Source organism: Protopterus annectens, chromosome 17.part0 (genome assembly GCF_019279795.1).
Source record: "Protopterus annectens isolate FY-2018-M chromosome 17.part0, PAN1.0, whole genome shotgun sequence".
Classification (NCBI taxonomy): Eukaryota; Metazoa; Chordata; order Ceratodontiformes; family Protopteridae; genus Protopterus; species Protopterus annectens.
The window spans coordinates 188706524-188778612 of NC_056751.1; positions in this window are offsets into that span (position 1 = coordinate 188706524).

The following is a 72089-nucleotide window of genomic DNA, read 5'->3' on the forward strand; positions in this document are numbered from 1 at the left end:
GCCAGGATGTTGGCAATATCAGTTGGTTCTGTATATTTAGTGTCATTGTGCTGTAACTCAGAGCAGATCTGAATGTTGCCATTGAGATTTTTGACATAGCTATAGAATGCTTTGTGGTTGTCTTTAGAATCAGTGGCAATTTTGTTTTCATAACTAACTTTGGAGGATTTTATGAGGGATCTCATCTTCTTACTGAGGCTGACCAGGGAGTTCCACCAATCGTGGGATTTTACTCTTTTTTGCAACAGTTTCTTTCTTCTGTTGTAGAGTTTGTTTATGGCAGAAGACCACCAAGATTGGCTTCCTTTTTTTGGAAGATAGCATCTTGGTTCTGTTAGGGATAGCACGATCCATGCACTCATGTAAGTGCTTATAAAGTGCATTTATGTAGGATTCAGCAGTTGTACCTCTATTGTCCATCTGCATGGGTGTCGTGAAGTTTGCCACTTCTGTCTTGTTGGCTTTGGAGAAATTTTTTATGGTTGTTTTCCTAATGGGGGCTGGGAACGGGATGTGGATGTCTAGGGTGATTAGCTTGTGGTCGGATCTGACCAATGAGGAGCTGACCTCTGGTGTGGAACACTGGTCACCCATGTTGGTGATGATCAGGTCTAGTATATTGCTGCCCCTGGTGGTGGTGTGGATAAGTTGATCCAAGGTGTTGGAATGGATGATTTCCAGAAAACGTTGCGAAAATAGTTGGTACATGAGTAGTTTTCCCAGTTAATGGTAGGGTAGTTGAAATCACCCATTATTAGAGTGTTGGTTTGAACCCTAATATTTTCCAGTGTATCAAGAAAAGAGGAGTGGGAATCCAGGGGTATGGTGGGGGATCTGTTGCAAACTACAATCTGGATTGCGTTTTTTCTCAGAGTTAGTTGAACTTGGATAATCTCGAATGCATTATGCTGAGCAACTAGCTTGGAAGTGTAGATATCCTTAATGAATATGGACACACCTCCACCTTTAGTGTTTTGGTCCAGGTTTGGTGGCCGAAAGGTGTGTTATGAATTATAGCCTGGTAATGCAGGGGTGGTCTCTGGAGCTTTGAACCAGGTCTCTGTCACTGCACAGATGTCAATGTTCTCTATTTTAAGGAGTGTCTCGAGTGAGTGCATTTTGAGGTTTAGACTTCTAGCATTGAGTAGCATTACCCTCAGATTTTGTTTGCTTGTACCTGTTACGGTGGTGAATTTGTCATTTGAACCTTGCCTAAAAAAAGGCACTACAGGGGTGGCAAGAGCCTTTGCCAGTATCCAGAATCCCAAGGGCGACAGGTGCAGGCCATCTCTGGCAAAGCAGCGTGGTCTGTCGATCATGTCATCCCAGGCAGACAGATACTGGATTCTCTTAGAATGACACCAGAAGCTTAGCCAATTGTTAAAGTCAATCATTTTGTCCTTGTACTGTGGTGTCATTCTGGGTGATGGCAGGATGCTACTCAGGGTTAGGGTCATGCCGGCCAGAGTTACAAGATCGGAGAGCTCCTCCATGTCTCTTTTCATGTAGTCAAGGGAGGTACGTCTCAGGTCATTCACATCAACATGGACAATGACAGAGTCATATTTGTACTTGTTGTGGAGTGACCTGAGCGTGTGCGTTATGTGGCGGATCCTGGCACCTGACAGGCAGCTGACAGTAACTTTTTCCTTCTTTAGCCTGGTGAGTGGAACATCAGTGTGCCTGACTATAGAGTCACCTATGACTAGAGTGTTGGGTACGTTATGCCTTATGGGCTGTAGTTGAGTGGCACACTGAGTATGAGGGCTATGTGTCATTTGGGTTGTGTTGGGGGGTAGAGGTTGCTTGCATTTCTGCCTTGGAGGTCTCTGTTGTTTAGGCAGATTTGTATTGAGAGCCTCCGCGAATGTAGGTGTGTGTTTTTGTGCTTCTGTGTGTCTGTTTTGGTGGTGTAGGTTTTGAGGGACTATGTGATGGTGGTGCGGTGCAAGTGTTTACCTTCTCCTCTTGACTGTCTAGGCCAGTCTTTAGTGAAGAGAGCTTTGCTTCCAGTTTGGCTATATAAGTGCATCTCTCACAGGTCATAGTGTTGGGTGGTAGGAGGAGAGGGTTGTCTGTGTACATGAGGCAATTGCTGCATTGCCCCAAGATGCCCAGATTCATCAGGTAGACATGAGGAAACACCAGGAGCTGACCTTTAGACATGCCTGAATAGGTGCTTATTTATTAAGTACTAAAAATTGTTTTCCTCTAGACAAGTGAGGAAAGTTGAGTGCTGTAGTAATTTGTAACTTATTTAGTGCTTACAATGAGTTCTGAACAAGTGCTGAGATCAAAGAAACAGATGAGTGCTAAAACTAAAAAGCTGGCTAGTTGCAAGGGAAATTTTGAAGAACAGACTTTATGGCGCCAGGAATAGTTTAACCCCAGTTAAGTGGGGGGGGCTTATGAGCTCACAAACAGTCCTGGACACAGAAAGTCTGTATCTGACCTGCCACAGGAAAGGGGGGAAGCAAGCTTAGAATTTTTTTTCCAGTAAAGTGGAAATGGAGAAAGCTGGAACAGAAGTTAATTCAACATTAAGAATCTGAGTGGGTTGGCCTTCACAAATGTTCTCTATTAGATTGCGTGAACTAATGACACTCGACTGGGAGGAGTGTCACAGATCAAATATACAGTATGGGCAGGCAACTGCAAAGCTACCAAATATAAGAACACACAGCACTAGGGAGAGTGGGTGGTAAAAATTACAGTTCCCTAGCTGTAGCCACTAAATGAAAGTTTTAAACAGATCAAGGAGCAGACTTGAGAATGCTTTTAACTGTAAACAAACAAAAATGCACAGAAAAGCTTGGATAGAGCACTTGCAAACAGAAAATACAACTCTCAGTATGAAAAAGCAGTTTACAGTTAAGTAATATTAAAACAGTATAAAACAGTACATAAATGCAGTGAAACAATAAAAAAAGCTTTATAACAGTGCAGAAATGTAGTAGATCAACTGTATAGTACAATTATAAGCATTTCAGAAGTGCAGTTCAGTGAAATAAGTGTACGAAATAATTTATCCTACTCTTGGAATCATAAGGAATTTCCACTTATGCAATGCAATCCAGAGCCTGACAATACAAGCAGAACCTTTATAAGACACAGGGTTTATATAGCAGTAAGAATGGAAGAGTTGGAAGATCAGATTACTACTCAGCCCCTGCTATTACCCAATTAATCGTACTACAGAAGGTCAGGAGGCCATGTTACTCTCAATAATAATGAAGACAATCAGCAGAAAATGGCTGCCAGAAACACATGAAACTCAAACAAAACTACCAGCCTAGGCAACAGGCCTCTATTAAGATTATGCCACCTGAGCAGAACACAGAAACCTCACTTTAAAAGCATAGAAAGAACACCCACAAAGAGAAAATACAACTCTCAGTATGAAAAAGCAGTTTACAGTTAAGTAATGTTAAAACAGTATAAACAGTACATAAATGCAGTGAAACAATAAAAAAAAAGCTTTATAACAGTGCAGAAATGTAGCAGATCAACTGTATAGCACAATTATAAGCGTTTCAGAAGTGCAGTTCAGTGAAATAAGTGGAGGAAATAACTTATCCTGCTCTTGGAATCTTAAGGAATTTCCACTTATGCAATGCAATCCAGAGCCTGACAATACAAACAGAACCTTTATAAGACACAGGGTTTATATAGCAGTAAGAATGGAAGAGTTGGAAAAGCAGATTACTACTCAGCCCCTGCTATTACCCAATCACTCGCACTACAGAAGGTCAGGAGGCCTTGTTACTCTCAATAATAATGAAGACAATCAGCATAAAATGGCTGCCAGAAACACATGAAACTCAAACAAAACTACCAGCCTAGACAAAAGGCCTCTATCAAGATTATGCCACCTGAGCAGAACACAGAAACCTCACTTTAAAAGCATAGAAAGAACACCCACAAAGAGAAAATACAGGCCTCTGTATGAAAAAGCAGTTTACAATTTTGTAATTTAAATAAAAAATGCAATTATAGTAATGCACACTATTACATTTCCTAGCTGTAGCCACTAAATGAAAGTTTTAAACAGATCAAGGAGCAGACTCGAGAATGCTTTTAACTGTAAACAGACAAAAATGCACAGAAAAGCTCGGATAGAGCACTCACAAACAGAAAATAAAACTTTCAGTATGAAAAAGCAGTTTACAGTTAAGTAATGTTAAAACAGTATAAAACAGTACATAAATGCAGTGAAACAAAAAAAAGCTTTATAACAGTGCAGAAATATAGTAGATCAACTATATAGCACAATTATAAGCATTTCAGATGTGCAGTTCAGTGAAATAAGTGTAAGAAATAACTTATCCTGCTCTTCGAATCTTAAGGAATTTCCATTTATGCAATGCAATCTGTGTACACAGCACCCACATCCCACAGTGGATATTGTACTCACTGGAACCCATGATGACACTCTGACATACCCACCATCACACATTGCCCATGACTGTGATACAACCCATTGTATATCCCAACAGTGATACTACAGGGATATTCTTCTAATGCACATGCCACAGGCATAGTAGAGTGTTGAATTGTCATGCCTCACCTATGGGCAGCAACTACACTATCCTTACTACTGTGTGGCAATGTGTATTGCAATAGGAGTATGTGGCCTCGGAATGCTGTACCCTACAGATATACAGACATGCACACATACACACACTTGCCAGAACTCAATGCGTATTCCATGCCTATCAACCCATTTGTACAAAACTGTTGTGCGGGTACTGCAAGGCTCATGTAGCCATTAGGGAGAGGAGTGTAACAGGGTACATGTAATGTCCAAAACAGCAGCCACATCTGACTATGGCAATGGGTGTTGCGGTGGTTGTGAAGGCCCTCTTGGTATTTCCTACTGCAGGTGTACTAACACACAGACACTGCTATCCTCAGTAATGCACACGCACACATGTGTCAGTACTGGGGTGCATCGCTGCAGGTGGTCATAGGTGTGTACCTGGCTATTGTCCATGGAGAGATGGGTAGTGTAGGGGATGTGTGTACAGTGGTATCATGCCACCTGCCATGTGCCAGCAGGCAATCTATTGACAGACACCACTGTGGTGACCCACAGGGTGAAAGTGACATGCATCAGCCAATCCTCTGGGTGCCTCCTGCAAATGACCACTGAGGTGATCCAGTTGACTTGTATGCAACATGTATAACAACACATGGTTAGTGTCTGTGATGGAGACCTGTACCCAAGCATGTTCTGTTGACTGTGGTAGTGTAGTGGAGGTACCCATGGCATGTGGTACATACAAGGTGTTGTCTCCTATATGTATCAGTTATAACACAGCTGGGCAGACATGTCAGTATCAGTCAGGCATAGGTTGCCTTTACGTATCCAAGCTGGATACCTGCCATCTGCATATCTGTACAGGGACTGACAGACATCAGCTTGGAAGTAGCTATGCAGTAGGATGAATGTGTCGACAGATAGACGTTTGACACCAATATACATGCCATTACTACATGTTTGCAGCCCTCACTGACATGCTGTACAGATGGTAGTCTACAGTTACATTCCACATGTCAGATCATTATCCAGTAGAGGATATATACTGTGACACAGCTCACACACCAGGAAGATGACAGTGAGGCCTCAGAGTCCAGCTAAGGCTGCAGGTGTGCTTGTTGAGAGTACTACATTCAGCATTCTACTCTTGCCTGGGAAATCACTGTCAACAGTAGTACTGCCATGATACACTACATGCCAGTGTGACAGCAATTAGCCTGGATTACTACGCTTGTATGTAACACATTCACATGGATAGTGCTGTACAGGTCTTATATACTTGTGTGTACCAGACATTAGACTCACACCCCTTGCTACTGTAATGACAGCACATAGACACATGTATTGTACATGACATTACATACACTTATTACAGATGTCATTACCCTGCTTTATCAGACTGGGATGCGAGCACTGGTCACCAGGGTTAAGCCATGCTTAGCAGGTGTCAGCATTGCTGCAATGTAACAGCCAAGCTGATCTGTGCACTGGTAAGTGAAGCCTACATGGTGTAAGTGCCCATATGTTTAACCATAGCTTAGCACCGCTTTGCATTGTGCAAACCCACGCAAACGTGCTTAAAGCTGCCTTAACCACTTTGTATCCAGCAACCCTTGTTCTGCCCAACAACAAAATAAACAGCCCTTGCAGGTATTGAACCCAGGACCCTGTACACTGTAGTCACAGCAGTTAACCACAACATCATGAAGACAGGTGCTGTTTTTCCAATGTATCTGTCACTACACATATTGAATAGCATTGAACAATTGCTTTGACTTCCACAATTGTGTAGTACTTGTTATTGATATTACTGTTGCATCAACATATGTTGTTATATCTATATGTACACATATCAGATACATACAGTGAGATACATCTGGGAAGGTATACACAACTATGATGTTTACACATGACAGAAATATGGATATATACATATACATATGTTGATATATGTCTACATGTAGATGCACATGTATATTCATACATATGTATGTCTACACATCTGTATAGTGCATCATATATATGGCTACTTGTAAATCTCTTTGTATATACATATATATATATATATATATATATATATATATATATCTTTATATATTTGTTGTTGTTGTTGTTGTGTCTTTCGGCTTTTCCCAGTTAGGGGTCACCACAGCGGAACTCCGGTCCGCTAATGATTGGCAGCAGATTTTTACGTGTCGAGTTGCCGGCCCTGATGCACAACCTTCAACGAAGGTACGCCAATTCACGCATGTCTCCACACAGAAGGCGCTGTAGCTGAGAATCGAACAGGACAACGTCTTACAGTGAGGTGACAACGCTAATAGCACCACCAGTATATATATATATATATATATATATATATATATATATATATATATATATATATGTGTGTATATATATATATATATATATATATGTGTATATATATATATATATATATATATATATATATATATATGTGTGTGTGTGCGTATATATATATATATATATATATATATATATATATATATATATATATATATATATATATATATAATGTATATATAGATATATATGTATGCACATTCTATGTGTACAGACATTCCTATTTATGTTGATATATATGTAGATATCTATAACTATATGTGCATACATATCTATTCAGATATACCTATTTATGTTGATATATATGTTGATATCCATAACTCTATGTGCATATGTATCTATATATCTGTATATGTGTAGACATATATTGCCGTGTATAGGTATATATTTGAGTGTTTATATGTTTATATATATATATGTATAGATTGCAAGGGGATGTCATGTATGTATTGCAGGTATATATGTCGACTGTTGCTACTGTAACAGGGGTTGTCCTAACAGACATGTGTGTGGGAGGTCACATCTGCTTTTGACATGTGCACCATTGGCTACTGACAGACATACTAAGGAGTTAATAGTACAGTACCACTGCTAGCACAGTAATGATCCTGTGGACTACAGCAGAGATATGACCTATATATCAATATATATATATATATATATATATATATATATATATATATATATATATATATATATATTTATACACAGGGAAATAAATAGTGTGGGAAGAAATAGCCAGGGAATTGTTATGACCAGGCTTGTATAGGCACTAGGGCCGATAGCCTAGTACCAACCTATGAACCTATGAACCTATATGTAGACAGTCTGGCACTCTGTGGTCAGTCTAGAGGTATACACAAATCCTCTTCATGCGAGATATGTGGACCATGCCTCACAATGTGGATGTTAATAGCCATGTACATGGGTATATCACGTAAATACACAACTAAATATGCAGTTTATGCATTCACACATGCCAGTCTGTCCTGACACATATTACTTGGGGGTGCAGAGGTCACATGGCCACATACTTCCCAGTAGTTAGTGACATACATCTGTACAGGATCCTACTGCTTTGTCAGAGATACAAAGCAGTTATGGTGGCCTAGCAGCAGTATATCTTGTAAATAACTGGGCATGACAGCACACTGGGTAATTACTCTAGGTTGTTAGGCATGTCACACAGCACTGTGCAAACTACAGGCAGACTGCCACAACACTGGACTACGTTTTGTATGGGGGAATACACATGTACCAGCAATTATAGCAGGCTCTATATGCATATCGCAGCACAGAGTAACAGACACCTGTAAGAAAGTGCATACCCACAACCAATCTGAACACAACCACAGCCACATGTGGTATGCAAGCTTAATATGACACTTTATGGACTGTCTGATAAACACCATCCTCATATGTGCCACTCACACACTAACCCTACATACACTGGTTCATGACACAGTGTGGTCCTATGCCTGTCTGTGGTATGGACACGTGTATGTCTGGCCCTACAGACATGTGAGCCAATAGGGTACCATACACTGGAGCAGCATGTAATATCAGATAGAACAGGACCAAGAACAATGGCATCTATCACAGTCTGTGCACAACCCAAGATACGAATGTGCAATACACATACTGTTGACAATCACCATAAGTGCACAGACCCCAGTACTGTACACACAACTGCAGAATTCCCAAGTTATGTCCTCAGAAACAGCCCATACTATACATAACATGTCTAGTAGTCTGATATCTTACTGGCTTGTTATCAGGTATGATGTCAATAAATAATAGTGTGCAGAACATATGCACCTCTTACTGCATGACATATGTACAAAGGTTGACAGACTTGTGACTGGAGCTACAAACACTGGCCCAATATTGGCATGTTGCTGTGATAACCTCATACATTTACTGTCGTGCCAGGGTTTGTTGTGACATATGTCCTATCAGGGATATTAACTCAGTAACTCTCATAGCTGTCACCATGTACTGACTGCAATCCTCACACTATGCTTCTGCAATTCTCAGATAGGTGTTCTGTGAGTAACACAAGAAACAAAAGGCTCCACAGACCAGTCTGCAGATAACCCTACAGATGGGAGTTTCCTCAAACACATGAAACTGTTATGACAGGTATTAAATCATGTAGACCAGCCATATTCACACACACCCTGTTAAACCGACATTACTCCAAATGCAGAAGAGCAACACTTACATTCTGTAATCATGTCTGGCACATCCCCCTCTTGTCTATTGGCCTGTTTCCACAGTGTATGTTGTTAGAGAAAAATCCCAATACCATCTGTGATGCTGTTTGCCAAACACCAAATGTAGGTCCTGCTCACAGTGCATGAGAAGATCTAACACCAACATGATGTTCCTAGATATTGGAATGTGTTTCCATGCATTGGCTATGGGAATGTTAACACAGTTGTTCCACATGCAATCAGCTAGAGGGGACTGCAATTCGTGCAGAGGCCATCAGCTGATCATGAGCATCACTTACAAAACACAAGCTGCTGCCTAAGCAAAGCAGGTGTACCTCTCCACATCCACCAGAGATGGAGTGAGAGAGACAGATAGAGACAAAGTAAGTCAGGGAGGGGGTGGGAGAGTAAAACCTAAGCATGTTTGTGTCACACAACTACCAGTACAGGGTTTCAAACCCCTGACTATGTATTGCTATCATATGTCTATGCAGTTATTGCATGCACCACATAGCTCACATGTTGGTGAGCTGTCCAAAGGTATATCTGATGGTGAGTGACATCTGCAACAGTGATACAGTAGCGATAAGGTAGGTGTAGTACACGTGCCTGTCCACATGAACAGGAGTCAAAATCAACACAGCAACACTATCTCAGGGACTCACACACATTGACACACTTGGCAGGGTCAGGAATAGATTTCCTAGCTAGCTAGTTTGCCACAATATAGTAATGCGCAGGTATCACATGCACCAAAGGGGTATCCAGATGTTATAGGGGCAAAGGGTATATGAAGATGTCTTACATCAGACAGCATGCTTCAGCAGGCCAATGGGAGTTGTAGTGAGTGTGAATGTGGTCAAAAGCATCATACTCCACACACACAGACATAAGGTGCTAGTACTGACATGCATGGGTGCATTGCTTCACGGGTGTGTAGTGGTTGACTGTGCCATAAGGCTATACAAGGCTAGGTGAAGGGTATACCTTGGCATCAGGCCACATGACAATGGTCTGCAGTGTGGCTTAGGGGTGTATTGTCTGGATTGGCCTACACAGGTGGGTATTGTATTCACCATCCAGTCACCTGGGATACTATTGTGTGTGGCCAGTGCTGTGCAATGCTTGCCATGTATGTGTTCTATAGTCCATGACATGGATGGTGAGTGGGATGTGCACATGTCCCACATGCATGTTCAGTGACATGTGGAACTGTACCTGGGGTGTCTGGCCCATGTTGTGTACACAGATTGTTATCATCAGATGTGCCAGTCCTGGCCTTGTGTAGTGTGCACTGGTAATGGACACCAGGTTGACCCTGCACCTACATTGATAGCATGATACAGGTATTACCTGGTGTCAGTGTCATCTGTCCATACAGGGCATGTGTTTAAGGTATGGTATGTCCTTTGTGGGTCACATTTGATGGCACCACAGTTGTTGCAGGCATCCAGTGGAGAACATAGTGAAGGTGCACTGTCTGCAATTATGTGCCTATTGTAGTGATGGAACAGGGTGCCATGTCCTCTGTAGTCCATTGCAATTACTCCATGGTTACTATCTGTGAGCAATATGCAGGGTACTACCAACATAGCGGTTGTTGCCTAGGCAAGTGTGTTTGTGTATGAGACATGGGTTGAGTGTGTTCTGTGGGTAATACAAGTGTTGTTTACTTTGCTTGTCAGGACTTGATGTCACAGGTAGTGGTACAGATTGGCACCCCAGCCTCTCGGCTATTTGACCTCTGTTATCCTTATAAGGTGGACATTGTGACATACAATAGGCCCACCATATAAGAATTCTGAAAAACCCACTCCAGAATGAGTCCACTTGTTACACACTCACAGCCACCTCCACAAAGGACAAACACAGACACACACATGCACAGTTGCCATGTCTGGGATTAGAACTCCTACCTAACTACAGTGGCACCACAGTTGTTGCAGGCATCCAGTGGAGAACATATTGAAGGCGCACTGTCTGGAATTATGTGCCTATTGTAGTGATTGAACAGGGTGCCATGCCCTCTGTTGTCCATTGCAATTACTCCATGGTTACTATCTGTGAGCAATATGCAGGGTACTACCAACATAGCGGTTGTTGCCTAGGCAAGTGTGTTTGTGTATGAGACATGGGTTGAGTGTGTTCTGTGGGTAATACAAGTGTTGTTTACTTTGCTTGTCAGGCCTTGATGTCACAGGTAGGGGTACAGATTGGCACCCCAGCCTCTCGGCTATTTGACCTCTGTTATCCTTGTAAGGTGGACATTGTGACATACAATAGGCCCACCATATAAGAAATCTGAAAAACCCACTCCAGAATGAGTCCACTTGTTACACACTCACAGCCACCTCCACAAAGGACAAACACAGACACACACACACAGTTGCCATGTCTAGGATTAGAACTCCTACCTAACTAGTCTATCACACTACAGCATTACACAGTTATAGGATGTGCCATGGAGGTTACTGGACTACTCTTTCCCCAAATGTGCATTTCACTGGGAATGACATCAGCAGGCTTGCCAAAGTAGGGTATTTGAATTGTAGTGAGTGTGACTAGTTTAGGAAAGCACTGCTCCCTACACAGACAGAGACATACACATACACAGTTGCCATGTCTGGGATTAGAACTCCTAACTAGTTTATCACACTACAGCATTACACAGTTATAGGATGTGCCACAGAAATTACTGGGCTACTCTTTTCCCAAAGGTGTATTTCAAAGTGAATGACATTGTGATGCCCATGCTCTGGCCCACCAATCAAGGAGCCTCAATCCTCACCACTAACACCAGACAGGGCATCTCATATATGAGGAAATTATAACAAATACACAATGTAAAGTGCAATTTCCCTTAAGAGCACACAGAGATCACAGTCAGTCTGGGGCAAGTTGCTCCCTTGCTCCCCAGGTCCACAGTAAGACTCCCCACTGGCACAGCTATAGGGTCCAGATCTCATGGTAGCTGGGCAAGCTAAAATCTCCAGCACCCTCTCTGTCCAAACAGTGCTTTGTGTCCCTGCCCAAGCAGCTGACACACATACAGTTTGTGATAAGTTTATGCAACCACACAGACTCTCCTGGGGAAGGCTGGCACAGTTTCTCCAGCTGTGCCCCTTTCTCCCAGACTATACAGTAGTTCCACTGGCCAACACCCACTAATATTTATCAGCTACTCATTGGGCCTTAAAAGGGTGTCCAATTATTACTGTGCAATATTATTAACCAACTGGTAAGTGTGACTAATCAGTCAAAGCTTATTTCAGTGACTTGGACAGTAAAGTCTATAAATATGCAATGTAATCTAGAGCTTAACTTATCTCTACACAAACAAGCCACAATTAAAAGGTTTTAAAATATTTAATAATAAATAATTAAAACCACAAGACACTACTTTCTACTACACAGTCAGTGCTAGTCAAGAGTTCAGAGGTCACACAGAACTACCTAAAATAAATCAGTAGTACAGTTCTGACATCACAGAAAAACACTTTGTCTAAACTTTCTAGTTCTAGCTATCTCTACAAGAAAACACAAACCTAAGATAACTTACATGTGAGCAAGATGCAGTGCTGTGAGTTGGATGATCCAGACAAAACATGCTTAATACCTTCTGATTCTCTCTGTTTAAATTGCTATTGCAGTTCCGATAAACATTATATCATCTTTTTACACTTTCCTGGAGTTCCCAAGATACACATTAACTGCATTTACGTTCTTAACATCTCCCTTTTGTTATCTTGCAGCTGGGCAGGAAAAGAACAATAAAAATACATTTGCATGTTTAAATCTTGCAATTTAACTCTTGGTTAAAACAATAGAAAGAATTTCTTCATCTAGACTTTTCGGCACCACTGTTACTTCAAAGGGTCACCACATGCTTTACTTTGGTCAATAGAGTGCACTGTTGTCACATTTATTTCCAGTTCCACATGTAACAGTAGTTCTTTACATTTAAGACAACAAGCCTGTAGTTTATATTCATATTTACAAATGATAGAATTATCTATAAAATTCTATCTGGCTAGGCTGGCAGCCTTCACCCTTCTCTACTAGTCTTCACAGACATCAGCAGGCTTGTCAAAGTAGGGCATTTGAATTGTAGTGGGTGTGACTAGCCTAAAAAGCATTGCTCCCTATGCAGACAAATACACACACACACACACACACACACACACACACACACACACACACACACACACACACACACACACACACACACACACACACACACACACACACACAGTTGCTACATCTGGGATTAGAACTCATACCTAACTAGTATATCACACTACAGCATTACTCAGCTATAAGATGCACCACAGAGATTAGTGGGCTATCCTTTCCCCAAAGGTGTATTTCACAGTGACTGACATCAGCAGGCTTGCCATAGTAGGGCTATGGGAGGGCAGTGTGTGTGCATGGGCCATAACCCACTCATGTGGAGATAGACACACCACATTCAGGCACACACATGTTTGTATTCCACAGGTACATGTATACAACTGCTAGATGACTACTGCCTTTTATAGTCATGTTGCACAGTTAGCATTAGCACCACAGAGTCTATAATGCTGAGGGATACCAGTACCTAATTTCTATGGTGAGTGACATTTACACATCATGTGGTTGTAGTCATTTGTCTGTGTGCTGGGTGGGACAAGCCTCATGATGGAAGGCTCTTTGTCACTGTCAATCTCTTCCACACATCTATGTATGTGTAGGTTTGGCATATTATAGTGTGTTGTTCTTGGATATACGTGTTTATTCCTATCCAATGTGTGTGCAAAGCATGACTGGTACATACTGAGGTGTGTATGCACTAACATCTGCAACTATCACATATGTATGGTCCACTGTTGTTGCCAGACATGGGCTTCATTTGTTTGTGTGTGTGAGCATGCCCAGTATGACCTTTCAGTATGTTGTTGTCTGACATTGCCTTCATTTCTCTGTGTGGGAGCATGCCCAGTATGCCCTTCTGTATTGCATGTGTGGATCTATTCCAGGTAGATTGTACTCCAGTGCAGACGTTTGTGTTCTACACCTACAGTTAGCAAACTGTTTCTGCAGGATATCTGTAGATCAGTTGACAATATGGAGTCAAACTGGGCAAGGGATAGTGGGCACTGTAGATAATTGTGTCTGTGCTGCTTCTGCTACATGTTACTGGTGATAGCAGAGATATGCAGACATCTGTAGTGTTATACACTGTGATGTTGCATGTCCTCAAGTACTGCCAGGTAGACATTTCTGCTCGCAGTGATGTCCTGGGGAACACAGGATGAATGCAGCTGTGTCCAGTATTGTGGTCAAATGACTACATATTCCTGCAAACTAATGCCATTCTGGAGGGGGAGCTGCAGACACTTGCTGCTGGGTCTGTGTAACCGGTTCAGCACCTTGGTACAGGGGTGGCAGAGGTTCCCATACATGTACGTCCATCAACATGACAGTATGGCCTTATCTTTCCATGACAATACCTCACAGCTGTACAGATTCACACAGAGACAGGGGTCATAAGTCAGGACATGACCCCATATTGTGGTGTACGGACAGGTTTGTAGCTACCCATTTTTGTGTTTGCAGCCAGGGATAGTATGCGCACATGGCTGTGTTTCAGACTTCGAACATTCCATGCTGCCCATGCTCCCACCCTCCCTCTATTATTCTATCCTCTTCCATACATTATGCAAACATTCCCTGATACTTTTCCTGTAGTTATCACCTCATCACATCAGTGTATTGATGTTGGTCCACAGTTCATGCAGTGGGACATGGTGGATATGTTACTGTGGTTTGCCCACATGGCCATGCATATGGGTTCTGTGGACTGTGTTATGTTTGTGAGTCCATGACATAACATACATTGGTGGTATGGGTGAGACGCAGGCCTTTGGCAAAGGACTGCAGGCCATTGGGCAGTGATGCAGGCCAGCTGTAGCAGCCATTGCATTCTGTCAGTCCTACAGTACCAGACTGCCATAGAGTATATTCTACAGGGATGACAGGGTAGGTGTGCTAGGTGTTCATGCCAATACTTTCTATCAGTGTTGATCAGGTGGTGTGGATGCTGGCAGGGTGCTGTTTACAGCTAGGGACACACTTGCATGGGACACCTGCACTGCATGTTGCATTCTTTTGCCATTGCCATACACAGGTGTGGGTCATATTGTACCCATTCCCAATAGCAGGGATAAGACCTGAGAGGTACCTGTGGGTGGTGGTTGGGTGAGCTGGGTGCATGTGTGCTATGGACACTGCTTGCATCTGACTTACAGATATGCATGGGGCATTCCACTTATGCTGGCTTGTGCAGGGACATCAGCTGTTTCCCAGTACATCATTCCTATGACCTTTCTGATCTGCGAGTGTTTGGCCAAATGACATGGGTATTCCCTAGTACAAGGCCAGATAATATGATGCACACCTGTATATACAAATCCAAAGGTGTGTCCATTTCACTGTTACACATTATACACTGTCTGTATAGGTACTTTCCCCTGTGTACTGCTTGTATATCTGGCCCAACAGTCATGTCATGTCCATCTTTCAGATGGTGACCCATATTACCTCCATACATTTACAATGGCTTACTGCTAGAATGTGTTATATTGGGGAGCATTGTGTTTGGCACTGCAGTTGTGAGGACTTGGCCCTGTCATCAGCAGTACTGGGCAATGGGCACCAGGTCAAACCTCATCATGCATACATACTGACCACTCTCACACAATATGAAGCACACACCAACCTAACACACTCATACCTGCATATTGTACAAATGTTACAATCTATCCTGCTACCTTGGCCACCTCAGGTCATCTATACTCCACTGGTATTACACCTACACATACATGTTACTACATGTCTACATCAGATTGGAGGGGGGCGGACACCTGACTGTTACTACATTTCTACATAGGATTGAGGGGCACACCTGACTGTTTCTACATTTCTACATAGGACTGGGGGCACACCTGACTGTTTCTACATTTCCACATAATGTTGGGGGGCACACCTGACTGTTTCTACATTTCTACATAAGAATGGGGGGGCGTACCTGACTGTTTCTATATTTCTACATAGGATTGGGGGGCACACCTGACTATTTCTACATTTCTACATAGGATTGGGGGGGCATACCTGACACTTGTACACATTTGCTAAGACTGTACCGGTATGTCAGGTACTCCATTTCATTCTGTATTGTACCCTATCATGCTGACTAGAGGCATATATGTGTACTACAGGTCTTAGGCTAGATTGATCTACATATCAGTTTCTGACTTCTTATCCTTCAGAGCTAACATCCCACTGCCTGACCTGATGTAGCCTGTCTGTGTAGACCTGTGGGGGGAGGTTACCCACAGCCATCATTCAGAGGCCTTAGCACATCCTTTGTTGGTGTTTGTCTACACCTGTCCTACTGGCTGAGTCTGTTGTTGGGTATGTGAACCTCCCTGACTGGCATGTGAGTATCATATGGACACACATGTGGCCCAGCACATTTACTGCAGTGGGTTTTGTCACCATGTGTAGTACTGGCTACTATGGTGACACCAGTATTTGTTACAGATCTCATGCTGTCATTATAGATGTCTACTATCTGCTGGCATCCCATTCAGCCTCCCAATTCCCTGGCATGCTCACATCCATACCATAGATACCAGTAACAACACATACTACTCCATTCGGCAATTGGTAAAATGAGTGACTTACCTTGTGGGTGTGCCAGTATTGAGGATGGTACTGGAGGGCTGCCTATGTCAGATGCACATAGTACACTCCCTATACATGGTTGAGCACAAGTAGTGTCATGTTTGGCATCCCTTTTACTGTATGTGCGAGTCAGAGAGAGGTGTCATTCCCTGGGTCCCTCCTGTGTCAGTGTATGTGCTATGGGCTGCCTCTTTGCCAAGGACAGGGCATACTGGGAATGCCTCCTTCTGCTTACTGGGGCAGGCTCAGGTTGTTCCTCCTCCGAATCACTCTGTGCCTGTGCAATCCTTGGCAATGGTGGGGGGCTGTGTGGCCCTGCCTCGTACTGTTCCTGCTGCAGCTGTTTCCACAGGATTATATTATGTAGCATGGCACATACAATTACAATTTGAGTACATGTAGCTGGTGAGTACTACATGACTCCACCAGATGTGTCCAGGCATCGGAACCATGACTTGAGCATCCCAAACACACACTCTATTATAATTCTGGTCTGTGCATGTGCCTCATTATGGAGTTCTTGTTCGTGTGTGTGTGCATTTCTGATAGGTGTCATCAGTCATGGCTCCAGTGCGTAACCAGCATCCAACACTAGGTGACCGTAAGGGATGTCCCCATTGGCAAATCTCTGGTATAGCTGTGTCAGATGCCAGGTGTGGGAATTGTGATAGCTTCCAGGGCAGTCAGCACACACATTCATTATAATGCCCTGGGAATCACACATGACCTGGCAGTTGATGGAGGGGAAGCCCTTGTGGTTGAAGTAGAACCTACCCCACTCACCTGGTGGTGCTTTGATGCATATGTGCATGCAGTCTATAGCACCCACTACCTCAGGGTATTCCGCTATTTGGTGGAAGAGACGCATATTGCTGGCCAACACCTCACTGGTGTTGGGGAAATATACGTGCTCACCGGCATGTGCTGACATGGCATCCAAGAACTGGTGGAGTATCCTGGATGCTGATGCCTGTGAGATCCCCATGATATCCTCAGTTGGCCGTTGGAAGGTACCTGTGGCTAGTATTCTTTGACCTGCACATACCTTGGTATCCACTGGGATGGGTGCCCCTCTTTTAGTTCTATGTGTCAGGTGTGGCCGGCGCACCTCAACAATTTGCTGTAGGAGGTCCCTGTCCACCATATAGCGCTCCACTATCTCCAGCTCATGTAGCCCCTGGTAGGTTACCCTGGGTCTGTAAACTCTTCTCCTTCTCCTCACTGTGGGTTAGTTGATAGCATTCTCATCCTCACCACCCTCAGCCTATTCCACATGTTGATGTATGATAGCTACTGCAGCCCCTATCATTTTGTTGTTTTTGTTTGTTAAAATTTCCCTGCTTGTATACACCTGTGTTGTAGAGTATGTGGGAAAAACCAGAGGAAAAGGTGTTTGCATAGTTTATAGTAGTGTTCTTGGCTGGGCTGGTCTGCTGCCTGTGTAATTGGCTGATTGTGATACATTTCACCTGCCAGCTATGCTAGTTCTCCTTGATTACCTTCCTACTACTGTTTTCCCTTCCCATTGCCTTCCTGTTTAAGTCCAGGGGTGCACTATGCAAAAACAGTGCTCAAATGTGCATGGAGCTGCTATTTCCTGGTTTACTTTTTTTTCCCTTTAAGAACCTGTGTGGGCGCGTACACCCGCTTAGGCAATGTAAAGAGTGCTAGGCAGCCTCAGACACACTGCCTTGCTTAGCTCTGCTAAGATAAGGGCAAACCCAAGCAACAGGGCTCCAATCCTGTTACAGTATGCCTGACACACCCTCCTATGATGTCAAATAACTCCTAGGATTGCACCAAGCTATGCCTGCACTTACACTGTTGGGTGCTGACTAGCATTGAGGGGAAATCTGGGATTCAGCATCATTCCCCTCATTTGCATAGGATTGCCTGCTTATGCAGTTACAGGTCTCACACTGAGCCTCCCCCCGTAGCAACCACTATTCACTGGCCATGTTGCCTTCTACCTGCCATTGAGTATAATGGGAAAATAGTGATTTTGGTTAGAATGCTTATTTCAGGTTATTTTCTTTTATATTTTGCCCGTTCCATTTGCGTGCAGCCGCCCTATGCTTAAACAGCCGAAATTGGCTAAACAAATAAAAGTTTTTTTTTTTAACTGTTTTCCATGCCAGTGGTCATATATTTGGCCATTGGCATGCTTTACACATTATATACACCCATTATTTGGAGCTGTCATGGCTCCGTTTTGTAGTTTGCAGAAATGAACTCGCTTACTAACCGAGTGCATTTCTGCAGATTACACTAGTCCTACACGGCTTCCTGGTTCGCAAGTTCACCTAGTTTGTATGGTTTTCACCTGCAAATGGGGTAATTTGCATACTGGAGCTGCGTTTGTGCAGGAAGAGTGCAGGAGCGCTCGTGCACGTCCCTGCAGCTTATTCCTGGATAGTACGGCGGACATATTGCCTGCTGGAGCTCCTGCATTGTTCCTGCACACTGTGCAGGCCTTGCTGAATCTGGGGGACAGACTTAACTATTTCTTCAGCCACAACATGATATCTTCTGTGCTCCTCAACAGTTTATGCTTTTCTGCTTAGGGTATTATATCTGGTGGAGTTATCAGTAAAATACTTACTGAGTAAAAGGTGTGTCACACTGTAAGGGTTCTGGACTCATTTGCTCATGCACACAAGAAGATAATTTAGTCTAAAGGATTCATTTGGCTATTTACGTAATTATTGTAACTCTTTTTGTTGTCAGGTTTAATAGTTTGTGCAGATACAGTAATTTATAGTGGTCAGAGTTCTTGCATATTCTTACTTTCCCATGTATTGGAAATTTTCTATAGACCTATGTGTGTGTATATATATATATATCTATCTATATATATATATATATATATATATATATATATATATATATATATATATAAATATATATATAGATATAGATATATATATATATATCTACAGATGAAAAAGCATGCGCATTCAATAAATGCAATCCAGCAGTTTCTTTGGTTTGCAGGAGTGAATGGAATGTTCATTATATCTGCAAAAACACAAAGTCAACTGTTTTAGATTACTGACCCAGAAATCTATTAAAGTATTCGTGAACCTGTGTATTTTAGGATGTCAGGATTAAGTCTGAATTATTTGTGGTAGACATTCTAATATGTCCTCACAAATATGAAAAGTGTTTCTTTTTTGTACAAAAGTTGGGAGGGTGGCCTAATGGTTAAGGCATTTGCCTTACAAGCGCAGGGTTTGAGTCTCACAAGGGATAACTGGCTAGGCTTAAAATGGCTCGTAAGGGAAGTTAGCTTAGTACTAATCTATGAACCTATAAAAAAGTACAATATCTTGGAAAATTAACTTTTCTCCAAGCTGCACCAGTCTTCAAGTTAGTATATTTAAATAACAGGTGTGTTGGGTGGGGTGGCTCCTCTGCATAAATTGTTTAACAGTGGAAACTTTTGAATGCCAATCACTAATGGATGGAACTTTATTCATGGAGCCATGTGTGTGTGTGTGTGTGTATATATATATATATATATATATATATATATATATATATATATATATATATATATATAGATAGATATATAAAGATATAGATATAGATAGATATATAAAGATATAGATAGATATAGATATATATTTATAATAAACCAATCCAAGTAGTGATCTGTTGCATAAATTGTTTAGCTCTTAGAAAACTATAATTTTAACCATTTGTTTGTTTGTTCTTTTGTTTATATACTAGGGCAGATTCAATAAACCCTACAGAGTCTGCTTACACCGTGTGCACATTGTGCCGCAATGCGCACACAATAGCGCACTATTTTGGATTCAGTAAGCAGCTATACAGGGTGTGTAGAGCTGCGCAAACAAGGTAAACACTGTGGCATGCTAATAGCATAAGCAGCTGAACAGTAGGCTAATCAACCAATCCAAAATGGTGGAGCTATTCAACAAGCTATAAAGGAACAGTGTACACTCAGTGCTGGTTTTCCCTTCGAATTCCAAAACCTATTGGAATACAACCATGGAAATAAGTCTAGACAGAAAGAATGTCAGGGGCAGCTGTTGCTTAATTCATGTGTATGTTTAACAGGTTCTAGTCTATGCTGCAGATGCTGCTAACAGTCTATGGTCAAGAAGGGGAAGAATTTTCAGACCCCATTTAACTTATCACAATCTGCATAATGTGGAAATAGTACAGTGCTACAGGGTAGATAGAGACACACTACAGGAACTCTGCAACATCTGTTGTCCTCAACTCAGACCCAGGGCAATCTGAGAGGAACCCGTACCAGTGGAGACAAATGTATGCTTAGCACTTAGAATTTTATCTACAGGAAGTTTTCAGAGACCAAAAGGGGACATGATGGGGGTGTCACAGGCATTAGTAGCCAGGATCTTCCATAAATTCCTGAATGCTATGCTCCAACATGATAATAGTGACCACATATATTTTTCCTGAACTCCTGAGGACAGTACCACATATATGCAGGAGTTCTACCCTGTAGCACACTAGCCTGAAATACTGTGTGCCACACATTGTATATATATATATATATATATATATATATATATATATATATATATATATATATATAAATTAAGGCACCACCCAGGGAACAGGGAAGGTTCTACATAAATAGAAAGGGCTTCCACTCTATTAACTACCAAGTTTTGTGTAATGCCAAGGAAATCATCTTGAACATGTGTGCTGGCAACCCAGCCAGTGACCATGGCTCACATATCTAGCACACCTTCCAACTATATCAGATGTTCACTAGGGGGATATCCCACAGGGTCATTTACTTGGGGATGCAGGTTATGCACTGGAACTGTGGCATGTGCATGCTTTTGTATCTGTAGATATTTATTTATCTCTCTCTCTCTCTCTCTCTCTCTCTATATATATATATATATATATATATATATATATATAGGTCTATTGGAAAATTCTAACACATGGGAAAGTAAGAATATACAAGAACTTAATAAAAATGTAGATGGATTAAAAGGAGAATCTGGCCACTGTAAATTACTGTATGTGCACAGTATTAAACCTGACAACAAAAAGATTTACAATAATTGCGTAAATAACCAAATGAAGCCTTTAGACTTATTTCCCTTCTTGTGTGCATGAGCAAATGCTCATCAGACATGTACACACCTGCTGAAGAATGCCACAGAGAGGCACACACTCAAACCAAAAATATTATAGTGCATGTGTTTGGGCTGCTGAAGTCGTGGTCCCAATGCCTAAATACATCTAGGGGATCAGTGCAGTACAATTCACGTACATGTACTGAAGTATTCACTGTCTGTGCCACGCTACACAACATCATCCTGAGAAAGCAGGATCAACAAGTGGAAGAGGCACATATCAAACCACCAATGGCAAGGTCATCATAGCCACATGCAGATGAGGAGTCAGATGGGGAACCAGCAGCTGCTGTGGGTGTAGGCATACATATGTATGCTCAATATGCCCATGCATTGGCTAATAGGCAACACATTTTGCACTCACTTACCACCTTAGGGGATAAAACCTTCATCGTACGCACATACATATAGTAACATTGATGCCAGGCAATGCTCACAGCCTTTACCTACCCATGCAATGGCTATGTACTGCTAACATCAGATAAAGTCAGTCCTGAACTAAAACTGTTGCAACTGCTGGATTTGCAAGGCAAGTGTTGAACTTGGAGTGCATTGTGTAATAATAAGAATTAATGGCATATCCTTGCATGTTATTACTTGGTAATGTAAGCAAGTAAAAGGTGGATGATTTGTACAAAAATAACTTTAACATATGACAGCAGAGACTTATGTGACTGCATGTGCCCTTTATCAAGTAGTAGGCCTCAGGCATCAAAGATTCACACATTTATACCTCTCAAAAGTACTGATGGTCACCAAATGTCCTCAGTTTATTATCATACTTTTGCACTGGAAAATCATAACAGAGAGAAGTTAGAAAGTAACGAGACACATTTCAGTTTCAGACTTCAGAAACCACAGAAAATTATTAAAAACGCTGACACAAAAAATATTTGATTCTGTTAACAGTCTAACTTTCTAAGACCAAACTATGTCAAAGGTGCAATTAGCAAAACAGCATCACAAACACAGATATACTAAGCACTAAGTCAACTATGCACCCTGAGCATCAGTCACAAATGTTATGTATCCCTGAATTCAAAATACAGAAAACAAGGATATAGCACAGTTATCATCTCTTGCACGGGGTTTTGTTTGTGTGTGTGTGGGGGAGCAGGAAGCCTAGGCTGACACAAAAGGTCAGTGAGTGTGTGTGAGTAAAAAAGAAAAACAGACAGTCAGATAAAGTAACAAATGGCCAGTGAGACAAAATGAGCTTTAAGCTTCAAGGCTAAGCCATGTAACTGTTGTGTGTGTGCCTGTATGTGTTCTCCAGGTGAAACTGATGTGTGAGTGCCTGCATGAACACAACCAATCTCTGTGCTAGCTTGATGTCTTGGTATGTCAGACAGGTGTGAGCCATGCATGGTAGTGGTGGCAGTTTGTTGTTGTACCCAACCACAAAAACTGAGTTTGACAGGAGTTGCACTGGCATGTCCATGCCCACTGTCAGATGCACTGTTGCTAACTGAATGTCACTGATGTCTGCTGGATGAGCTCCCATCATGAGGATGTCCAGTACCACAACTTCATGGCCTGCCATGTTTGGGTGTGGATACCTCATCCCTGATGAAGCAGTGGAATTAATGCCACTATGGAAGTGTGATCGGACATGGCCACATCGACTGACAGCAGAAGATGTGGCTGACCTTCACACACAAGGATGTTGCTCACTCCCACATGTTCCAACATGTCATTCATCCAATTCATTGAAATGGCAATACAACGGAAGCAGTCATGCATGTCAGCCTGTGCTACATCCACAACCCTAAGCATTTCTCTGGTGGACCTATGAAAATGTGCCTGTGCCTCCATGATGGCCCGTGTCACTGGAAGACTCACCTGGATTAGGTGGACGATGGGCAGCAGGTCTTCTCTGAGCACCCCTAACAACCCTCTTGCATGACACCTCACCCACACTTTGGATATGACCAGAGTCAACAGGCACTGAAGCTGCAGTAACCACACTTCCCTGATCGAGTGTCTCACCCTCCACCTGTCCAATATCTGAAGGCTCAATAGAATGGGTTGTTGTAGGTCTACTGGCTGTGTCTGGTAGAATTACAGGATATGGATGAATGTCAATTTTGGTGTCAGATTCAACCTCTGCACCCCCTAACTGTGCCTCTGTTTAGCCACCATCATCATCAGAGTCTGCCAATGCTTTGACCTCAGGTGGTAAGAGTCCTACACTTCCACTGTCAGGATCACTTGTGGTAATAAGCAACAGACATAGGAAAGAAATTAATAGTTACATTACTATAGTCAAACATATGCTAATAAACTAACAGTGGTGACACTATTACAGACAGTACACTAATACACACAGCAGTCCTGACACCCACATCACACATATGGGTAAAATATATATTTCCTTGAACTGCTTATCACTACTGAAAACAAATATTTGGCTTGCCATGTGCAGATGACGCTATGCTTCCCACGGATGATGGACCTGGAAGAAGCTAAGCAAAAGATAAGGACAACATCATCACAATTAGCAGTAATACAGGGAGTTAAAACTTTTTGCCATTTATATGTCCATTAATGATACTTTTAACAAGAACTTGGACGACAAGTGCAGCCTAAGCCCATCTGTAATCAAGCAGAATGTATTGCTAACGGTATCAATCTACAGATGAACTGATTCTTAAACAGAATGTATGTATTGCTTTTTCCTCCCAGAAACAGTAGTACAAATGTCAATGACATGCTTTCCTGCACTTTCCAGGAATTTGCTGAGATCCCTGACAGTGGACAGGAACTCTTCATTCTCTGTTAGTGGTGGCTCTGTAACAGATCCTCCCCCAGTTGCCATGTGTTCATGGGCCACTGCAGCTGCTCTCCTCCATGTAGTTGAAACCATGTCACTGGCCCTATGGCACACCTGATCATATGTCCTGCTGTGGCCACCTGCTGCATTCACATCAGCAGCTGGCTGGTATCAAATTTGCATTCTGCCTGACATATCTCCATGTTCCCTCTCAAACAGAAAGGTACCACCACACATAAAAGCTTTCACAATGATTATCAGGGTCAGTGAAGGGGGGAGGGGTGGGTTCAGGGACTGGGACGTCTGGGTGCCATAGTTCTATGTGACCTAAAACACAACAGAAGGATAATACACATAAGTATCATGTAACTGAAAGTTCTGTTTCCATATAACATATAAAAAGTTAGCACTTCACTATTACTCACTGGATAAATATAAAACAGTCTATATATTGAAATATATACAAAAGGAATTGTGTGGTTGTAACATATTACAATCACACACAAATCAAGGTTGGATCCAAAACAAGGAGTGTAACAATAGCAAAATATTTTGTTTATGCCAAAACAGAAATGCAACTTTGTTCTCCCACCCCAAAAGAACAGAGCAATGACACATGTTGTTAATAAACCATCAGTGAAATGCAAAACATGCTATCAAATGAACTGTCCCTGAAACGTGTAGAGATTTAACAGAGAACATTCCATTTTAAGCTATTGCCAGTCATGTCTACTTGTGGCCAGCACTCCCCTAGAGGTGTGTAGGGTCCGTCCTAGAAGGCTAACACCCCTGTGTCACTGTAAGTATAGGACATTTACATTTCACGGAAATAACAGTTTAAGAGTGTGCACAAAACAGAGTTGTAACATTAGCACTTGTGGTGACAGTTAATAAGGCTGTGCATCTGAGAATGTGAAATGCCCTGACAAACATGCCCATGCCATCAGTACACTTCTAAGAAATGCATATAGATAAAAGTAGCATTTTGTAATGTGTGTGTATATATATATATATATATATATATATATATATATATATATATATATATATAGTAACAGATTTTTCTTAATGACATTTCACCATATGCAGTATATAGCTGAAAAATGTAAGCATACCCTATCTAGGTCAGTAGCCCTCTGTGCAGATATATTCCAAAGTAACATCTGCTTCTGTGTAATCCACATAAACAAGTCTCCTCATCTTCATGTTCCCTAGTTACACAGTTCCCTTTTTATGGTAAAGATTCAAGGCTGTGAGCATGGTAAAGATGCAAATGGAATGTGAACTCATTAGAATTGCTGAATCACAATTAGTTGGCTCTGTGTTGCAGATGTAAACATAGTGCAGCCACTCCCTCAGTGTTTGTTGCTAATGGATTGCAACTGTGTATGATTACTGGCAGGGAGAAGGGAAATGAAAAATTAGAAGTAATTTTATCAAGGTTTTAAATGTAAGTAAATAGTATACATTTCAAAGTTTCTGTTCAGTAATATCCAACCTTCCCTTCATTTGTTGACAACTGTATATTATTGCTATTTAATAACCTCACACATTTTCAGGACAATGATACATTATGCCTTACAAACAGCATGTTTCAGACTACTGCTCAAATAATACACAGATGAGCAGCAAACACAGAGAGATAAGATAGAGCTGCATATCTACAAGCAATAGTCATAAATGGCTGTGTGATCACTCAGTGCACTACATCTGAAAGTAATATATGTACAAACAACTGTCATGTTTTGTTAGTACTGTGGATGATGTTGCAGTTGGTTGTATGCAGTATGATTTCCCTTCACTGCTGCAGAGCTGTTTGTGTGAGAAAGAGGGATAACACCCTTACTGCGTTCTGAAGATTCATTGGAGTGAACGTTTAAATCCAGACCTGTGTAAAAATATTTCATGTGAACCAAAACAAATTTTGTAGTATTTATTTCATAGATTGCTTTTCCTCATTTCGACTAATTTTGCCTTTATTTATTTATTTATTTATTTATTTATTTATTTATTTATTGTTATGCCAGGGTTTGCATGGAGAGTGGCTTAGCACAAACAAGGGAAATGGAGAAACACAATAAATGCCAGGTTTAGCTGTGCTTATGTTGTTTGAGTGACACCTAGCAGTGCACAAAACTGGACTACTAGCCCACACAGGAAGCAGACAGGACACCTCTAGACAGGGCATAGACAGGGCATGTAAAGGTAAAAAAGGATACATTGTTGCAATTTTTGCTTTTGATCTTGCAAAGCCACTATGTGACATTGGGCGGTGGTTAGCACCTGCAGTCATCAAATACCCGTGGACAGGAAGCAGACAGTCAATAATTTAAAACTGATACATTCCATTAATGCTGTTGAGCACTGCACAAACATGCTAACTGTTGTTGCATGACAGTTAACAGATGAAACTTAAGGATGAATAGGGAATTATGCAACAGTCATTTAGCTATTCATGTGGTAGCAGGTGTAAGTGTATGGCTGTAATACAGATTGTCCTGGGTTCCAATACAGGTAGTGCAACAGATTTTTGCTGTTGTAACAGTCCAGTTTATTGCAATGAACAAAAATATATACAAGTGCTATTTCAACATTCTTGTGGCAACAGGTGCCATTGTAGGGCTTCCATACACATGGTCCTGGGTTCAAAAACATGCCAGATATTTTTACTGTTGTTCCATTTCACATTATATTCAATGACACTTATAACACTTTAGATAGTGGTGCTTATATGAGTTATATGTATGAGGGATATGACACCCTTATTGTATTTTCAGATGTATGACTGAGGGTATACTGTCTACTATATTTCTGTAAGCATAATTCTATGTGGACTTGGATGAGCTTCACACTTAAATAAGACACATGCACAAATGAATCTATAGACAAGAACCTTGTCATGTCACACACATATGCAGTTAACACCTCAAACTGTCAGCTGTATTTATGAATGATTCAAGACTATGTCTGAGCAGCACTTCTGCTGTGGCAAAGATGGAAAATCACCACAGTGAAAGAAAATGTTTTGTCCTTTTTGTATAGGTTTGAATCCCACACATTAAAAATCAATGTTATCACTGAATAAAGTCAAAACAAAAATGTGTCAGGTCATGGAATGTATGCCCCCAGGGCATGTCTGCAAAGTTAGCTCACCTAACTGTCACAGCAGCAGACATTCCTCAAACTAATGTTAAGTGTCAGATTAACCCTCCAATTTCAAAAATTGCTTTGTTCCCTGCTTTGCACTGTTGCTCTATGCTTAACATCATGCAAATGTGGTTGTCAGAATTTTTCAGGTTTACGCGCTACCAGCGACCGTGATACCAGGAAATGGTGGGAAATCATCATTTGCCATTGCTCTACTTTTGGTATTAGACATGTCTGGTGCTAGAGGGGAAGGTGCCCAGATCAGGGTGCAGAAGTAGTGTGTCCAGGATATTTACTGGATTCATGGTATAGCACCACAGCCAAAGGCTTCTGCAGGGGGACTATTCTGGATCCCAGTACAAGTCTGAGGCTTGGAGTAGTTTGGCTAAACCTGTATCCAGTGTGACTGGCATCCCACACACTGTATAACAGTGTAGGCACCACTTCAAAGACCTACAAAAGTGCAAGAGGGATACACTCAACTAGTGGTTGACTGAATTTCAAACTGGTGGCATTCCACAGTTGTATAAGTATGCTAATAAAGAGATTTTTTAATACATAGAAAGCTAAATATAGGCAAGACTGGTATGCATAATGCTGTTGAGTTATTTTCTCTTTACAGCTAATGCCAAGATTAAGTTGAATCCGGAGGCTCATGCTGAACATCTAGAGAGACTGAAGGAAGCAAGTGGCATGTATGCAGCACCGCAGAAGTATTACTATAGCTTTAAAAATTAGTGATAGTTTTTTTTGTATTCTATATAGTAGTTGCACAGTGATCATCCATATCCTAACTGCAAAAGCAATTATGCATGCATATCTCTGTAGCACAAACTAACTTTAAGAGTCAAGCAACTATATGATACTACATTTCCTTCATAATATTGTATAAATTAAACTCTAAACAAGTGGCATAAATGCTCTGTTTTTAACTGTAATCAGTATACTTGGACCATTCACATATGCACATTGCAAAGATTCCTTTGAGAAATCCATAATTTTAGTTTGTCATTGATAGGATATACACTTTAATATAATAGTTCAGATAAAATAGTTGTATAGTTGTGACATTACATTGTATGTCACATATGATGGTACTAATTTTATCTCTTTTTTTCTTTCAGCCCAACCCTTATCTATTTTTCTATTTTGTATTATATGTCATCAAAATGTCTCCATGTCATCCATCTCTAACAAATCATTAAATGCTTCACAACACAGCGATGTAGGCCAGCCCCAGTGGGTCAGCCTTCTCTTGCTTCACTGGCTCCAGCACTGATGCCCAACACATCAGGGACCCAACCTGGCAGCATTGCCTGTGCTGCCCCTGCACTACCTGCAGCCTTAGGTAGCAACTGGTGCTGTGGTACCCTCTGGGAGTAGTGACAGAGGTGGGGATTTCATCACCCACCAGGAGATGCCAGGGTTGGTGCATAGGGCTGTGCAGTGCATCATTGGTGTACGACTATGTTGGATAGAGAGGCTGCTCTCCCTCATGGTCCATAGATGGAGATGACATCAAGCAATCCAACAGGCAGTTTTGAAAGGGGACAGTGATGACAGTCTTGTGGGTGAGGACTAGAATCTCACTGTCTCCGTGTTTGACAAGCATGAGCTTTCTCTGTCTCTTCACTCACCCCAATTATGGTGTCCCCCAAACTTTTGTGTCCCTCACCATCCCTGTGTCTTGTTTGTTTGCATTTGCTTCCTCTCCTACCCAACTTACCTTACTCAGAAATCCCAATGTCCCTTATCCAGCATTCCACACTTACTGAATTAAGGAAAAAAAGTGGGCATCCGTCCCTCAAAATATATATATATATATTATCCCATACATAGCTCTCTATTTCACACACATGTCTTCTTTACATACCTGATTCAGTTCAATTAGCTATACAAAATGATTAGGTTATTGTCACCCCTCTTTGTGGAGGTGACAGTCCAAATTCAGGTAATATTCTGTACATATTTTCAGTTTGCACTGTTAAAGAAATGGATAACTATTGTTCTTTCCTAACTCCCTCCTGCACATTCCTGTATTTCTTTCTCTTTGTTCTACCACTGCTTGCTCCCCATTTCACCACTTTCCTATCTACCTCATTTTTAACACCTATAATCTGGTCAAAAAATAGAATCACACACAACACACATAAGTACCAAGAAAGCCAATGGAGCCCTTCATTTTATGGCCTCTTCATTTGGGCAGAGTTTGGCATCACGCACAAATGCCAAGGGATGGTGAAAGGCTCTTCTGTGGAGTGGTTACCTCCAAGCAATGTTTCTTAAACATGCTGCACTACATCAAGATGCAATAACACACAGTGGAGGTAGAGTAATGCAAAATTTCACTGCATTATCAATACTTTAAAAGTAATACATATACCTGGATTCAAACACTACATCATCTGGGCTGAAAAAGGAATGTGTCAATGCATTTACTCCTGCTGCTACAGAGTCAGCTAAGCAGCAGGTGTGTTTCATATATTCATAACTAACTCTCATAATCTTAGTGAGCCTTGAGCCTCAAGTCTATGTATTGCTGAACTATGCGCAAACCGGGAAAGCAGTATAAATGTGTATCTCACATGCACAACCACTTTACCAGCCATTGCGCAAACCCACTGCTCTCTGTTGGGTTATGCAAAGTAAATAATAGCATGTATTAGTTTTGTTTACTGTCCATTTAATCTTCATGCCATGAAACTAAATGTAGAAACATAAAAAATGAAGGCAGTATCTAAGAATATGTCACATATGTACAATGCAGCCATGTATTACCTCCACCCATGCATTGCAACCCTGGTCTCTCAGTACTTATTGACAAATATATCAGCTACACTACATAAACTGATAACAAATGTTGTGTAATATACCATGCGCATCTTTAGAATGACTTTGCACATTCAGACTTTCAAATACTTGTAGTAATGCAGACACCTGTTTGCATAAAGTTTATAAAGCTGTTTCTGAAACTATACCTGCAGATTGGAATACAATCACCACATACTACTCATTGCACATTCATCAGTCTGGTAACATGCAGAGCATGAACTATCTTGACACTTGCAGAATCCTACACATCCATTTTTTGCAGGTTTCCCAACATCTTCTCTACAACATCCAGTGCTGATGTCATCCATCATAAATAGTCCTGCATACTTGTAACAGTCAGACTTGAACTGTGCCTCTTGTGTAAAGTACCATGTTCTCTGGTTGGTGTACTTAGATAGGTAAGGGTTCTGTTCACACTGCAGTCATGTGGGAGGTGCGTGTGTGTGTGTCTATCTGGCCAGAAAAGCATAAGTGTGTATATGACAGTTACCAATCCGATTCCATGGTTTGACAGCATTTTGACACTTGCACAAGCCTACAGATTCATTTCATGCAGGCCTCCCTACATCTTCTCCCGAACATCCAGTGCTGATGTCATCCACTATAAGTAGGTCAGCAGCTTTGTAAAAGTCAGAATTGTGCCATGGCACTTGCGTAAAGTCCTGAGTTCTCTAGCATGTGTACTTAGATAGGCAGGGGTCCTGTTCTCACTGCAGTCAACTGGGGTGTCTGTGTGTGTGTTTGTGCACTTGCGAGAGCATTTTACATCAGAATGTGGGACACTGCTATTACCATTTTCTCCTCACCAGACACTGCTGATGTCATCACCTATAAACTGTTGTCTAGCACTCTCCAAGCCAGTCTTGACCTGCAGGGTTTGCCTTAAATACAGAGTTCTTTATTCAGTGTACTTATGTAGGGGTTCTGTTCTCACTGCAGTCAACTGGGAGGTGTGTGTGTGTGCATGTGTGTGCGTGTGTGTGTGTGTGTGTGTGTGTGTGTGTGTGTGTGTGTGTGTGTGTCTGCGCACTTGCCTGATATTAGAGAGAGCATTTTACACCAGCATGTGGGGCACTGGTATTACCATTTTCCCCTCAACAGACATTGCTGATGTTATCATCCATAAACTGTTGTCTGACACACTCCAAGTCAAACTTGAGCTGTAGCACTTGCCTTAAATATAGAACTGTCTAGTTGGTGTACTTAGGTAGGGGTCCTGTTCCCACTGCAGTCAACTGGGATGTGTGTGTGAGTTTGTGCACTTGCTTGACATTAGAGAAAGCATTTTATAACAGTATGTGGGACAGTGCTATTACAAATTTCTTCTCACTAGTCTCTGCTGATGTCATCAGCTATAGCATAGCTGATTTGCAGATGTGCAGTATGTATTCCCATCAGGGTATGGTCAGAGACTGGCTTGTAGGCCTGGCACAAGTCAGCTCAACCTATATGATACAGATTGCAGTGACAGGACTTTCAGTCTAACCACAGATATTTTCTTGGTAAGAAACCCCTGTGTTCTCTGTAGCTGCTACAGGTGTCTAGTGAGGTACATGTAAAAGGGAGCATTATACTCTTAGTCTTCTGATGAGATTCAAGTTCAGTGCTGTTATATCATCTTCAGATCTGGATATGATGGCCTGACCTATGAGGTGCATGACCTAGCCTTTCCATAACACTGTGGACACTTGGTGTTTGAAATTGTTATCTACGTGTGTTCCCAGATCTTGCACCACTGGGTTCCAGCATAGGGGGAGTGTTGTCAATGCTGTAATTAGTGGGGAATTCCACTTTGCAGAAGGCAAAAATAATGACACATTTTTACATTTATGTGTAGACCAAGTGGCTTTGGCACCAATCATTTGTGTGTGTTAGCCTCTCCTGTAGTATGTTATCATCATTGGTGAACTCAGAGATTGCACCCAATATTCAAGAATCAGCAAACTTGCTAAGCAAATGGCCATGTACTTTAACCTGGACTTTTGAGAAATAGATTTCTAACAGTAAAGGGTCAAGCACAGATCATTGGGGTATGTCAATCGTGGCAGCTCTACTGGTAGAGGTTGAATCATCAACTTTCACAGTATGTGTTCTGCTGATGAGCCAATTGGCTAACCATGTAGTGATGTAAGGGATAATGCCCAGCTGGGAGAGTTTTCCATTGATAATGGAGTTGATACCTGAGTGAGGGATTGTGTCCAATTCTAGGCCAGATCAAGATAGGCAATATGCATCTTTATACAGGTGTATCACACAGAATCAATGGGCTGTAACAACATCACAGATTGCCTAAAGTATGAGGGAACATACACCTACCTGACACGGTTGGATACACACTTCAACACACCCTCCACACAGACTATGTCACATAGAAGGATGTACATCAATATTCATACATCTGAATTTGGGGGGGACATGATGCATGCATGTATAGACACATCCTGACTCTCATCTGTGAAGTAGACCAATATGTCATCATGGACCTTTTCTAAATGAACACTAGTAATTTCCAGGCTGTGTGCAACAGACGTGTGAGTTGTTAATGCTACATCCACATCTGTTACATCTGTCTGATGTCCTGAAAGAGGTCATTGAGGGCATGCATGATGACAACACTATCATCCTGGGAGCTTGAGCAGGCCAAGGCATATGACACAAATCCACACTGAGGTAATCACTCAGCACTGTCAGATGTGACCATAAACATCTGTTTTACCAAGTAGATAAACCACTGGATCACATACATGGCATCTAAATATGTTGAAGTGTGTGCAGTGACTTATATCTCGGGTCCAGTGATCAGGTTCGTACATCAGGGCTGTCTACTAGGCCTTTTCCTGTCCATTATTTAGGTCACAAATGTCACGAATGACATACACATCCTGTGTCCAAACAGCTGTCTGAAGGACTACAGATTGTGGGCAATCATTGTTAACAACTGTGATATTAGTATGATACAGATAATATCACCACACACCAAAGATTGCTGCCACAGCCATGACAACACATGAGATGAAACAAAAATGGGGGGGGGGTATTGGTTACATTATGAAAACAAATGCATAACCCAAGGATAATATAGACATCACACCCTATAAACAGACCAACTGTTACGTGAGTTGTGTTGTTGGGTAGATGGTATGTGGAACATCCACCAGCATGTGGCCACAGTGCTGACTACTCCCTTGTATGTAATACAACTACTGAGCATGTGAAAGTCATCCACATCAAAGGCCATAATACCTCCATAGTTCCCAGACTTCATCACACTAATAACTGTGTACAATGCACCCTTCTTCATGTATCTCCCTACACATCTTTCAGTGATGTGTAACTGAAGTACATCAACTTTACCACAGTGAGCTGTCTCACATCTTATTGGCCATACCTAGGTAATCTTTTTGTTGCATAAACATTACTGCCTGATGGTGCACAGCAGCCATCAAGGTGTTGCACCAGATGTGTGATACCTGTTCTGGTGATTCACACAGTACATATATAACTGTTTGATAACATTAATAGTATGGGTTACATTTGTGATTGTCTGGATTGTGCCATATATATCTGCCATGCACACCAGTCAACTAGCCTATAGTGATCCTAATGTCACATACAGGTATAGCAGTGTTCCTCTTAACACCTCCAACAGATGTTACAGTATCAAGATGATATGCTTGATTACCCTCATAGATTGGTGACCTGTCATAATAGTTGTACAAGTGTGCTTGTGCAGAACCATCTATGTTCACTCAGATTCACATATGTTGTGTCACAGACATGGGATTAGTGGTGGTATTAGTCTGATATTGATACTGGTGTCCATGAGCCTGTAACTGTGTCACACTTGTTGGAGGCCTCTGCTGATATTACAGTCATATTCAGACAAATCAGTTTGCACAGCTTCATAATATGCATCCAACCCCAAATGTATATAAATTCCCTGATAGATGTCCTCTACATTGTTCATGTCAAGATGCTTATATCACAAAGACATCTTCTCCATTGTTATGTCACCTTGTGTGACAATCACATAATATGCATTTTCACTGTGCAGTCCATACCGTACCATACTGTTATGTGATTAGTGTTCCTGCTATAACTGTCTTCCATTGAAATGCCCTCATCTACTGTACATTGGATGTTTCACCTGTCCTCTTTCCCTGTGTTCATTCCTACAATTCATCTGTGTGTTCTTATTTAATACACATACTTCCCTTGACTTCTTCTTCTTCCTCTTTCGGCTTTTCCTGGTTAGAGGTTGCCACAGCGGATCACCTGTCTGCTCATGATTGGCAGTGGAGTTTTACAGTGTTGAGTAGCCAGCCCGATGCCCAACCTTCCGGAGCACCCGTAGGAAACCTACGTGACCTCAGGGAGGACATGCAGACTCCGCACAGAAGGCACCCCAGCCAAGGATTGAATCAGAGAACCTCCTGCTGTGAGGCAGCAACGCTAACCGCTGCACCACCGTGGTTGCCCTAAATACTTCCCTTGACTGTTTATTCTAAATATCAGTCCATCTACCCTTACAGGTCATTTATACAACTTTTTGTCCAGAATATCTGGAATGGGATTTCACAATACTCTGTACTGTCCTGTACTGTGTTTGGATCATATACATTACTATATGTTAAACCCTGGCAATCATTGTGGCATTCTGCGCAATCTCACTAACCCAGTTTGATCTATTGTAAACATGTTTGCTGTATGTGTTGTTCTATATGGTTTCCTGGCCAGCAACACTGTTGTCACGAAACTACATTTGTTTACATTTAAATGTGGTGTGTGGCATGAATATGTAATTCCCACTGCTATTTATTGTGCAAACAAGTAAACTCCTTGTAAGCTTCTTGAATCCCACTAATGTTGTTCTTCTTTCGGCTTTTCCTGGTTAGGGGTCTCCACAGTAGAACTCTGGTCTGCTAATGATTGGCAGCAGATTTTTATGGTGTCGAGGTGCCAGCTCGATGCCCAACCTTCAACAAAGGCATGCCCATTTCACGCATGTCTTTCAAACGCCACTTAACCACAGGGAGGACATGCAGACTCCACACAGAAGGTGCTCCAGCCGAGAATTGAACGGGAGAACCTCCTTCTGTGAGGCAACAATGCTACCGCTGCACCACCACGGCTCTCTTGAATCCGACTAATAATGTATATAAATGTATTTACATACTGGTTTAAGTGAGTTGACTATAAGAAAACTACACTATTACAAGATGATCTACTAATTGATTAGACTTTAACAATATATAAAGTAGCCTAAACTCAGAATGATGACATGCCTAGGTATTGGTATCATATATATTAATTTGTCTCATTTTAATTATTTAGAGTAATGGCCAGCAGGTTTAACCAATATAACTACATAAACAATAAAATTAAATACTTTACTGGACTTAAATCTAAAACTGTTTCTTAATGTTTAATGACTATATTTATTTTTGCTGTATGTCAATGTAATATTTGACATAAAACATGCATCATTGTGAAAGCAAACTAAGGTATTAAAAATATAAATATTGAAGTTTGTTAATGTCACTGTATGATGCTAGTTTCCAAATTAACAGCACAATGCAAAATATTTACATGGTTTTGTATTTTATTGTAAATTGGTAGTTACTGATAGTTTTATTTCTGTTGAAGCCATAGCTAGAAAAACACTAATCATTAAGTGAAATACTAGCAGTTTAAGGAGTTTCTGTGACTGTCTGAGTACATAATTGTTTTAATAAAAGCTATTATAACAGGTTTATTGTCTGCCAATTATCACTTTTGCTATTACTTTTATTCTTGTTCATATTGACCATTTCATTGTGTTTTAAACTGTTGCATTAATGAACACTAATAATAATAAATACCAATGCTCTCACTCATATTTAAGGCTCACAAATACACACACACACACACACACACACACACACACACACACACACACACACACACACACACACACATGCACGCACGTACACACACACACCCACACACCCACACACACACAGCAAACAAAAATATATAGAGACCTTTTCTGGTTGTCTCACAATAATATCGTTTCTCATATCAGTTTTAGCACTCTACAAAGGTTCTTTCAACCAACTTTCTAAGAAGATGTCCGGGTTTTGTCAGATTTTTCTGGAATTTCTTCTCCTCTGTTGCAGCATACTCCTCAGTATCATTGTTTCAGCCACAACCTCCCCTTTCATCAATACTTCTCTAACTAACAGGGCAATAGCCATTATCTGATATACAATTTTAATGGAACAATTACTCATTAACAACATCTGTGGAAGACTCAATAGCCAGTAGCAAATGATACTGTCTGTATTAATGAAATAATACTATTTTCACTATTTAAGACAATACTCTGTTTATATCAGTGTTATTTATATTATGTTACTTCAGTTTTACAACATTTTTAACATAGATTTAGAGATTAAATATTGTTACTGGGCTAACAACCCAAGGGGCCTTTCTACACCTAGCCAAGTTTGCCCAAAAGAATAATGATGTCCTGTATCCAAATAGGACATTGATGGTCAGGCATTTATACGCTACCTCTGTCCATAAGGGACATGCGTACCAGACCTGGTGTAAATTTCCTATACCCCATCCACTGGTCTAGATTGTGTTTAAACTGGGTAATAGACGAACTCTGCTTCACATAGGGTAGAACTGCCACACTGTGTTGCTATACATGTATATATATATATATATATATATATATATATATATATATATATATATATATATATATATATATGCAAATATATATCTACATCTATATATACTATACATATATAGATTATATATATATATATATATATATATATATATATATATATATATATATATATATATATATATATATATATAAATATATATGTATAAATATGGGAGCACAATGTTCTATCAAAATGGAAAATCAGCAACTTCTGGTAGAGCTGGTTCAGCTGATCGAATATCAGCTGATAGAAATTTACCATCTTTGCCAGTACAAGATTTAGGTACAGTGGGGTTTCTTCACTGCAGTGCAATCTCAGAGTTACTATATATAAGTAGCTGGGACACCCCCACATTAGGGGTGTGGGCTTGCCCCTCTGTAAAAAATGATGTGGAGTTTTTCTTTCTGTCCATGGTTGCTTGATGTTTTGGTTTTTGACAATAGGTTTCATTCATTGTAGGACTGACTAATTATTATTTAACAAGAAATTTATGCTTCCATATATATTTATGTTATGCGTGTGTGTGTGTGTGTATGTGTGTGTGTGTATACTTGTGTGTGTGTGTGTGTGTGTGTGTGTGTGTGTGTGTGTGTGTGTGTGTGTGTGTGTGTGTGTGTGTGTGTGTGTGTGTGTGTGTGTGTGTGTGTGTGTGTGTGCGGATGTGCGCATGCGTGTGCACACATATATATGTGTGTGTGTGTGTGTGTGTGTGTGTGTTGTGGTGAGTTGTGTGTGTGTGTGTGTGTGTGTGTGTGTGTGTGTGTGTGTGTGTGTGTGTGTGTGTGTGTGTGTGTGTGTGTGCGCGTGTGTGTGTGTGTGTGTGTGTGTGTGTGTGTGTGTGTGTGTGTGTGTGTGTGTGTGTCTGTGTGTGTGTGTATGAATGTGTGTGTGTCATGAATTTTAAACATCATTCTGACTTTTAATTGATGAAGAGCATTGCAGCAGTCACATTATCTACAGGGCTAAGTTAACCAGATCAATGCTCTTTTGTGTGATGACAGATGAAATCTTATACCAAATTAAAAAATCAATGTCTGTTTGCTTTTCTTTTCATTTTGTCTTAATTAGTTTATAGCTAAATTATCCCCTGCCACACTTTACTGCCTTGCCAGCCTACCAGTGTCAGTAAGGGCTCGTTCTGCTTGCAAGGCTTTCTTGTGTAAAGCTGGCATGAAATAAGAGGCTGTAGATCTAATACACATATGGATAAATAACATTAGTACTGCTAATGGCTGAAATAATCCTCTGTGTATTGATTTACCAAGGTCAATATGTCAAAAAATGTTATTTCTCATATTACAGATAACATTATTTCAACTGAGGTTTCAGTTTTCAGAAATCTGACTTATTCTGCACTGCATCTACAGAGGCAAGGTGGAGTGTGAGGAAATCCCTGCCTGCTGCACTCCCTCATGTTAGTTTGTGTGTGTGTGTGTGTGTGTGTGTGTGTGTGTGTGTGTATATACAAGTGCATAAATGTATGCATATGTTTGTGAATTTCTGTTTTTATTTCCTGTTTTCATCTGTGAAATTGATTGTAGGATGTAACCTCTCTCATCTTATGAGGTACAAGGATAGTTCCTAGCACAAATTTATAGATTATTATATTACATTTGATTTTATTGATCTATACTTAATGGATTAAATAGATAATAGGAGAACACACAATTGATAAGTGCTAAGCAAATTCAGTTTAATATTTCATAATTACAGTTCATTGTTTAATATTTGTTGTTTCATGATTCAGTCTTGACATATTCACTCTTCTGTTGTGTCAAGTGTACAAATACATTTATACATATACTTTGACATGTTCAAGTGTATATATCCGTTTTATATATATGTAATGTATGTGTGTGTGTGTGTGTGTGTGTGTGTGTGTGTGTGTGTGTGTGTGTGTATGTGTGTCTGTGCATGCATATGTATCCAAAATGCATCTTAACAGATAGTGAGTAAATGTACTAGTAGCTATAATGTAACAAACATCTGAAAATGTTATAATCAGCACTTAAACATTGTATCTATCACAAGTGCATGCTAACATACAATTGCACCTTTAGAAACACTGCCTAGGATTCAGAAAGCCTTAGTGTGTTGAGGAAGCATTGCCTTGGAAAGTTTGTGCATTATATAAAAGATTTTCAGTTCACAGACTGCTTTCCTAATGAGGTTTTCCCCTTGCTGGGGCTTCAGCACAGAGATCCCTCTTGTGGGAGAAGCTGCATGCTAATGTGATAGTCCTGGAGAGTGGCTTATATTAATTAGCTATATGTCTTCCCCAGAAATGATTGGAGCTCCCAATTTGCTGGGGCAAGTGATTTAGAGAATTTCTGAGCCAAAGAAAAACTGAACAATCTCAAAAGATAGCAGTCAACCATTCCCTCTTGAGGACGTTCTCATGGTTCAGGTAAGTCCAGCAACACTGGGAAGGGGGTGTCAGACTGTATATGTGCATGGACGTGTATGCGTGTGCATGTATGTAGTGGCATGAATGAGAATGGAAGGGGGTGTCAGACTGTGTACGTGCATGGATGTATGTGCATGTGCATGTGCGTAGTGGCATGAATGAGGCTGCATGAATGTGTGCAGCTGTTTGTGTCTGTGTGTCTGCCTGGATGGTCACAATAGAAGGGGTTAGTTAGGGGGTTACAGGTCTTTGGATATGCATACTTGTGCTGGATCCTACATGCGGGTGTATAGGAGAAGACTCCATGAGTATGAGTGAGTGTGAAATGGGCTTTTTTGTGAAAGAATGGATGAGGGTTTCTGTAGGGGGGTGTCTTGGAGAGAGAGAGAGAGAGAGAGAGAGAGAAAGTGTGTGTGTGTGTGTGTGTGTGTGTGTGTGTGTGTGTGTGTGTGTGTGTGTGTGTGTGTGTGTGTGTGTGTGTGTGTGTGTGTGTGTGTGTGTGTGTGTGTGTGTGTGTGTGTGTGTGTGTGTGTGTGTGGACACGTGCGTGTGTGTGTGTGCATATAGTGTACTGCCTTCACTAACAGAATGTTTGGGCTGGTAAGGAAAAAGATCTACGAGTGTAATGTTCAATTCAGAGAAATGGCAGTGTTCCAATATTGGGGTCTTCCTCATTGTGGCTATACCACATCTCTGTAATAGAATTTCTCTCTGTCATGCTAACTGAACCAACTTCCTTTGGGTAATTAGCATAGGTGTAGAGATATTCTGTGATTCCCAGGGACTATAGTCTTAGTTTTAAATTGTATAGATATTGTTTTATTTTTTGTGTGAAATCTCATTTCACTTGTGTCTGTTTTTCTGTCTTGGTCTCTCTGTTCATATATTTCACTCTGTCTGTCTTTCTCTCTCTCATTTTAGTTTATAATGAAGTAGCCAGGGCTTCCCATAACCTATATGTACTCACTTCATAGAACTTGAGAACTATTTATAGGCTATAAAGGACATTGCTAAACAATAAGCATAAATGGTGTTGTGCAAAAGTTACTGCATTATTTCTTCACTTTTCAAAGAGCAGAATGCTTCATAGTCACACCCAAGATAAGAAATTTTAACAAATAAATATGCTGTCCTACATAGAGTCGCACACAGGCACACACAGACATCCATAAATCCTAATTTTCAACATAACCGTATTTGACAAAGAAATCTATCTTTAGACCATTTTTGTTATTTTATGCTAAAAGTAGCTCCATATACTATGTATACATATTAAAAAGGACAGAAATATATGAGGCTCTATTATAGCTTCAATTACCTTCATGTTAGGTTTAATCTTTGAAATGTTTGTTTTTTTTTCCAGTGATATGGGCAGTGAATCAAGGGAAGTCCATATTAAAATAAAATATTTAAGAAGTGAGTAATGTTTTGGAAAAATACTGTAATAGTTATTTAGGAAACTGAAATCCAAAGAAAAAAGGGACTCAAGTAAAACCCATAAAAATCCCATTGATTTGATCCTAACCTGCAGAAACCAAGTGATACACTAATGAACACCCTGTCAAATAATAAAAAAGCAGAACTAGTAAATGCTGTTTTAAAAAACAGTGTCCAACAGTTCTGTTGCAGTTTTAAAACAAAGTTAGCACTGATAATATGGCACATGGTAAGTATTTGAGAAAATTGATATAATCACTGCAATACAGGCTTACATGTTCAGAAGTATAACCCTGATCTCACTTATGTGTATAGATTTTGGTAGACTCAAAAAATCCCACTGGTTATACCATCAATTTCTGACTGCTGCATGAACTTTTCTGTAATATGAGAATCTGTAAAGCTGTTTTTATTTAACATTTCAAAGCTGGAAAGCTTGCCCGTAACTGGCAAGCTTAGGGCATCTAAATTGTCATCATGTTTCCGGGACCTTAAGTTCACAAGTTTGTCAGTTAAAGTGCATAATTCTAGACCTCACAAGATGTATGAGGTCAAATATGGTGTCGGGAAACAATATTCATATCACACAGCTACTGAAGGAACTCTATTTTCATTGTGTTTATGATGGTCTAAGAGAAACAACAGCATTAAACACTCTCTGAGAACAAATGCTGCTTAGAAAAAAATCAGTGAGAGAGATGCAATCGAAATATTCACACTACGGTTTCACAAACACTTTCCCAGAGATCTTGTGTTCCTTGCAATGTAAGGGTCATTGCAAATGTATTTATGTCTTGCACTATGGAGCCTCACTTACTGTTACTGAGGTTTCTATTATTCTCATTGTTGACTATTTACTGTACAGCCTGGTACTGTACTAAACTGCTCTTTATTTCAGCTTTCTAACAAGAATTCAAGGACTGGCTGGCTTTTAGCAGGAAATCAGAACAATAAGGGCCTTGAAGATTTATGTTAAGAAGAACCCGTCCCTGAACTGAGGCACCAGCTCAGAATGAAAAATTATTCCATTTTGGCACTACCTTCACATGCAGTAACAAATGACAAGTGCATATCCCTTATCAAGTCCCCTGCAAAAAAACCCAAAATAGCCAAGGAGAGGCAGAGAGTGAAGCAGTTATTGACAAGAGCCCAAACCGGTATACAACTTTTTGCAGAGATGACTGTAAATGAGTCAGTCTTTGTTCTGAAGCTTTTATTCCACATCAATTCTGAGAGCTAGACTCTGCCTAAAAGTACCACTAGTGTCCAAACAGTGTGAAACAGGCCAATTTCATCTGCTGCATAATGGATGATCTGTCACTTGACCTACTTTTTTATCAGTCATTAGGAACAGACATGAAATCTGACAACAGAAAATGACCACCTGACCCAGCTAGTCTGCCAGCTCCCCTATTTAATGGATAAGATGCCAGTCCTGGTCAGACAGTTTTATACTTCCAGTATTAGTGCTTTTATGTTTGGGCCTTGCATTACCACTCTAAGTACTTTTTAATAAGATATGAGGGCAAAGAAATACGTAGCATATACATGTCACTGGCCCCTATAAGTCAGCCCATTTTGTTGCCTATTGCAGAGTGTATAGATTCAGATAGCATACTCCCTCATCCAGCCCCTCCCAAAAATGACTTCCCTTACATTTTTCCATAAATCTCCCCTGACTTTTTCTCTCTAAATATACTACAAGCCTGCTTTTCTTTTACTTTGTATTTCAGTTCCTGTTACTTTCTCTATAAACTGACTATTTTTTTCTAACTTATAAATGTATTTATTTATTTATTTTTATTTTACATTTGTTGACCGGGATAGTCCGACTGGATGCATGTCCATTTTCAGCGGAGGCCCGGGGAGAAAAGCTCCAAGATCATGATAAATCATTATCATATAACTTGTATCTATTTTTAACCAATGATTTCATATAATGTCTAATTCGGTATAATTATTTAAACTGTAGTTGTTTTGTTGTATTATTTTTAAAGACTGCAAAATTATTGTTCTTAAAATGTTTTGCAATACTTTGGAGCTTTCTCTCTGGGCCTCCACTAAATATTGGCTCCTATCCAACTTTCCCGGTAATCAAATGTCAATAAATAATAAATAATTAATGTACTGAACAACCCCTTTTCTTTCTCTAATGCAATACATTCTTTGAAATACAAATGCTTATCTAGATATTGTTAATTCACTTGAAGTATTTGCTTGAAGAAAAGTTAATTCTCTTGAGGTACTTACTTAAGCATTTCTATTATGTTCACCTCTATTCTATCCTCAGCCAGCAGAGAATATTTATTTTTAGATATGCCCAATGACATGTGAATAGTTGTATAGTTGTACTGCATAACAATGCTATCTCCACTTGCTCACATATGTACACTGAAAGATAAATGCATGCAGACAAACACACACACACACACACGCACACACACACACTCATGCTCACATACACGTGCACACACACACACACACACACACACACACACACACACACACACACACACACACACACACACACAGTACTACTTAACAAAAGCAATCCTACTAAAAATGCAATGAAAAAAATCACACTGATACTATAAGAAAACTCTACATGCTTCATGGTGGTACAAGAAGGAAGACATGTCAAGTATGATGTACAAATGGATAGTGGCTCATGGGTAACATTTCCTTTTCATTTTCCAAAGATATAAAATATAATGGGAAAATATGGTTCTCATGGTTCTTATTTTGTAGTATCCACCCTGAATTACTACTGATTGCAAGACATCTCCTTTATATTTGATAACTATAAGTTGTGAGTGTGCATGTTTATGTGTATGTGTATGCCTGTGTCAGTCTGTATGTGTATGAGCACGTGCATGTCTATGTGTGCCTGTGTACGTTGTGTGTGTGTGTTTGTGTCTGTGTGTGCATATGCATTTGTATATGTGTGCATATGTGTGTGAATGTATGTTTGTGTGTATGATTGTCAAGGCAGGAAAGGAGACTGGCTATCTCTGTGGGTGCAGAGGGGCAGATGAGCAAAACACTTCCTTTTGGTTATACTTGGTATTAAACTGAGAAGTTCCTCTTCATGCATCATGAGAATGTGTGTGTTAGGACTGCAATGCATGCACAGGCCTTTCTTGGCTGTGCAAGCATGACTGTAGGTAGTGAGCATAAACAAAGGGTCCATTTTTATTATTCACATGCCCAAAGTAAGAACTTTTGTTATGAAAACTCAAATTGTCTTGTTAATTACATCCCCATATTCCATTATATTATGCAGGGCTTGTAGATATTATTGGGTGGCTTTCATCATGCTTACTCATTCACAGAATGTCATCATGATTACATATCATTGTCAGAAAGTATTTTTGATCTACAGTATTCTATAAGACAGGTACTACCAACACCAGTCTAAAACATGGGAACTGAAATGAAAGAGTCCTTTTTACATGTTAAAAACTATGCCACATCAGTTTGTGAAATGCCCCTTCTGCATTATGGATAAGAACATGTCCTATCTTTTTGACAAAGGGATGCTGTGTTGAATGTATTGTTTGATTAATAATTACATTGAATTCTCTGCATAAACAAATATCCATGGTTTTGTCTCTTTTAATTTTAGTATCGTAGACAAGAGTACTGGCATTTTCCTACCACAGCAAGTTCCACTTCACCTTACTCTTAATTGCTTTCACAAAATTCCTGGTTTTATGAAACTTTTTGCTGGCATTATCTTCCACATTTACAGTATCCTTCATGTTATTCATTGTGCCCATTTATATGAAAGAAAATCTGTGCATGTCTGGTGACACTGAGCATGCCTGGGGACTTTGTGGGCTTAATATGTTTACATGGACATCCAGTGAAAGATTTTGTGAAAAACTGGGCAAAACAGTGGTGTGTACTATCCATGATCTTCTAAATAGCTATGTCTCATGTCCTGCTTCTTCTGATTCATGAAGTCAGACTGAGGTGAAAATCATGTTTATGCATACATAACAAACATTTGCATATCCACATTCACCGAGGGATCATTAGAACACCATAAAATATCACAAGGTGCGTAATGTCATTGTGGATTGGTTTCTGAATTGTGAGGATACTTTTCAGTTGCATTCTCCAGTGCACTCATACAACACAGTGCAAACCAGGTCTCTGAGTCTCACATGCCTTCCTCCAACCTAGCAAACCAGATCAGTAACCAAGTAAATCTAATGTCCCTTTCTTTAACATTTAGCCTGCCTCATTACCTTCAAATATAACTAATTTCTGATTGTGTATACCTCTGATGCTCATTGAAACAATGGCTACAGTATTGCATTTCAAATTTTCCTCTCAGTCACATGTACTATCCTTCCCAGGCAAGCATTTTCAACAAATGCTTTACAGTGATCAAGTAAGTGATGTTTGATTTAATACACAGTCTGTCTTTTCAACTACCAGTCCAGAAATAACTTTATTCTGTTTATCCCAGATCTTCTTCTTCTGGCTTTTCCCAGTTAGGGGTCACCACAGCAGATCACCTGTCTGTTCATGATTGGCAGTGGAGGTTTTATGGTGTCAAGTTGCTAGCCCAGCACCTAACCATCCACAGAAGGCATACACATGCACACACTCACACCTAGGGCCAATTTAGAGTGTCCAATCCACCTACAGCATATCTTTGGGATGTGGGAGGAAACCGGAACACCCGGAGGAAACCCACATGAACACAGGGAGGACATGCAGACTCCACACAGAAGACACCCCAGCCGAGGATCGAACTGGAGAGCCTCTTGCTGTGAAGTGGCAACACTAACCGCTGCACCACCACAGCCACCTATTATGTTTATCCCAAATATTTTCCTGTTATAACAGTGCACTGTCTTAGGTTTCCTTTTGTAGTTTCTTAACTGCATATCAATTCAGTTTCAACAATCTATTTTGTCTCTTTAATAAACAGGATGCCCCCCTATTATCACATATGACATAAGCCCACTGCATATGTACTTCCTTCATATTCCACAGACACACACGTACTTAGCCCTTCCCCTCTATTCTTTCATATAAGTCTTCAGCAATACATCTGACTTTGGTAATGTTATATGGCAGAACACTTTTACATAATCTTTTACAGTAGTTAAGGTAAATGCAGCCCTGGTGTCTTGCTTCATTTGAAATTTGCCTGTGCCACTTCTGAGATGAACTAGACATTTATTTTGCCAGTATCAACCATGTTATCCAGTTCTAGGTGAAATGAATAACAATTGCCATCTTCCCATTTCATCTAATGCAGCTTGTACACATTTCATTTTATGTCTTCCTTTCTGCACCTTCTGTGTGCCACTTGACTTTTTGTCACCTCTCTATTCACATACTCTCACTATGGCCTATTTGTTGCCATCTTATGCAGTCTTTTTGATTGAGCCAACAATTATCAGCCATGTGTAACATCTTAGCAGAGTGAAAATGTGCTTCATTCCTGGAAAACAATAACTTGATGTGATTCACATAAATCTGAGGGTAACTACTTCCATAAACACAGTGGAACACAATTATTGCTACAATAACAAATCATGTTGCAAAAGCAGTCTCATTTGTATATCCACATAGTATATGCCATACAAGTCTATATCTTAATCTATCATCTAATTCCCCAACTAAACTGGCAATGCTCAACCAGTTTCTTCAGCTCTGTGATATACTCAGTAACTGCCCCTGTTCCAGAATAACTTAGCAACCCAGCTCCTATCTCCTTCCCTACCTTCCCAGTTCCTGTCTCCTTCCCTACCTTCCCAGTTCCTGTCTCCTTCCCTACCTTCCCAGTTCCTGTCTCCTTCCCTACCTTCCCAGTTCCTATCTCCTTCCCTACCTTCCTCTCCTTTACTCTACAATAGTTTTCTTCCTTCCTCCCCTCTCCCTGCCTTCCCTTCCTTTACTCTAATTTACTCTACTATATGTACTATACTTACTTCCGTCTCCCCCTGTCAAAGGACTAAGCAGCTAGATTTATTGAAACATGACAAGGAACTTGACTACAAGTATTAAGCCCCCCCTTTCTTTTCTCTGTAAATTAGCTGCTAGTCTTACTGAAGTATATTAGTTGATCAATTTACCCCCATTTGTAAATGTATAACTGCAGTCTTCCTAAAATAAATCTTTGCAGATGACACTTAACTACATATCATTTTTCAAATTATATACAGTCTACCTAAAAGAATAGTAGTTGTTAAACCAAATGTATAAACTTATATTTCTGTATTTCTTGTTTTCAAAGTTTACTGTGGTAAATGTATACCAAATATCTCCCTTGAAAATTATTGTAACCTGCACTCCCATATGTAAATTTAATATCTCTACTTTTATTTTGGTAATGTTTTACTCTGTGGAGCTTTTCTTTCCGGGCCTCCACTGAAAATGCGTTCCTGACCCAGTCGGACTTTCCCGGTTAACAAATGTCAAATAAATAAATAAATAACTACAGTTTCATTTGACCTCTTTTCGTTAATGGAACTTTTAATGTTCTGCATTTAATAGTTTTTGCGCCCATATAGTTATGCATATTTTCTACAAAAATTCACAAATGATTTCCCAAACTTTTTAAGTAGTTATGCATTACTACTTGACAGCCCCTATGACTTGATACCTATAACAGTAAGCAAGATTTTCTACATAGTTTCATGTCATTAACACCACAGCATAGTACAGTTCAACTCTGCCCACATAAGCTGCTCAGTCTTACTGTAGCACTGGACATATTCATTTGTCCAGTATGCCCTGTCATTTTGCAACTGTGTGTTTCTAAACACTAACATTGTTTTATAATGCTTAGGTGCAGTTTTTGCATGAAAGTAATGGCAAACACAGCTTACATAGACAGACTGCCTGCTTCATTTTTTATGCAAACTTTAACTTTGTCTTGTCTCCTTAAATGTCAAGGTTTAAGCACTTCACTTTTACTTTAGAGCTATGTGTATTGTTATATGAAAATGACCTTAAATTACTTTTCATCTAAATTCACACTATTTATTTATATAAGCACTCATTTCTGAAATGTACCTTATTATTCATAAAATATATTGTCTGTTTATATAATCAGTCTAAAATTCACTCACATTGCCTCAAAACACATTTGCAAATAAAAATTACTATATATGGACCATAATGTACCATATTAGTAACAGCTTTACAGGTAAGTACTACGATAGCTGATCTTGAGGGTCATTTTAAGCCTAGCCTTTTTTTCTTCCAATGGTGAGAATCAAACTCTGTACCTTATATCTGTGAGGTAAAATTCACGACCATTATGCCAACCCACAACCCTTGAAGCCAATTCCAAGATTCCTGTAAACTACTGCATGAAAATTCTGTTATATTGCCTTTCCACTCATTCATGCACAAATGTCAAAGCACCTTAGCTGTTATGTCATAAATTATCTTCTGAGCCCCCCTTTTCTTATGCTGAAACTCTTCTGTATGCACATTTCCATCACTGATTTTACTCATGCACTCAACAGTCTGCCATACTAATCAACAAAGCATTGATCACAGAATAGTCCTCTTTGTGTGCAAGATTTCTTGGTATTGCCATCAGAAATGGCACTTGCATTTATGTTCTATCCTTCCCACCAAACTGCTTGGTAATTTCATAACTCAAAACATTGACAGAACTGCAGAAAAGTAGATGAGGCATGCTGCTTATAACACATGTTTACAGAAGTCTGAACATTACAGAAGGTGCTTACTACAGAGATGCATGCACACCCATGCCCATACGCTTCAGGCATGGAGGCACTGTATCCTTTGCATCTTGTATGTGTCTGAGCATGAGACTGGGTCCCTGCCCTAAGTCTAAGGAGATGAAACTGATGCTCTATATGTCTATATTGGGAAGACAACAGTGGGAATCATTTATTTAGTTTTGTTTCTTAAATAGGATATACCAATAAGCAGAATCCATTTAAAGTGGATCACTGGGGAGAAAATCTTAGAATAAGATTTACTCACATAATGTTCATATTTTAAGCATCTTTCTATATATATAAAAAAAAAAAAAAAAATATATATATATATATATATATATATATAGACCCCCCCCAAAAAAAAAAGACTGACCATATTATATAAAGGAAGACGTCAGGCACATTTGACAATATAACTTATATATAAAAATAATACAATTAAATGTTAAGCCATCAGCTTGCAGGCTATTACAAGTTTAGCTAATAAATGGAGGTCAGAATCAAACCCTGTGCCTTGTATCTGTGAGGTAAAGACCTTCAGCATTTGCCAACTCCTCCCCCTTTATTATTTGAAGAACTTAATCTATGTACAATATTTCAAAGGAAAGGAAGATATGGGACAACACACTGAGATTATAAGAGGAAAGAGATCAGATAATAGTTGTAGGTTAGTGATACATTTTTCAATGGATAATAGAGCTATAAATGATATTATCAAGAGGAATTGGGAAATCCTATTACTAGATGAAAAAATAAGAAAGACAGTTGGGGATAAGCAGAGATATTCTTACAGAAACAACAAATCCCTTAAAATATTACTTTGTTATGAAAAGGAGATGAACACCAATGTTATATCAAAGAGAATAGGGACCTTTGGATGTACAAGCTGCAATTTTTGTTCATATATGGCAGGTGACAAGTTTACACATCCAACTACTCATAAAATATCTGAGTTTAAACATTTTGCCGACTATAAATCGAGGGATTTAGTTTACCTGGCCAGGTACACTGAATGCCCTTGTTTTTCCATTGGAAAAACCAATAGAACACTCAGAGAAAGAGAGCCAGAGAGCATATTTTTGCTATGACTAGAAAAGATGAGGGGAATGCCCTGGCTAGACGCATTCAAAAATTTGGTCTGAGACATAAATTTGTATTTATGGCGATAGAATTGGTGAGAAAAGGAGTAAGATTAGGGAATTTCAAGAATTACACTGAGAAATGTGAAACTAGATGGATAATTAGGCTGCAAGCCAATAGAGGCTATGGTCTTAATGAAAAAGTGTCCCAGAAACCCTTTCTGATAGAGAGACCATTGAAGCACTAGGATTATTAAATAATATTGGAGAGTTTTTTTATATATATTATAAAGATAAGAGTCAGTGATGAGTTGTAATGAGAACCTCCTCCCCTTTTAGTCATTTGATTGATTTTATTATTAAAGAGTGTTTTCACCCACATATGAATGTACTAGTAGAAATGAAAGGTAAAGGGACACAATGTGGTTACTGATTTATTTCCATGTAAGTTTTTATAAGGTGAATGAAGTCTATTTTTAAGTATAAGCTCTATAGTGAGTAAGGTATAGAATTCTGTATTCTTGATTTGATCAATAATCTTGTTACCATCTAATGATGTTTCCTAATAGTTGCAAATTTGAGACATGATGTACAAAGATGTATTTTGCCGGGATTTTATTTTAATTTTTGTAATAATGTTTTAATATGTAGAATTTGCTTTATGTGAGGATGAATTAGATTATGTGGGTATATTTGTGACGATTGTATAGACTGCACTACATTACTTATGAATTTGTTACTTAATTGATGTAGACGAATGATTGGATGAGTTAGGAATGATGTAATGAATGAAAAGCTTTTCATATGGTTTGATTTTAGAATTTGTCTGATGAAGTGCAAGGAGGCACAAAAGCACTCACCTTTTCATCAGTAAAGCCAATATATTTTTATTATATTTAAAGGAAGCCATGTTTGTTGCTTTTCTGCTTCGTTAAACTGTATTGATGTGTATGCATTTGATACACTTGCAGAAGCACTTCATTCTCCAGCTACCGAAGGATTTGTTGTTTGCTACAATATTTACAAAACGACAACCATCTTATTATCTTTGGTGCATTTTAAATTATCTGTGATCTAAGCAAAAACTAGACTACTGGTATAGCATGGATATTGCACTTTTGATCATAGCTACAAAATCATGCTGTAGGTACATTTAAAGAATAATAAATGCATCAGTTGTAAAGTGGGAGCAGGATGAGGAAAGACTAGTGTCTGTACAAACAGCATGCATACTTTATGGAAAGTGTAAGGCAAACAGATGAGTTTCATATATATAAACAACAAAGACTATCAGTGAGTCCCAGCTCTACCTTCCAATAAAATTTATTTCGTTGAACAGTTCCTTCTCTAGCGCCTCGGCCAACAAGTTTGTGAACAACTGGTAAATATTACATCAAATTCTACATTAGAGAATTTCCTCTCAGGCATTAACACCAAATTAAATAGTTATGAAAAAGATCTGGTAGAAAGAAAAAAATCTAAACTAACTAGAGACATTAGAGACTATGACCACAAGAGGGCGTTTGTATTTCCTAGCTATCAAAGAAACAGGAGAAAGAGTGTCTTTTCAAAAGGAAATCCTGCTTCAGAAAAATATGCCAGTAAGAACTTCCTGTCTGGTGAAAGTGGAGCGGCTTCATGGGAAGAAGATGACAGAGAAACTTTTCCTAGACTGCCAGTTGCAGCAAACCCAGAAGCATTTCATAAAACCTACTCAGAATCGAATGGACATAATACCAATACCAGGAAAAGGGGCTGAACAATCCAGAACGCCAGAGAGACTCGGTCGATGGACAACATAAGAAAGGTAGATGGACATAACTTATAGTAATTATGTTGTTAACTTGTCCAGTTATAAACTAGACAAGATAGAAATGTCTGTTTTAGAGAAGGGTTTAAAATTTGTCCCCACATGCTTACCCAAAAGGTATGAGGTTAAAACTGAATTGTTCCAACTATGCGAAAAATGCATTTAAAGGAACACTTCTTTAGATTAAATAAAGCAACTGAGTTAGATACTAACTGTGATGTTTTACTTTCATTAGATAGTGAAACAGAAAGTGAAGAAAGTTTTTATTCATGTGCATCGGGTAGTGAAGATGAAAATAATGCTTATGACTTATTAAATACACATATGCTTAAAGATAATAACTTTTTTACCTCCATGTAAAAATTCTAATATAGTACGCTTTGAATCTCTACTGAATACAATGTTAGAAAAGGAAATAGAGAGCTTTATGAATAAAAAGCATACTTATAATCTAACAAAATTGGAATGGGAAAAGCTGCAACAACTGAGTAAAACTGCAATATAGTCTTTAAACAAGCAGACAAAGGGGAAAATTAGTTATATTAAACTCTCATGATTATTATAGTATGTGTATGCAACATCTAGATAACAACAATGTATATTGTAAAACTAACATTAATCAGCTATGTCAAGCAGAAAAAGATTTTGAAAAATTATTACAGAAAGGTGTGAGATTACACTATCTAAGTCAAATGGATATAAATAGAAAAATAAATGTAAAGAACAGAAAAATTGCAAAATTCTTTTGCCTACCTAAAATTCATAAAGATCTGAACCGACCACCTGGTCGGCCTATTGTGTCAGCTTTGGATATTTTACTTATAATCTTTGCACCATGTTACATGAAATATTGATAAAGAAAGTTCTGTTGTTACCTTCTTATATACAAGATTCATATGATTTTCTAAGGAAAATAAAAGATGTATATTGGGATGAAAATATGTACTTTATTACGGTGGATGTAGAGAGTCTCTACACCAATATTTCCCATATTTTGGGCTTGAAGCTATAAAATTCTTTTTGAATGATAGTCCTAAAACATATTATGTCCTGGAACTGGTAGAATTCTGCTTGAAAATAATTTTTGAATTTAATGGCACTGTTTATAGACAAGTTACAGGTACTGCTATGGGGCAGCGCTTGCACCAGCCTATGCTAACCTGTTTATGGGGCTATTTGAAAATGAACACCTGTATAGGTTGCCTTTCTTTCAAAATAATGTTCTAAGGTATTTTAGATTTATTGATGACCTAATTTTCATTTGTCATGGGGATTGGGATACATCAGATAACTTCATTGATGAATTAAATAATAACAGATTTGGTATAAAATTTAGTGACATACAAAAGGGAAACCAGGTTAATTTCTTGGATATTTCGCTTAGGGCAATAATGGCTTTCCCATATATACTAGTATTCATAGAAAATTTGATGAAATAAGCTGCAAAATGTGGGAGATAGTTGCCATCCCCCATACGTTGTCAGCCATCCCTATGGGGAATTTTTGAGAATAAAAAGACTCAATTCTGATATTGATATGGCCTTTAGGAGGCCTATAAAGTGGCCGAGATATTCAAAACTAGAGGGTATAACCCAGATGATGTAGAAAATAGCTTGCATAGAGCCTTTAAACAGAGTAAGGGCACTATTAGACAAAATAACTATGAAAGTAGCAATAAATATGGGACTGAACAGGAGAGAATGTTTTTGTTACAAAGTACACTAACTTCTCTATGATTGGTAATAAAATCATTATGGAATATTGGAATTTTATTAAAAAGATATAACATCACTGAAAAATATAAAATTAATGACATCATATAGAAAGGGAAAAATATACAGGACTTTCTGATACACAGCATTTATAAAAAGCCTTGTACTAATGAATTAAATGTTCTGAAGAATTTGGGAACATTCCTTGTGGAAAATGTGCTATATGTAAACATGTTGTAAATGAAGTGAATAAAATAAATGGCAAAATTTTGATACAAAAGGCAAATATACATGTATGAGCAAAGGTGTTGTGTATGTCATATTCTGTGATTGTAACAAATACTATATTGGAGAAACAAAAAGAATGCTAGCAGATAGGATAAAAGAACATATTAGAGATGTTAAAAATAATAAAATTACTAGTCCTATTGCTGAGCATTTTAACTCAGTACACCATGGAAATATTGAGAATATAAAAGTGTCTGTTCTGGAACATGTTCCATTATATTATAATGATGTTGATAGGCAAAAATATGTTAAGACAAAAGGAATGCATTTTGATTATGAAATTTGGGACTTTGCATCCACATGGAATGAACAGAGAATGTAACTGGCAATGTCTTGTTTAAGACTGTGACTTTAAATATATTTAAGCTATGTGATTTGATAGTTTAATTATGTAATTGATTGATTACTTGTTTTTTGTATATATTGCAAGTGTTTTATGAGTTTTACTGTTTTACTCTGTAAAGGCTGTTGGCCGAGGCGCTAGAGAAGGAACTGTTCAACGAAATAAATTTTATTGGAAGGTAGAGCTGGGACTCACTGATAGTCTTTGTTGTTTATATATATACATCTTGCTTGCTGTTGTTTTAAGATGAGTTTCATATTTTGGCTTAAGAAGAAATAAACCAAAACAACCAGTGACCTGAAGAAATGCTGAGTAAGTCCACTACTACTGGTAAAATCTCTTACCTTGGACAATAGTTTTTTAAAAAAAAATGTATTTTATGTAAAAGTGTTCCTAGGGTGTTGCCAATAAACAAATTCTCAAATAATGTTATAGAAGGGTCAGAAATGTTTAAAGAAATTGTCAATATTCTGAATGAGAGTGGTTTAGCTATTATGCATATTTTAGTTTCTGATAATGAAAAACATTTGAATTCTTTGCACCAAGAAATTGTAGATTTAAATTCATGCATACAAGAAGCTGTATTGTTTTTCATTAATGAATATAAAAACAAATATTGTAGTATTTTTCAATATGTAGAGATGGCCATTGAAAAAAACAAGAAGAGAAACATTTCAAAACTAGAGAGTGAAGAAAGAGAATATCAGGAGGGGAGAGCTTACTCCATGTTCTTACTCAAGGGTAAGGGGAAACTTCTAGAAAGGGAGGAAAGGAATGTAAAGGAAGGTGAGGGGAATATAGTAGAAGATGATTCTAGTCACCATAGGGTCCCTTAAGAGAAACCCCCTCCAAGGTGATCTCCAAAGCTTCAGAATTTGGCATCATGTCCCTCATATGCCCTGGTAACTTGCAATTGGCAAACTTACTACCACAACAGGGAGCAGGTGAACAGAAGAAGGGTGACTTAAGGGGTAATATTAATAAGGAACCTTCTCATCTGGACATTACAGTTAAGGAGGGTTGTGTATACACATTAGATAATGTTTATGTCTTCAACTATAGCTACATGGCCCATTTCCCAAGTTTCCCATTTCAAGCTTTTCGAAAATGGCTTTACTTTCATCCCCACCAAGAAACGGAGGTTAACTGAGACTTTATTGGACATTAAAATGTTTATAAGAAAGCTAAATTTGGAAGAACTTTTTCAAGGATACACCATGTACAATGTATTTTAATAATGGTTTAAACAAAAAGAGCATCTTTAATCCACCCCTCCATCCTATTTTAAGTAATTTTGACACTTTGATAGAGAATGAGATAAAGAACTACTTCAAAACTAAGAGCTGGTATAAAGACAATATGACTCAAGAGGAAAGGAGTTTGTTACAGGTTCTAAGTAACAGGAATGATTTAAGAATTATGAAACCGGACAAGGGGGGTCATTAATATGGAACAATGGAGCTACATGGGTAAGATGTTAGAAATATTAAATACTGAATGTAGATACTGTCAGGTGTCTTGAAACAAAATAGAAGTTGCATATAAGAAGATAGATTTAATTTTGGAAGACAATCTTTTACAAGGGGTGATAGATGAAAATTGCATAATTATTTACGGGTAAAAAACAAGTGATTCCTGGGATTTTTGGAATTCCAAAGGTCCATAAGGATGTGAGAAATCCACCCCTGAGACCAATTGTAGCCTCAGCTGGTTCAAAGACCCAACCCCTGGAAAATTACATAGATATAAAATTAAAACCTTTTGATGGCTTATATGAACACATCTTAATAGACTCCTGGGATTTTTTAACTAAGATGGGGACATTGGCGTTTGATAACAATTTAAGTTTTGTTACAATAGATGTAAAAGATCTTTTGTCAGTAATTCCTCATCATGTAGGTTTATCTTGGTTTGAGGAAGTGCTGGTTGGGTTTGATTTTTTGTTTAAGAATGACTTTATATTGATTTTAGAAAATATGGAACTAATTTTAAAGGACAATTTCATATATTTTCAAGGTGAATATTATAAGCAACTGAATGGGGAGGCTATGGACACTTATTGTGCCCCAGTTTATGCTAACATCATATTATTATATTGGGAAAAACATTCAGCGGGATTCAGGAATGACCGTTTTCCATGCAGAAACAGTGTAGGAGCTCCTGCACAGAAAATGGCTGCCGAGCGATCCAGGAAAGTGCTGTTTTCATGTGCACGAGTAGCCCTACACTGTTCCTAGACAGAAAGCCATGTGGGATGCAAATCATCTAATTTGCTGCTAAAATCCATGCAAATTAGGTGATTTTGTGATCCATGAAGCTGGCTGGACTCTGTGCAGGAACAGTGTCAGAGCAGAAATGTATTCAGTTAGTAACTGAATCCATTTCTGCATCTGAGCATGGAGGCAGGATAGCTTGTGAAAAGCATGCATCACAGTCAGACACACATGCCACTGGCCAAATATAAGGCCATTGGCATTAATAAATGTTTATTGTTTTTGTAAATTAAACTAAAAGTCAATTTTAAGGTAATTCTGCATTTTGCCATTATAGTCAATGGCAAGCAGGATGTAAACAATATGAGGGAGCACTGGTTGTCAAGGGGAAACGGTCCATCTAAGTGCAGTAACTGAGGATGTACACACTGGGGTATGCAAATGAGGGAAGTTATACTGAATCACAGATTTCCTCAAAGTGTCAGCTTGCACCTAACCATGTAGGTGCAGCAATATAACAGTGCAAGTATAAGAGCTGAATGACTTCATAAGGGTGTGTGTCATACTTGCTGTAAGCTCATTGGAGCTCTGTGGCCCGTGTTTGCCCTTAGCTAAGCACAGCTAAGGAAGGGATGTGTCTGAGTCTGTATTGTCTTACTCCATGAAATGCAGAGCATGTTCGCATCCAGGCAGGGCCATTTCTGCTTAAAAGAGCTTAAATTAGCTAAACGGCTGTGCACGGTGCACAGTGGGCCTAAAAAAAAAAAAAAAAACAGAGGAAACAGCAGAACTGTTTACATTTGAGCACCGGGTATGCGCTGCGCACATCGGGGCTTAAATAGGGAGGAAGTGGGAAGGGGGAAACAGCAGTAGGATGGCAATAAAGGAGAAATAGCATAACTGGCAGGTGGAATGTATCATAATCAGCCAATTACACATGCTGCAGCCCAGCACACTAATATAAACTATGCAAACACTCTACAAATTGTTTTTCCCCACAAACTGTACACCACCGGTACAGAGACGGGGGAGTTTTAACTGGCAAAAATAACTAAATATGTTAGAGGCTGCTGCTGCTTTACTCCATCAATATGTGCTAGAGACTGAGGGTGGTGAGGAGGAGAATGCTGACAACTGACCCACAGTGAGGAGGAGAAGAGAGTACAGATCCAGGGTAACCTACCAGGGCCTACATGAGCTGGAGATAGTAGAGCACTGTAGGGTGGACAGGGACATTCTACAGCAAATTGTTGAGCTTTGCCAGCCACGCCTTACACACAGAACTAATAGATGGGAACCCATCCCAGTGGATACCAAGGTATGTCTAGGCTTAAGAATACTAGCCACAGGTACCTTCCAAAGACCAACTGGGGATATCATGGGGGTCTCACAGGCATCAGCATCCAGGGTACTCCACCAGTTCCTGGATACCATGACACAACATGCCAATGCATACATATATTTCCCCACTGCCCGTGAGGCACTGACCACATGTATGCATTTCTTCCACCATATAACAGAATACCTTGAAGTTGTTGGTGCTATAGACTGCACGCACATCCACATCAAAGCACCACCTGGTGAGTGGAGCAGGGTCTACATAAACCGCAAGGGCTTCCCCTCCATCAACTGCCAGGTCATGTGCGATGCTTCAGGCATTATCATGAATGTGTGTGCTGGCAGCCCTGGAAGCTATCGCAACTCCCACATCTGGCATTGCTCACAGCTGTATCAGGCGTTTGCCAGGGGGGACATCCCATATGGCCATTTAGTGGGGGATGTTGGCTATGCACTGGAGCCATGGCTGATGACACTCATCAGAAATGCACACACACCCAAATAAGAACACCATAATGAGGCACAAACAAACCAGGATAATTGTAAAGCGTATATTTGGGATGGTCAAGTCACGGTTCCACTGCCTTGACATATCCGGTGTAGCCTTGCAGTACTCTCCAGCTACATGTACACAAATGTTCATAGTATTTGCCATGCTACACAATATGATCCTGTGGACACAGCTGCAGCAGGAACAGCATGGGGCAGGGCCACACAGCCCCCAACCATTGCCAAGGCCAGCACAGCCACAGAGGGACTTGGAGGAGGAACATCCTGAGCCTGCCCCTGCAGGCAGAAGGAGGCATGCACAGTATGCCCAGGCCTTGGCAAAGAGGAAATACATAGCACACACATTGACAATTAGGGACCCTAGGACTGATACCTCTCTCCGACTCACACATACAGTAAAAGGAATGCCAAACATGACACTACCTGAGCTTTACCATATACAGGGAGTGCACTATGTGCATCCAGCATAGTCAGCCCTCCAGAACTGTCCTCAATACTGGCTCAGCAACAAGGTAAGTCACACTTCATATCAATTGCTTAATGGTGTAGTATGTTCTCATACTTGTATGTATGACATGGATGCAAGCATGCAAGTGAATTGGGTGGATGAATGGGATAGCAGCAGACAGCTATATGGGACAGCAGGAAATTCATAACAAATAGTGGTGTCAACATACTAGGCAGCACTACATAAGGTGACATCCCCCACTGTAGTACATGTGATGGCCAAAAGAACTGTGGGGATCAATAGGTCACACACATGGATGTCAATGAGGGTCACATATCCACCACCAGCCTCACCCAGCAGGACAGGTGTAGATGACCATGAAGAAAGGCTGGGCTAAGGCCCCCAAATGTTGGCAATGGTGAACAGCTCCCCACCAGACCTATACAGACATACTACAACAGGTCTGGCAGTTAAATTCCAGTTATGAAGGGTAAGAAGTCTGAAACTGAAATATATGCTATTAAGATCTAACATGTGTACTCCACTGATATGCCTCCTGTCTGCATGATAGGTCACAATACAATATGAAATGGAAGCCAGCAGAGTAACCGTACCAGTAAAGTCATTTAAAATGTTAAAGTCTACAGGTCTGCAGCCCCCCACAATCCCATGTAGAAATGCAGTAACACATGGCTTGCAGTACTCTCAAATGACCTACAGTCCTCTGGCAAAGGCTCATGCCTCACCCATAGTGCCAATGTATGGAATGTCAGGGGTCCCAACTAACAACCTAACAGTAAACATAAAACAAATGCAAGGCCATGTTGACAAATGCCAGGAGCTTGCCTCCCCATGTCCTACTGCAAGGACTGTGGCTCAGGTCATAAATACTACTGGGATAAAAGCCCAACTATAGGGATACCCCTGAGATATTGCTTACATAATGTTAGGTGGAGGAGAAAATAAGAGAGGGGGGGATGTAGAAGTATGGATGTCATGGAGTGTGTGAAGTCTGAAACTCTAATGTCTGCCCATACTACTCCTGACTGCAAACCCATGAATGAATAGCCACAAAGCTGCTTGTAAACCACAATGTGAAGGTAAATTGACCAGATATATGAATCTTGCCTCTGGATAACCTGGGTGTATCTGTACAGCTGAGAGGTATGGCCCCAGCAGGATATGGCCATTCCCTGAAGTTGAGAAAAGCACAAGGAGGGGAACTCAAGCCAGCATGCTATCAAGGTGCTGCACCATTTACACAGAACCAGCAGTCTACTGTCTGTAGCTAGCCCTCCACAGTGGCAGGGGTGTGCAAGAATGTGTAGTCTATATGCCTCAGAATATTGGTCTCAGCTGCATTCATCTCGTATTTCCTGGTAAATAAATGTGAGCAAAGAATGATAACTGTCAGTAGATGATGACATGACACATCACAGTGTAAAACAGTACATATGTCAGAATATCTATGCTACAACCACACATGTCATACAAGCAGCACAGACAGCAATAGTTACAGTATCCCCTGTATGTTAAGCCCACTGTGTCTCCATATTGGCAACCTATCTACAGATATCCTGCAGAAACAGTTTGCTAGGTGTAGCTGTAGCACAAAAAACCCTGAACTGGAGTCCAACCCTCCCGGGAATGGATGCACACACTCAATATAGAAGGCCATACTGTCTCACAACACAATGGACTACAGCTATTGGTTATTCGTGGCTGTCTGTGCACACACACCAAATTGTACACCATTGATACTTCACAGACACACATTGGATAAGAATACACAAACATATCTAAGGCAAACATAATACATATGTCAAACATACACATACAGCGATGTGGGGAAGAGAAAGACAGACAGCAACAGAGAGAATCCCATTATGAGGCCTGTCCCACCCAACACACATCCCATTGGCCTACATCACATGATGTGCTGATGTCATTCACTGTAGAAATACCTTTGGTTAGCCCTCAGCCCTATAGTCTCAGTGGTGCTTGTGATAACTGTGTAACACTGTAGTACAAATAGGTATTCATGTAGCAGTTGTAATCTCAGTCCTGTCAAATGTAAAGTTGTGTGTGTGTGTATGTTTCTAGATGAATGTGGTTGAGGCCATTCACACTCACTAAATCTCCCATACCCCTCCTTCAGCACTGCTGCTGATGTCACTCACCTTCAAAGATACCATTGGAGAGCTTACCATCATATAAGCTCTGTGGCACTCGTGAAAACTGTGTAATACTGTAGTGTAGCAAACTAGGTAGGTAGGAGTTCAACCCTGATCCTGGTAAATGTGAGTGTTTGTGGGAGAAAGTGTGCATATCCTTGCAGAGACCTGATTTTGTCATCATTCACACTTACACTTCCCTTACCCCTCCTTTAGCACTGCTGCTAATGTCACTCACTTTCAAAGATACCTTTGCATAGCCCTCCCACATGTAAGCTCCGTGGTACATGAGATAACTGTGTAACACTATAGTGTAGCAAACTAGTTAGGTAGGAGTTCCAATCCTCATTCTGGTAAATGTGAGTGGTTGTGTGCAAGAGTGTGTGTTTTTTCATAGAGACCTGATTTTGTGCTCATTCACACTTACAACACTTCCCTTACCCCTCCTTTAGCACTGCTGCTGCTGATGTGACTCACCTTCAAAGATACCGTTGCAGAGATCTCCAACATGTAAGGTCCATGGGGCGTGCAATAACTGCAGAACAATGTAGTAGCAATAACTACATATGTATGGGTTTGAATCTCATCTCTGGCAAGTGTTTGTGTGTGTACATATGTATGCCCGTACCGCAAAGATTTTGGCCCCATTTACACCTAGTACACATTTCAGTACCTGACTTTAGCAGTCCTGCAGTTATCATCCACCTTAGAAGTACCTGTTGCCACCCCTAAATCAGGTAGGGTCAGTGGTGCATGTGGTAAATGCATAACATAATGGTATGAAAAGATAGATAGAGGTTTGAACCTCACTCCTGGCAAATGTAAATGCGTGTGTAGGGTAAAATATTTTTTGGAATCTCTCACCCACTACATCACCCAATGAAAGTATTTACTAGGGCTGGTGATGTTCCTCACCTTTGAAGTACCTTGGGACATCGTCCATCATATATGCTCCGTGGCATGTGTGATAAATGTGGTACACTGTAGTAGCAGTACATAGCTAGGTAGGGGTTTGAAACTCAGTGCTGGCAAGTGTGTGTGTGTGTGTCTGTCATTACTATCCTGTGTGGGGGTTGGTGTGATTGTGTAATAACAGGATCCATTGGGGGCAGATTTTGCTAAGTTATTATGTCACAAATACACTTGGGTAGGCAACAATCACTTTATTGGTAGTTCCCCTGCATATTTCCTCACAGATAGTACCCATGGTGTGATTGCAGTGGACTACATGTCTGTTGACTACAACAGTGCCACTGACATCAGAAAATACTTTGATGTGTTACATCTCTTGACTGAGTGTGTGTTATCCAGCAAGTAAAGGGACATGGCACCCTGTTCCATCCTCTCAGTAGCCCAATCAATGTGTACAGTGTGTACCCCACAAAGGGAATACCATGCCTTATACACATGCCCTGTATGGACAGATGCCACTAACTCCACTGAATACCCATATCATAATGTCAATGTAGGTGCAATCACTACCTCAGTTACATAGCCAGGTCTCACCAAATGAGGTCAGGAATGCTACATCAGAAGATACCAATCTGTCCACACAGCATGCCCCAGAGACCTCAAGCACACTTTCACATGTCAAAGAACATGCATGAGGGACATATGCACAACCCAGACATTGTGTATGTAATGTAATATAGATCACATACATGGGAAGCAGTGCACATCACTAGCTACCCACAATAGAAACCTGGATGAGTGGATAGGGAATACAATACCCACCCCTGGGGATCACTCCAGTGACTATACTCCTGAGCCACACTGGGCACTACTGTCAAGTGGCCTGATGCCAAGGCATTCTCTTGGTCTAGCCTTGTAGAGCCTTCAGGCCCATTCACCTACTACACACATGTGAAGCAATGAACCTATGGATCTCAGTACTGGCAAGTGTGTGTGTGTGTGTGTGTATAAATAGTAATCCCAATGTGTTTTGTTGATGAATATCCTCTGTGGCTCTGGTTATTAGCAATCAGAGGTGTGTCCAAATCAGAACATGTACCATTCTCCATTCTACAACAGATGTACATCAGCATGTACCCGTGTACAACCCTCAGCCCTATAATCTGTGAGGCATATGCAATCACTGTGCTACAGACCAGGAATTACTGTGCACATACTGTACCTTGCCTATGACATGGTGGATGTGTCACCACACTGCCATATCCTCTGACCTTGCTGCAGGGCCACATCCTGGTGACACATAGATGCCTAGAACGGACATGGGATACAGCATGTGAGAACACATTCACTCAGCACTTCAATTATGGTGGGAGAGAGGAGTAAAGCTGGCACTGAATGTGTTGCCAAGAATGTGGTTAATATCTGTTGTCTCAGAATAGGTATTAGCTTTCTGCAGTAACACGCAGCACTTGTGTTTAATGTTGTGGAGGTTGTAACTATCAAGGCTGTTGTGACTGTCGTCAGTGTCTGCTGTATCTCTGCTGCCATAGATGCCTGTCGGGGACTCCATGAGGGATCCAAAGTTGTGTCTGAGGCTAATAAGAGAGTTCAACAGTCATGGGACACCACCTTTCCCTGCAACAGTGTCCTCCTTTTGATATGCACTCCAGTAATGGCAGGGGAAAATCACATTGACTCACAGTGTTTGGAGGACAGTGTCTGAGTTATTTTGGCTCTGGCTAGTACCCTGTATTCATGTACCTGTTTGCACAGTGCCTATGTGTATGATTCCACAGTCATGCAGCTACATCCCATTGCCATGGGTGCAGTGAAGACATCCACCTCTGTTTTCATGGCTGCAAAGTCAGCTTTGGAGAGTTTTTGCCAGGTGATTATCTTTGTGGGGTGTGATTGACATGTTGATTTCCATGTTGATTACAGTCTGTGTGAATCTCACCATGCAGGGATTGACATCTGGGGGTGAGCAATGGTCCGACTAATGAAAAATCACTCAAAAACCAAATAAATTCAAAAACACAAAGCTGGAACCACTAGGCTGAAAAATAAAATGTAGCAGTCACACGAGTGATGTCCAAAACATTTAATGGTGCTTCTGGTACCTCGGCTCAAAAGCTTTCAAGGGAATAATGTTTACACCATGTCATGCATCTTATATATGCAAACTTACATAACTGAAAGGTCAATTATTGCATCATTATTCAATTTCAAATGCCATCAAACAATTAGCTAAGAGCTGCAAAATTAACCCTTCAAAAACATAACTACATGCAGCACCCCACACTTACTAAATATATGATAGATTATATAAATCTTTGACACACAGAATTATGTGAAAAAATATATAAATAATATGTAAAAAAATATGTATGAAAACATTCTAACCAAAATTCATGTCTCTACAATAACATAAACAAAAAACTTTGAACCTTCTTGGCCACAACTTTATGTACTATCCAACAAGTGAGAATATATAATGTTGATTTATATAGTTTGAATTTATGTATTAATAAAAATTAGTGTTCAACTCTTGATTCAAGCCCTTAGGGTATAATGTACCAAAATTAATAATCAACTTTGTTTCTATTTTCAATAAACTGATCAAAAAATCCTCCCCATGTTTGTTGAGAGGGTTGGCCAAAATACTAAAACTAAACTGGCATCCGAATCAGCATGAACTGTGTGAAAATGATTTGCCACAGGATTTTCAACCCTACCATGTCTAATGTCACCCAAATGTTCCATGATATGGTTCTTAGCCATTCTCTTAGTTTGTCCTATGTACCACATTGTGGGTTTGCACCCAAAACCATTGATGTATACAACCCCACAACATCGGCAATTGAAAATACCCATGGCCCTGTGCTTTCTACCATTAATACTAACCCATCCAAATTTCGTACTTTACCATATATTTTACAACATCCACAAGAATAACAACCTGTTTGTACACAATCTCCACCACCCTTCTTTGAGTTTAATAACTCCTTTAAATTTAAAAATCTACTGTATGAAAATGTTATTCTTTTAGGAAACAAATTTGTCAAAATGGGATCATCACATACCATAGGCCAAAACTTCTCAACAATCCTCCTCAAAGTATTAGAAAAGGTGGAATATTTAGAAACAAAGAATATTCTATCCTCGATGTCCACTTTAATTGCGCCAGTTGATCCTACCTTAGATTTACCCTGTATATTATTGGAAAAATTACATGCTGTTGTTGCCAAATTCCCAAATCTTTTTTCAGCCCTGTCAAGGACAGCTGGAACATATCCTCTCTCCAAAAGCTTGTATCTGACTTTCTGAAATTCCTCGTTCAACATGTGCTTATCATAAGTGTTATTAAAAATATGATTGTATTCACCATAAGGGAGTGAAGCCAATAAATGGGGGGATGCATGCTGTCAGCTGATAAAAAATATTGACAGCAGTCTCTTTACTAAAAGGCCTAAAGGATACTACTTGATTGTCTGCCACAAAAAAATTCAAATCAAGAAAGTGAATCATCTCCATATCAATTTTATGAGTGAATTGCAAACCAAAGTTATTGCTATTCAATATGTCCATGAAATCCTGAAATTGCGTGGTATTACCCCTGCAAATAAAAATCAAATCATCTATATATCTCTTGTAAATAACAACATGATGTACAAAAATTCATTATTATAAACAAACAAATTCTCAAAATGGTTCATGAAAATAATAGCATATGAAGGGGCATATGAAGCCCTATCGCAGTGCCTTCTTTTTGCAAAAAAGTACTGTTTATTGAACTTAAAATAATTGTGAGTTAATGAAAATTCTAACAGATGCAACACATAAGCTGTGAGTGGGCCCTCCCCCATTAATTTGCCAACTGCTTCCAAACCCCAGGCATTTTTGATACTAGTATAAAGGGCTTTAACATCTACACTTGCCAATAAAACTCTGTGTTCCACTTCATTCCCCTCACCAGGTCACAGAGATCCTTACCATTTTTAATGTGAGATGCAATTTTAGGCAAATACACCTTCAACTGATGATCCAAAAAGATACCCACATTCTGCATAAAGGATCCCCTTCCTGATACTATCGGTCTACACGGTGGATTACTTAAACATTTATGAATCTTAGGGATAATGAAGAAAGTTGCAATGGTCCCATATTTCAGTGATCAACACAGGTGAAGGTTGTTGCATCTTCTATCATGTGTCAGTATGAGCTGGTCTAGGGCAATGGAAATGAATTCCAGAAGTGTTGGGCCACTGTACTGGCAATTGGCTACATTCCCCAGGTGATGGAAGTGTAGTTGAAGACTTCTACTATGTCAGTGTTGCATTGTACCATCAGAGATGGCAAGGTGGTGAGAAATGTGCATTGACAGTCTAGGGACATAGATGTGGACCCATAGCAGGCTATGGTCTGGATAGAAGCATTACCCCAAGGCAGTTGTACTGGAAGTATCTCCAATGCATTATGATGGGATGCTAGTCTGGAGGTGTTCCTATCCATAATGAATATGGTGACAACACCATCTGTGGAGGTATGGGATGGTCGATGTGTGGGAGTGACAGCTGTGGAATGTGTCATAGCCTGACACTGCAGGTCTGCTGTCTGGTGCTGTGAACCACCTCTCCATTACAGTAGACATGTGTCCTCCACTCCAACAACTGCTATGAGTGACTGCATCCTGACAGTTAGATGCCCACTGTTGAGCAACATGACCCTCAGATTGCATACATGTGTAGCTGTCATGCTGGTAATAACATTAGGAGCACTGCCTAATAAGGCACCATAGGGGTGGCAAGACATGCAGCCAGTACCTGGCAACCCAGAAGTGACAGATGTAGGACATCCATGGCAAATCATTGGGTCTGGCAATCATGCCATCCCAGGCAGAGAGGATCTGTGGTGGTCATCTTTGTGGTATTCTAAATTGTTTTTACTTTATTTGTGGTTTTGCAGTGAGGTCCTGGATCCCCTGAGAATGACACATAACATGTAAGTCAATGTTGCAGTCAACCATCTGTTAATACTACCGCAGCATCATTCTAGGTGAAAGCGGTACACTGCCCAGGGCTACTGTCACACCTGCCTGAACCGTGTAATCAGAGAGTTCAACCATGTATCATGTCATGTAGTCCAGGGAAGTGTGTCCCAATTCATTCACACCCACATGGATACAGAGTGATACTCATAGTTGTTGTGGAGTGACATAACTGGCTGTGTCATGTGTTAGATGCTGGCATGTGATTGATATTTGGCTGTTACCTGCTCCATATTCAACCTAGTGAGTGGGATGTGTGTGCCTCAGTATTGAGTTACCCATGATCACTGTATTGTGCAAGGTGGTTAGCCTTAGGGCTTAGGTTAGGGGCACACTGTGCAGGTTAAATATGTTTCACTTGGCATGTGCCATGTCGCAGTGTCTGAGTAGGTGCCTGCCTTGCTGGTCTGTGCTGTTTGGGTAGATATCCATTGAGTGCCTCTGGGAAGGTGGGTGTGTGGCTTTTTAGTGTATGTCATGACTGTCAAAGTGGGTGTCATGGTGAGTTACGTTTCATGTGGTGTGTTGCAGGTGTTGATCTTAAGCTCTTGACCTGCTAGTCCATTATTTGCTGGAGAGTGCATATGTCCACATTGGGTGATATATGGGTAACCCTCACAGGTCTGTGTGTTTGGAGTTTAGAGGGGAGGGCTGTCTGTGTACATACAGCAGTTGCAACAGTGCCCCAGAATGGACATTTGCACTGGGTTAATGGGTAAAAGCACAGATAACCGCCTTTCAAACATGCCAGGAAGGGTGGACATAACTAGCAAGTACTGGGGTGACATCTGTGATGACGAGTACTGCTGACGACTCACAGGTGTGCCACACTTCATGATACAATAACCTGTTGAAGTGCCAAGCCATAATGCTAGTTGAAGTGCAAGGCAGAAAGAATTAGAATGATGTACGGGTGGAACAGAAGGCAGACTGTCTGCCATGTGTAATACATTACCACAGCTGTGCAGTTATCAGCAGTTTTGGCCATGTGAAAATTCAGTAAGCTCTGTAGCAAGTGCAGTAACTGTGTAACACTCTAGTAAACATACCTAGCTTGGCAGGAGTTCTGATCCCAGTACTGCCAGGTGTGTGTGTATGTGTGTGTCAATCATGTACTATCTGGCTCAAACCATGTTTGACCTGTGTACTTCCCTTCACTCCAATTTAGTAGACCTGTTGATGTCATCCACCTCAGGAGTACCTTTGGCTGAATTGAAAATGTATAAGCTCTGTAGCGTGTCTCATAACTGCATAGCACTATATAAGGAATACCTAGATAGGCAGGAGTTCTAATCCCAATACTGGCAAGTATGTATGTGTGAATCATGTACTGTCTGGCTCATACCATTTTCGACCTGTGTACTACCCTTTACACTTCCCTTCACTCCAATTTAGTAGACCCATTGATGTCATTCACCTCAGAAGTACCTTTCGTTGGGTGGGAAATGTATAAGCTCTGTGGTGCGTCTCATAACTGCATAGCACTATAGTAAGAATACTTAGATAGGCAGGAGTTCTAATCTCAGTACTAGCAAGTGTATGTGTGTGTGAATCATGTACTGTCTGGTTCATACCATTTTTGACATGTGTGCTACCCTTTGCACTTCCCTTCACTCCAATTTAGTAGACCTATTGATGCCATCCACCTCAAAAGTACCTTTGGTTAAATTAGAAGTGTATAAGCTCTGTGGCATGTCTCATAAGTGTGTAGCACTATAGTAGAAATACCTAGATAGGCAGGAGTTCTAATCCCAATACTGGCATGTATGTGTGTGTGAATCATGTACTCTCTGGCTAATGCCATTTTTGACCTGTGTACTACCCTTTACACTCCCCTACACTCCAATTTAGTATACCTGTTGATGTCATCCATCTCAGAAGTACCTTTGAAAGAGGTGGAAATGTATAAACTCTGTGGCACATCTGATAACTATGTAGCACTATAGTAGGAATACATAGATAGGCAGGAGTTGTAATCCTAATGCTGACAACTGTTTGTGTGTGTGAAGATCATACCATGTGTGGGTTATACCATTTTGATGTATATACCATACATGGCTGGTGAACACCTCCCGCTGCCATTACGTTATACAGTCTAGTGACAGCATCTGCCTCACATGCAGCAGGTTAAACCATTGTACAATCCTCTGTACAGATGTGTCTGGACTATCCATATGTTTGAAACCTATATGTGGCTGGAAGTGGTCTGTGTGCCTTAACAATGCCCATGTATGTGATATTATAGCCAAATGGGCCACAGTGAGTGTACTGACACATATGGCAGCATGAGGTATCATACATGGCTGAAACATCATGCTGATAGGATGTCTGCCTGCCTTGTAGGTGCAATACATGAGTACAGATACTTGGTTTTACAAGTGAATTGTACCTGTCATGGGTCACATTAAAGGCTGGAAGAGGTGTGGACTTTCATACTGTGGTAATAATTAGTATGTAACAGGAACACCTTAAATTTTAAGAGGGGTGTGTACACAATTTATATCCACTGTATACCAGTAATGTGCCATGCATGACTTTTCCTTAGGATGTTTGTCCAGCACAATTTGGTGGCATCTATCCAGACATCTTGGCACTGACAAGTTGTGAGGCATGCTACAGGAATGTTGAATTCACATCCGATAGGCCCCAGTGTTGACCACTGTGATGCAATACAGTGAACCCTAGCACAAATGAACATGCACAACAAGCAATATAGCTATTACATAAAACAGTATAGCTATTACTGATGGTTGTGTGCATGGTAAATTGCATGTGCTTCACATGCTGGGGTATTGCCAGGCAACAACAGAACAATGTAATACCCACCAGCTACAGGCTGCTATCCCATATGCAGACCAGAGGGTCCTAGCTAGTTGTGAGAGGGGGTTACTGTCAGCAGACGCACACATGGCCTTGGCATAGGATGGATGCAGCATGTCTGCACATCTACAGTACTAACCACAACAATACACAATGTCCTGTCTTCACCATAGATGTGCACCTCTGTGCATTAGAAAATCCCATCCACAACTGCAATTGGACCTGACACAAGCATGCAGATACAATACAGCTACATGTATGTCTGATACATTAGTGTACTAATCCCCACTGGGCCCTTACCTGCATGCTCCTCATCCAGTGTGTGTGTGTGTGTGTGTGTGTGTGTGTGTGTGTGTGTGTGTGTGTGTGTAACCAACCTCCACAATGCTTCCCTCAGTGTCATGGCTTATGTATTCAGCGTGTGGCCCAAGTGTGCTGAGGAGCTCCTCGGTGGGTGTCAGTGGGGGCTGGAAGGCTGGGTCTCCACCTGTGTCTAGCCAGTCCCTTGCTACAGAAGCAGCCCATTGATGAGCATGGCATTTGAGGTTGGTGGCCTGAAGCTGCACATGCACGTAAGTTCTGCTGTGCAGTCTGGCATTATTTACCCTGTGGACCACACTGTTCCAAAGGGCAGTCCTCTCCAGCACATCTTCTGCACTCTGTCCACATGACAGGGCACAATGTCCAATCACATATTGGGTGATGATGTCTGTTTCCCCAACAGAGAATGCTGATAGGCAAGCACTCTGCATTTTACCTGGAAGACATGAACAGGAAAAGGTTACAGGACCTCATACAATTGTTAAAATGCACATCAACCGTGGATATTACTTACAAATTGTATTACTTACAAATAATCCGGACTACCCCGGAAACCTACAAGCTATCATGGCTATAGCAGCTTGCATTACACTCCTGTCCCTGAGATATCTTACCCCCCTCCCCCCAGTGTTGGACACTTGATTGCATAATCCTGTATCCTCCATTCAATTCTGTGTAGAGAGTTTGTGGTCATCTTCTATGTGGATGGTGTGTGGATGGTGGCAGGTCTGTGTTTGACTGTGGTGTGTGATGGAGCTCTGAGCACATGCCTGAGTTCATGTAGGAGGCAGGCACTAATGTTAGTATGCCCCATAGAGATATACTGTTGTTGTCATCAATAGTCAATATGTACATGCTTACCATTGCTGTGGGGAGGAGTGTGGTTGATGTACATATCTCCATGTAAGACTGGGGTGGACAGGGTTGCGATATTCCCACCTAACCTGTGTGATGCAGGTTGCCTATATCCATGGCATGTGTGTATGAGGTGTTCTTTACCCCCAATACAGGGTGAATTGTGTTGTTTCATCTGAGGCTTACAACATATGTGGAGACATGGTTGCAATTGTCCTTGGTGATGTGGATATGTCTGAATCATAGTCATAGTCAGCCTTACAGGATGTCACCTGTGAACTTACCTGATCGCTCAGATATAGGTGGACTGGCTTCAAAGTTGTTGCCTGCACCTATGTGCCCCTGTGCAACCAATGTAACAACCTATTATGTGGTTTGTGTATTACTGCTGTCCACCAAAGGGGATTACTCTACCTTGGTGGAGGCTGGATATACAGGTCAGGTACTGCAGTGTCCATATAGCTACAGTGGATATAAAGGCTACACACCCCTGATACACTACCTGGTATTTGTGCAATTGGAACATGACACCACAATAACCCATTTCATAACAATTCCCACCTGTAGTGTGACCTATAGCCTGTACAATTCAATTGAAAACATAACAAGCTGGTCTGTGAAAACATGTGGAAATAATACTCTGTACAATAAGCCAGCTGAATGAGTGTACACAACCTTAAACTTGTGTATGCACCTCTTGAGTTGGTTACAGCATTCATCCATCTTGGTCTGGACTCTAACATCATGGCACATCTTCACTTGACAATACTTGCTCACCTTCCTAGAAACACCTTTGATTGTATTGCAATGGAACTGGATAGGTTAGGGGTCACATTCAAGATGAGAAACATTATGAAATGATCTTCTGTGGTCTGATTGCCATACAGCACACAAACCTGGCATTCCAACAGGGTGTGTGCACTTGTGATATCTACTGTATATAGGTGATGATATAGCTGGTAGTGGTAGGCATGGACAGAGGCTCATAACACAGGTGGACACTTCACAGATTAATACCTGATAATCATACCTACTCCAGTACCCACATCAGTGTCAGGGCAATGCAAACACTAGTAGCTGCACACATATATGTCTGTTGTATGCACTGATACTGATATAACACACATGTGCAACATGTGCAACCTATTTACCTGACTGCTTGAAACCCATATGATTAGTTTTGTG